The sequence below is a fragment of the Osmerus eperlanus genome, chromosome 14, assembly GCF_963692335.1.
Source record: "Osmerus eperlanus chromosome 14, fOsmEpe2.1, whole genome shotgun sequence".
Taxonomy (NCBI): Eukaryota; Metazoa; Chordata; class Actinopteri; order Osmeriformes; family Osmeridae; genus Osmerus; species Osmerus eperlanus.
The window spans coordinates 15,268,732-15,337,780 of record NC_085031.1 but is presented as its reverse complement, the minus strand read 5'-3'; the positions used below and the strand labels follow the sequence as shown (position 1 = coordinate 15,337,780).

General features: G+C 44.5%; 9 protein-coding genes across 13 annotated transcripts in view; 5 read left to right on the top strand and 4 right to left on the bottom strand.

The window, feature by feature from the left end:
• taok3b (TAO kinase 3b) overlaps positions 1-2,990 on the bottom strand; it is a 6,990-nt gene extending 4,000 nt beyond the window's left edge. The window contains exons 1-4 of the mRNA XM_062478366.1: positions 2,576-2,990; positions 1,287-1,523; positions 993-1,121; positions 132-335 (exon numbers count right to left, since the gene is read on the bottom strand). Of these exons, the coding sequence (XP_062334350.1) occupies positions 132-335; positions 993-1,121; positions 1,287-1,472 (519 nt within the window). The 5' untranslated portion in view covers positions 1,473-1,523; positions 2,576-2,990. The remainder of the gene's footprint in view (positions 1-131; positions 336-992; positions 1,122-1,286; positions 1,524-2,575) is intronic.
• Positions 2,991-5,835: 2,845 nt separating this feature from the next.
• LOC134034059 (heat shock protein beta-1-like) lies at positions 5,836-7,695 on the bottom strand. Its single transcript, XM_062478387.1, has 3 exons — positions 6,977-7,695; positions 6,610-6,673; positions 5,836-6,409 (listed from the first exon to the last, which is right to left on the bottom strand). The coding sequence occupies exons 1-3, from the start codon at positions 7,365-7,367 to the stop codon at positions 6,247-6,249; spliced, it is 618 nt and encodes a 205-aa protein (XP_062334371.1). The 5' UTR covers positions 7,368-7,695; the 3' UTR covers positions 5,836-6,246.
• Positions 7,696-8,998: 1,303 nt separating this feature from the next.
• On the bottom strand, positions 8,999-15,706 carry LOC134034030 (sushi domain-containing protein 2-like). The gene is made up of 16 exons (XM_062478350.1): positions 15,572-15,706; positions 15,230-15,434; positions 14,806-14,957; positions 14,456-14,623; positions 13,681-13,855; positions 13,218-13,419; positions 13,008-13,093; positions 12,527-12,795; positions 12,265-12,408; positions 11,947-12,105; positions 10,925-11,173; positions 10,637-10,820; positions 10,311-10,405; positions 10,005-10,181; positions 9,436-9,532; positions 8,999-9,241 (listed from the first exon to the last, which is right to left on the bottom strand). Exons 1-16 carry the CDS (start codon positions 15,633-15,635, stop codon positions 9,208-9,210), a joined length of 2,460 nt encoding a protein of 819 aa, XP_062334334.1. The 5' UTR covers positions 15,636-15,706; the 3' UTR covers positions 8,999-9,207.
• Positions 15,707-19,457: 3,751 nt separating this feature from the next.
• Positions 19,458-28,306, bottom strand: LOC134034033 (polypeptide N-acetylgalactosaminyltransferase 9-like). The gene is made up of 11 exons (XM_062478354.1): positions 27,815-28,306; positions 27,137-27,332; positions 26,816-26,982; positions 26,090-26,264; positions 25,535-25,732; positions 25,209-25,326; positions 23,419-23,604; positions 22,810-22,947; positions 22,617-22,712; positions 21,230-21,397; positions 19,458-20,753 (listed from the first exon to the last, which is right to left on the bottom strand). The coding sequence occupies exons 1-11, from the start codon at positions 28,041-28,043 to the stop codon at positions 20,607-20,609; spliced, it is 1,818 nt and encodes a 605-aa protein (XP_062334338.1). The 5' UTR covers positions 28,044-28,306; the 3' UTR covers positions 19,458-20,606.
• A 3,577-nt stretch (positions 28,307-31,883) lies between these two features.
• LOC134034028 (autism susceptibility gene 2 protein homolog) lies at positions 31,884-57,037 on the top strand. 5 transcript variants are annotated; one of them, XM_062478345.1, is made up of 19 exons: positions 31,884-32,156; positions 32,655-32,994; positions 41,488-41,694; positions 44,053-44,139; positions 44,402-44,428; positions 45,078-45,107; positions 50,056-50,104; positions 51,084-51,396; positions 51,595-51,827; positions 51,949-52,163; positions 52,661-52,702; positions 53,259-53,354; positions 53,573-53,629; positions 53,791-53,820; positions 53,926-53,997; positions 54,137-54,266; positions 54,520-54,591; positions 54,833-55,136; positions 55,273-57,037. In XM_062478345.1, the coding sequence occupies exons 2-19, from the start codon at positions 32,707-32,709 to the stop codon at positions 56,309-56,311; spliced, it is 3,291 nt and encodes a 1,096-aa protein (XP_062334329.1). In that variant the 5' UTR covers positions 31,884-32,156; positions 32,655-32,706; the 3' UTR covers positions 56,312-57,037. The 5 variants fall into 5 exon arrangements, with proteins under 5 accessions (XP_062334329.1, XP_062334326.1, XP_062334327.1 ...); XM_062478342.1 differs by having other exon boundaries at positions 31,885-32,156; positions 55,270-57,029; XM_062478343.1 differs by having other exon boundaries at positions 31,885-32,214; positions 55,270-57,029.
• Positions 57,038-57,996: 959 nt separating this feature from the next.
• On the top strand, positions 57,997-59,057 carry LOC134034056 (high choriolytic enzyme 1-like). The gene has a single exon (XM_062478384.1). It carries the CDS (start codon positions 58,266-58,268, stop codon positions 59,055-59,057), a length of 792 nt encoding a protein of 263 aa, XP_062334368.1. The 5' UTR covers positions 57,997-58,265.
• Positions 59,058-61,413: 2,356 nt separating this feature from the next.
• On the top strand, positions 61,414-62,474 carry LOC134034054 (high choriolytic enzyme 1-like). Its single transcript, XM_062478382.1, has one exon. It carries the CDS (start codon positions 61,683-61,685, stop codon positions 62,472-62,474), a length of 792 nt encoding a protein of 263 aa, XP_062334366.1. The 5' UTR covers positions 61,414-61,682.
• A 2,356-nt stretch (positions 62,475-64,830) lies between these two features.
• Positions 64,831-65,891, top strand: LOC134034053 (high choriolytic enzyme 1-like). The gene has a single exon (XM_062478380.1). It carries the CDS (start codon positions 65,100-65,102, stop codon positions 65,889-65,891), a length of 792 nt encoding a protein of 263 aa, XP_062334364.1. The 5' UTR covers positions 64,831-65,099.
• A 2,356-nt stretch (positions 65,892-68,247) lies between these two features.
• LOC134034052 (high choriolytic enzyme 1-like) overlaps positions 68,248-69,049 on the top strand; it is a 1,061-nt gene continuing 259 nt past the window's right edge. The window contains exon 1 of the mRNA XM_062478379.1: positions 68,248-69,049. This exon is cut by the window's right edge and continues 259 nt beyond it. Coding sequence (XP_062334363.1) covers positions 68,517-69,049 — 533 coding nt within the window. The 5' untranslated portion in view covers positions 68,248-68,516.

Sequence of the window (69,049 nt, the reverse complement as noted above, 5' to 3'; positions counted from 1 at the left end):
CACATGCTGTCTGTGAGACACATGCTGTCTGTGAGACACACATGCTGTCTGTGAGACATATTTGCTAGATGTGTATATACGGTCTCTGAGACACATTTTATGTTTACAACGCATTCATGTTATTCCTTCACCTCTCTCATTTGCTCCTGTTCAAACTCGTGCCTCCGGACCAGGGTCCTGCGTTTGAGAGACCGGCAGCTCTTGTCGTAGACCAGCCTCTGCTGGGTCAGGAGGTGAGCCTCCTCCTCAGCCTGGGAGCGCTGCACCGTCTCCTTGTGCCTGGACAGACGCTCCTGCTTCTCCTCCTTGGGGGTGCTGGGGTCCTCGCTCATCTCCTGCGACACACACACACAGGTGCATGCGCAAAAGGACGTGTGTTTCAGACACACGTACTCGCAGGCATCGGAGTATGAGAAGTCGACACACACACACACGGATGCACATGCACACGAACTTCAAGGTATGATAAGTCAAGGACACCTCACCCTAACCCTAACCCTTCTGGAGTATTGTTAAGGATACCCTGGGGGAATCCCGGTAGCTCATAGTACAGGCTGAGGACTTACCGCAGCGTTCTGGGTTTAAATCCGGCCTTGGCCCTTTGCTGCATGTCTTCCCCTCTCTCCCCCTGCCTTTCCCATCACACTTAACTTACAAACTGTCGCATTACAATGCCCAAAAATAAACCTTTAAAAAGATACCGTACACATTAACTGTCTGTAGGTGGAGCTTGTGAGCTAAAGTGGTTCCCTGTGAACTGACTCATGTGAGAATCTCCCCGTCACTAATTCTACCGATCCAGATAGTGCATCTGACCCCCCCTTCCAATGACACAACGATAAGCGATAACCATAGCGATGAGCGATAACCATAGCGATAAGCGATAACCATAGCGATGAGCGATAACCATAGCGATAAGCGATAACCATAGCGATGAGCGATAACCATAGCGATAAGCGATAACCATAGCGATAAGCGATAACCATGCTCACTTCTTTGATCTTGTCTTTGCAGAGCCTGTACTCCTTCTTCTGGTTCTCCAAGAAGGTGGTCAGCTCCTTCTTCTGCTGCACCAAGATCTGCTGCTGTGTCCTCTTCTCCTCCACCAAAGCTGCTTTGATCTGTGAATCAAGAGCGGTTCTCGTCTCCTCTCAAATTCTGACTGAATCGGCGAAAGGGCTGATGGGGCGAGTTTGTTTATCTAACCGAGAGATGTCACCAGTCCAGTATCAGTGCCCCCCCCCCCTCTCTCTCGTCTAGTGATAAGTCCGATTTGTCTCACTCACCTCTTTGTCTGTTTGGGCTGTGTGTCGCTTGGCCAACCTCTCCAGTTCAATGTAAGTGTTGTTGGCGTGGGTCTCCACCTCCTTCTGCAAGCGGAGCTTATGCTCGTCCATCTCTGCCTTCAGCCTGTTCTCCAGGGCGATCAGCTGCTTCTGGTGCTGCCGCCGCATGCGCTTGTACCCAGACATCTGCTCCCGCGGCTCAGAATCCTGCTCATGCTCCTGGACCTACCTGGTGACCTGGACACAGGGGTCAGGGGTTACAGAGAGGTCAGGGGTTAGAGAGGGGTCAGGGGATACAGAGGGGTATTGCCACGTGGAACAGGTGTACATAATTTGCTTCGATTAATCTTTTTGTGTTCTTAGTTGTTAGACTGACTTGGTGGTATAGTTCTTGCAGTACATCAGAGCAAGTTAGTCTTTTGTTCAGTTATTCTAAGCGTGAATAACATACTTCAAATTTAAAACTGAATAATGTTTGGAATTAAAATAATAATATTATGTTCTATAGACTCTCAGTCACAAAAATGCAGTCAAGTGTAATTAATTAATTCACTCAAGCAATTCATGGATTACTTGCGGGTCTATAAATCCTCAGTACACATGCAAACAGAACATTGGATAGCTTCTTGAAGATTTTAAAACAGTCTCAATAGTCTTCATAGGGGCAGTAAAAAGCTGTGATTAATCATAGCTAATCTGACTCTGATTACATACTGTAGCATAGCCAACACACCAACAAATCATATTCAACCAAACGATATGAGCCGGCCTTAAATGATAACGGGTCACCCCAGTTTTACCTGAAGATATGAATATTCTAGAATAGAATACATACATACAGTATGCAGACATTTGTAGCCACTAGCCACAAATGAAAAGCTTGGTTATGACGCTTGTTTGCAGGCCTGCTATTCTAAGACAGAGATGGTGAAAACATGGCAAGGCACTAATTGATACAGATAACGAAAACATATGTCATCCCCCTCGTGATACAGATGTCAAAGAACAAAAACGTCTGCGATACGCAAACAGCTGAGAGACGAAAAAGAGAAAGAGAGACAGAGAAGCGAAAGCGGAGGATGGAAAAATGACACCCCGTTAAACGGGATCTGGTTGCCATGACTACAGATGTGCAGCTGAGAGGATGGAGAGGCCCCCTTCTCTGTTTCTCATGCAAGCGACGGGGCGAGAGAGAGAGACAGCGAGAGAGAGAAGGAGAGAGAGGGAGAGAGAGGGAGAAGGAGAGAGAGACAGCGAGAGAGAGAAGGAGAGAGAGGGAGCCCGCATACCAAAGATGCTGATTTGATGGTGGCGTCGCGTTCACAGATCTTGCAGTCGAGAGCCCGGCTCTTGTGAGAAGAAGTAGGCCGCAGCTCTGGCCTGGCGTCTCTGTGCACAGCCTCATCCCTCACGCCAGCATGGTCCTGCAGGGGGGGAGGAAAAGAAGGAGAGAGAGGGGGTGGTCGCTTCCCTGGCCCTCCGCACTCGCCGCTACTGCTGCTGCCGCTGCTGCTAACACGAGCGTTTCTCCCTGCGTCCGGCACGCATCCTGCTTTAAATGCATCCTTCCCCTGCTTAGTCCCACGCTACTGCCTGCAGATCCTCGCTAAGAATGAACGGGGCATCGCAGAGCGACGGCAGGCACAGCTGCTGAAGGCAGTCCTTGTCTGGCGTCCCCTCTTCCTGAGGAGGAGGGCCCAAATGGATCCGGTGGGAAAGGGTGAATTATGCAACGCCTATCGGAAACAATCAAGGGAACACAAGGGGAAGAAAAAGACTATTTGAAGATGGAGACAAAAATTTTCTCGTCCATCTCCCTTTAGAAAAAAACGTTATTAAAAAAATTAAGATTGAAATGTGTTTATTGTGTTCCCATGATAATATGTGGCATAGTCTATGAATACAAGTCATTCAAATACGGACAAATTCTAAATATATTTTTCTTCTGTAAATTGTAATTTGAAAGATTTTCCATCTATATTCCAAAGCATTTTTTATATAAGATTTTATCCTCAGTTTCTCAAGGTAGTACGTTTCTAGTTCTTTCTATTCATTCTCTCAGTCTCTCATTCCCCTTTCATTTAAAGAGACACTGCATGATTTCACATTTATAATACTGGTAAATTAAACAACACAATTGGACAAAAAAAAATATTAGATGACGACAACAACAAAAATCCAACCAGCATTATCCACAACAGCAAATTAACCATTTGCATTTGATTTCTTAAAATGATATGTCCAGTTTGTATGTCTGAAGAAGCAATAACATTAAACTATGACCTTTGCAACAAACACAAACATTTATGAAAAATAGAACTCTAACTGGATAGACAGACATCGTATTCAGAGTGTGTTGCTTATTTGTAGTAGAAAACAATAATGTGAGGAACAATACATTTTTCTGACTTATTGTTTTCTGTGTGGTGCATTTGTATTTTGACTGATGACGATCCACTGGATGGGTCAACTGCTAGCCAACATGGTGAATCACCTGGGACACAATCAATTACAGTAGAACTAATAAACACTAGCTATCATAACAAGCATCACAATCTAAATGTTGATGATTGTCAATAGATCTGCCTCATCCATAGATTCCCCCTCCCAAAATACTCAAATTTTGCAGTAATTTTACTGTATTGTGCTGATTAATGGCATGTGATTACTAGTACCCTCTTTTGTTTTTGTTTATTTTAAGGATGTGGTCATCCTCAGATAAAACACTTGGTGCCACTGTTTGACTTTTTTGGAGGTTAAGGTATTGTATCCTTCCATGTTAGTGTTTGTTATTTTGTAAATGTGTGTTTTATGTGTATATTTGTTACCTCAGGCCTCATCTTGTTTAAAATAGGTTATAAATACATTCAAACGTTACGTGGTACATGGAGACAGATTTGGTTCTGGCATGGGTTTGATTTATTTTTCTCCTTCAGAGGAGCTTCATCATGAAATATTTGCTTACTGTGAGGCTTTTAAATCATTTAGTCTGTATGATGGATTTATTTGAGTGATAAGACTGTTAAGCATACCAATCATTGAATATCATTGGGACATATCTAATCCTAAAATCTATTTAAAAACACGAAATATAATTAAACGTAAATTAATTTTAGCAGAAGAATATATAATCAAGAGGCATATATATATATTATCTGCCTCTTAGCTAATAAACTAAATGGCTAGCTGTTATTTAATTTGTTTTTGTCTTCCAACAGAGGGTCAAAAATAATTGTTGGCATCACAGCAGAAAGTAAAGATTACCTTCCATGGTGAACTTGTGTCGCCATGGAGATCCAGCGTTATTCAATACATGTCCTCCTAGATGGCCTTGTATGTGAGAGGGTTTAACTTAACAGATTTCCTACTTTAACTGTTAGAAATGTTCTGATCAGTCATTAGCTCAAACACTGAGTCTCAACACCAATGAAGTCTTATATTCACAGCCACCTACCCTCAATTTAGGGTTTTAATCCCAAAGAGAATTAGCACAATGTTTCCTGCTAGTGCGTATTGTGAGTTTTAATTTATTTTTAGCTAGCCCTGCCCAAAACTATGGAAGCATGATGATGGCATGGTCCCAAAATTATAAACATTTAACAAACTCAGTCAAAACAACAGAGGATATCGTTTACAGAACCATTTGATGTTTTCATGAAGAAAAAAGTGATATCCATCTTTGTTGTATACTGTGGCTACTAGAGTCAGAACATGGGACTTTGTTTTTGTAATGGACGTCACCTGAGAAGGTGATTGGCTGCAGAACACCAAGTGAAGGGGTTCTATGCAACTGTTATAGCTCCACCTTGAGGACATCAGCCAAGATTGCCCTGAAATCATGTGTGGTTTAGTGGGCAATAGTATGGTATGGCACTTACAGAATCGGTATAGTGTGTTTGATTCATGACTACACAACATAGAAAATATGTATACTCATAATAGAACGGCAACATTAATAATAACATAATAACCAAATTAATGCAATTAATTGATGCTGACATTTCAAAAGAGTTTGTTGATGTTTGTCTTTCCACAGGACCACTGTTCACATTAAAACCATTTAAATCCTGTGACTTAGAATACATTTTATTCTAAATATTTCAAAATAAGCACTCTCCACAGCTGGTGGTGGCTCCTTCACTGATTGTTTGTTACAGACGATTATTTTGTAATTTGTGTTTATTTACATGTTGTCCACTCCATTAACTAGCAACTGAACCAATTAATCATGCATTAAGTAGTTTGGAATTCAGCACAGCCTGTCCCCTAGATGATCAGAAATCAGAAGGTTGCCAGTTCGATTCCCGGCCGTGCAAAATGACGTTGTGTCCTTGGGCAAGGCACTTCACCCTACTTGCCTCGGGGGAATGTCCCTGTACTCACTGTAAGTCGCTCTGGATAAGAGCGTCTGCTAAATGACTAAATGTAAATGTAATGACTTTCTGCTTTACTTTCCATTCCACTTTTTGAAACACCGTGAATTTGCAAGGTATGTTTGAAGTTAGATTTTTCCCAACAAATCAAATCCAAAGACTGGCACTAGGGATGATTCATACTTATTATTATTTTTATTAGACAGACATGTTATGCATATACATTTATTTTGTAGCATGTTCATTGTAAATATCAAAGAAACAAAACTGAGCAGGTACTATATAGCACAACAGTTTTGGAATGAACAATTTGTCTGGCTTATTGTGCTCATCTTACTTTAGCTACAGTTGTGGCCCGTGTTAAAAAACAAAACTACCATAACTTTATTCTTGTCCAATAGAAGGCTTACGAAACAGCACACACTGTACCCCATAAAGGTAAGACAAGCTTGTGGTCACTGTACGTGGCGTTTATGCTGCAAAAGCCTGCTAAACATTCACACGAGGAGCAACAGTATGTGTCTGGAAAGCATCATCCGAGCTGTGCTCTAGGTCTAATGCTAAAATGCAATGCCTGACCACCAGCCTCACTTATCACTCTCCAGTTCCTGTTTGATCTGAATAGGGATGATAATATCAGTGCTTGGGAGGCTGAGGCTGGTAGTCCCTGGGGTGGGGGCGTCCACACACAGAACCCCCTCACTGTTCAGAGAGGAGCTGATGTGTTGCAGGTTTACCCCCTGTGGTAGCCTGCAACATGATGCACGATTCAGAATCATGAGAATAATTATATAAACTTTACATTGAAATATTGCCACATACTGTAAGAAGACATTTCTAAAAAATTCCTTCAAGGTTGTTTAGTTTAACATTCTACCAAACCAATTGCAATTACACAAGAAATGTTTTCGATCACCTAAAATTGGATCAAATCTACAGTGAAGTCTTACTTATATTTCCTGGTGAAGCACCTTGAGATGGTTCCGTGTTCATCCTGTCTCTCCTTATGTTTTCCTTAATTTGAGAGAAATTGTGAAAAAACATTGCAGGAAGGGTACAGCTCAGTGGTTAAATCAATTGGCTGTAGATCAAGAGGGCTCAGGTTCAAATCTTCCCTCTACTGTATTATGCTTTGGATTAAACTGTCACTAAATCGCCAAACACAGATATTACATGCGATACTTTACATGGAAAACTTGCAGTACTTGCAAACTTGTGCGGAACTGTTATAGTAAGTCAACATAGCAGTTGATTAACCATCTGGAAACTGTTTATTGTTTAACTGAGCATTCTTCATTATTTCCTGTATAAAAGTACCTGCTATCTCCAGGAAGTCCCCCTTGACGACGATTGTTATTTCCTCTGGAGAGAATTGATTGGCGTCCAGGTTGACCTTCCAGCCATCCTGGCTGGACCTAATCTCAGACTCTCCCGTGATCAGAGGTACGTGTGGTCTGTAAACCCCAACAGCAGGAGGGTGAGCTAAGGAGGGGCTGAAGTGAGGCGAGCGCATGTACCCTAGCCAGGTAGAGGAGGCCATCCTGCTCTTGGCCCAGTCTATCCAGCTCAGATCACCAGCTTCCAGGAAGAGAGGGATGCTGAAGTCCTGGTCGAACATGCGACCGGTCTCTGTCCACTCACGGCAAGGATCCCAGTCGACGTCTCGCCGGAAGAGAGGACGGGGAATAATTTTACTGTCGTCGGTCATGGCTTCGTTTCGCAGAAGTGAATGGAAAGTATTACCAGAGAACCAAAACTCAGAGACAAAAGTTCCCTTTTCCTTTCCTCCGGGAGGCAAATAAGGTTTTATCTGGCTTATTCCAGTGACTCAGTTAAGTTGAATGACTCCACATACAGAGGGGCAACTATTCTTTTCCCAAACAGTTCAGAAAGACTGCCTCATAGTTAGAAGGAGTTCTCTGGACAAGCTGGCTTTGTTGAGCAGTGAAGCATCACTCACACCCTTTATATACCCAGCTCATCCCCTTTAGCACTTATCAAGCAGGAAACGCTATCCATGGGATGAGAATGAGCTGATGTATCAAGCATGGTTGTCGCTCCACCGTTGCTCTGGGTCTTGGAGAGGATAATGCTAATCATTTATATTTATAGCTTTGGGGCGTATATGCCAAGTAGCTGGCGGATGACTCCAGCCACAGCAACTATGGGGTTTATTCAGGCATGCCCTCTGCAGTCTTGTCACATACTGGTGCTCTTTGTCTTCTCCATAGTAATCTCAGACCGCTGCTATTTGAGGGAACAACATGTACGTTTATCAGAGACTGCCGTCAGGCTCTAGACAACATGGGCACTTTCAGCTCTGCCTCGAATGCTGCAAAACATGACCTACAGTTTGCTTAACCACTGTAGAGTACCTCGGATTCCCTTGAGACTCAGCAATTAATTGATGTCCCCCAAAGGGAACATTGGTTTAGGGCTTGTAGCTTTGCATCAATGCTGCCCTTTGTATTTGTTTCTTTTGTCCCAATGAAAGGACATCCTGTGTTCCTAATGATTCAGGAATAGTCATCGAACTTTAGTTGGTTAATGAAGTTATAGTTGCATAACTATAGCAAATGAGATAATTATGTTGTGACATTTCTTTTCCCTAAATTCCTTTTATAAGACAAACCCAAACATGTTTAGTCTTACATAAGTTGTTTGTTGAACATCAACCTTTTAATTTTTGATTGAATTGATTTCAAATTGCATTTGAGGTTTACTGTTATGTATTTATTATGCTATTATTTTAATGTGATTAATGAGAGCATTTAATTAGCCACATACATTGTGACTTCTTGCCCTCTGGATCTGGACCATGAGGTGAGCGATAGGTCTAATAGTCTGACGCTGTAGAGAGTTGGTGAGGAATGTTGACACGAAAGGCCTGTGTCGTAATGGCTGCCCTGCTCTGTTGCACTGCAGACGAAGCTGTCCACTCTGAGCATAAATCATCAAAGTTTACCACTGAATGTTGGGTGAAGGAATGTAATAGGACCATGTCATCGGGGAGCCTATCAGATGACCTAACGTGATCTCATACGCTGTCCATTCATCAATGTCAGTGACTTCGACAGTGTCAACAGTATACAGACACGCTTAGCCCAGAGTTCCAATGGGATCCATGGCACATGCAGTAACTTATCAGTCTTGCTAAGGGTCATTGTAGCAGAAAAGGAAACAGCATAATAACCACACAGCGATGACATGTAAACTCTAGTCAAAGTCTGTTGTCATCACGAAAGCTAACTAGCACTGTGGAGCATTTAACTGAACACAAAAAGAAACTGTCAGTGAGGCAAATCATTCATATGTTAAATTACTTTTAATATTGTCTTATATTACAGTTAAAAAAAAATACACACAGTGGGCTGCTTAACTAAATATAGGTATTAGGCTGTCAAGTAGAGCTGGACACAAAACATCCCTGCTGTGAGTTAAAATGTATCCATTCCTTTCGACTCTAAACTAGTGAATACAAAAACAAAAAAGGAGTGTTTTAGACCGCTGCCGAAGAGAATTAAAAGCCTTTCAGAAAGCTCTTTCTTTCAGAAATCGGTGGTTTCCACAGCTGATGTTTCTCTACGTGAGACAGAAAGACAAAAGAGTGAACAGACAGCAGTCTACCTTGGACTTATATTCTACAGTAGAACCCTCCGTGCTTAGATTTTCAATCATATTATGAAACTAAGGAAAGGTTGAGATGTTCAGTCACAACTATGGATTTAAACCAACAAGGCTAACCTGAGAATACTGTTGCTCGCTTTCTACTTTACCTTTTTTTCTTCCTGCTGTGGAGGATGATTGATGTGATCATCGCGATTAATGCTAGAGTTCCGATGACTGAACCAACTATAATTCCTGTGAGATTATCTGTGACACAACATAGAGCACATTTGTTAAGACTTTAGTGAAAAACAACTCTGACTGCTTTTATTAGGTGTTTCATTGTCTCTTGTTTGCTACAGAGGTCTTGAAGTCTCATTATGAAATAGCTTTACTTGCTTGCAAGCTTTGTACAACACCTAATTGTGCCAAAAGTATTATTGACTAAAGGGAGGAAAAAATGTAGAGAATGTGCTTCAATCAGTACAGGTGAGGAACTGTAATGATTTTTTGAAACAAAGAGCAAAGGTAAAAAAAAAAGAAAGCCAGTAAAATGCTCAGATGACACCAGTATGCTGTACGAACTCTAACTAAACCAGATACCTACTGACAATGAGGTTCACAGTGGAACCCAAGACCCTGAGCCTTTTTGATGCATACAAGATTAAAACATAATGCGGCAGAGCCTCACAGTTGGATTTCAGTAACCAGTTCTACGTTCTAAGGACTTTTCCGTTACCGGTCACGCAGTAAGTGGTTTCCCCGGACCACTGTCCATTACTCTGGCAGGTGTGTTCTCCTGGACCATCCAGGACAAAGCTGTCATCGCAGGACATCTTCACCACAGCTCCCTCCAGATATCTGGTCCCCTGCTTCTTCCCATTGTTGGGCGGAGCGAGCCAACCACAGGACACCACTCAGGACCAATAAGAACACAGGCTCTTCTGTTTAGCACTACGTGTCCATTGAATTAACATGGTTTGATGAGGCTTAAAAAAAACGTTAGTTGATTTTGAATGTGACAGGTGGAAAAATAGATACCTACCTAATTTGAGGTCCTCCACTGCGGACATGTGGCTGTTAAACGATACCCTTGTAGCATTGCCCATTCTCAGACTCCGAGCCATCAGTGTGTCATACCTGCAGCACAGATGAAAATAAAATAAATTGTGGATATAGCTCAGTGATAGCTTACTAAATCCTTTCACGCCAGACAAAAAGGTTGTGGGTTCAAATCCACCTTTTGATGTCAGTTGCTTTGGATAAAAGCGTCTGCTATTTGAATTCATTTTTATTATTTAATCAAAATAAAACTCTGTTACAGTGCAGCAAAGTAAGAATGACTCGCTGTTTTTGAGGTGCTAATGGTACCTGCAGTACGTAGAACCTTCTCCAGAGCACAGCTCAGATGCCTGGCTCAACAGAGCATCTCCTGGATCCTCGGGGGCAGAAAACGCCGGATTGAAATCAGGGTCGTGTTTGGGAGCATGTAAATATGTGTTCAACAAGTGCTCTGAGTCATACGTGAATAAAGAGGATGCGTTCAATATCGCCCCTGTAATGGAAAGTGAAAATATCAAGGCAGAATGTCAATATAACAGAACAAAATCAGGGCACCTGTTGTTCTTGATTTTACTTGTTGCCAGAATCTTTACTCACAGCTTCTCCCAAATTTGAACACCTCCTCTGGTATACTTTGATTGGAAACAAGTTGACCATCGCTTGCTACAAGGTCATCTTTGGAGTCATCGTTCATATTTCCCAGAAGGCCGAGGGTGGCGTTTTGAAAGTCTTCTGGCAGGAGTACAGTGGTTGTCATGGTTCCCTCTCTCAGTCGAAGCTCCACCCCAGCTCCACTGGGAAACATGACCGTCACGTTGTGTGGAATGGGAGAAAACACAAAAACACCTGGAAGAGTTCAGACTGATCATTTACAGTTTACATTTACAGTTTATTTTGAAGTATTTTACAGAGCCAAGGCCATCTACTGACAGGCTGCTAACAAGCCCACAAACCAAGGCCTTTATCTCCATATCATCCTCTTATCAACTATACATATTTTATCAGCTGTAAAATCAACAGACCTATGTGTAGAATGTTATCTTTACAGATTTTATAGACAGTTTTATAGAAACAACAGCCCTACAAGGAAGAAGCTCTCAAAGAATCCAAAGGTCTATTAAACATTCACGTGTCCTTTAAAAGGCATCATCACTACATCCAATCAAATGAGGCAGTGCTTAAAAGTACTTTCACAAGTCTAACTAATGTGCAATAACGCAAGCTACTAGGTGAGATTCCCTGTGAGCTTTCTGGAGCTATGTTAGTTGAGAGAGGCAGACATCCCAAGTCTCCCGGGAGTTCCGGGGAGAAGCCACCTCACGGAAATGAGTCTCTGCAGGTTGGGATGTCTGCAGAGGTAGTTTATCCAACATATTTTTGTTGAATTTATAATGCTTTATTGTACAGTTTTTAAGTAAAGTGTGACAGGAAAGGCAGGGAGATTGAGGAACAGGGGAAGACATGCAGCAGAGAGACCAGACCGCTGGGGTAAGGTCTAGAGAGACCAGACCGCTGGGGTAAGGTCTAGAGAGACCAGACCGCTGGGGTAAGGTCTCAGCCTATGTGAAACACGCACTTCTCCGGTGAGCCACAGGGGGCACCCCAGGTGACATTCTTACCTTTCAGATCCAGCCAGCTCTGCTCCGAGAAGGAGAGAGAGCGCTGGTTCTGGAGAACCTCCAGACCTTCCTCTGCCCCCCTCAGTCTCACCTCTACGACATCAGAGCCCCCCTCCGCCATGGCAACAGCCGACAGCTTTGTCGCCTTTACAGCAGTGCCTGTCAGATACCAATATCAAGTAATCGATCAATTTGTCGTTCAAGGTGATTTCATATGGAAAAAAGGTTTCAAAGCGTCACCGTTGAGGCGGGTGGACATATCCTGTTTAGCTAACGCTACTTTCTTACAGGTGCCAGCTAATCTTGATTTGAACTCACCATTGCTCAGGATCACTGGTTCGGTTCTGCCCTGCACGCTGAGCCGCCTGCTTTCCGACATGACCAGGGTGTATTCCCCTTTGCCGTTGAAGGAGTAGCCGAGGCCATCGAAGGTGATAAAGTGCGGATCTCCAAACACAACACCTCCAGGCAGAAATCAGTTGGCATTGTCGAAAGTCATTGTCAGTGTCAACAACATGGTCAAACAAAACCACTGCAGTATATGAAAGGCCATTTCAGGGGGTGGATCAGGATCTCTCACCAGACTTTGGCGCACGGTAGGTCCTGCAGTCGCTGGAGGGACGGTGTGTGAAGTAATACACGCAGTTGTCTGACCACAGGCAACAATAGTAGAAGCTCAGGACGTCGTAGACCCAGTGAGAGGCTCCAGGGACCTTGGGGGGCCTCTTGTAGGGAGGGGAGCCCCAGTCGTGGCCTCGGTCAGGGGTACTCCCTCCTATGGAGTCTGCTGTCAGGATCTGGGTACCTGTGCTGTCGTAGCAACACTGCTGCCCCGCTGCATACTTAGGGCTGTGGGAACAACACAGAGATCCGTCTGTGATGTCACAGTGACGCGATAGTGATGTAACAGTGATGTCACAGTGAATGTGATAATTGTGTCATAGTGATGTCACAGTGATGAGATAGTAATGTCACAGTGATGCAAAAATGATGTCACAGTAATGACACAAAGGAGTGTAAACACCATCCACTACTTAGTTAAGTGAAGTCATGGGGCTCACCTAGCTTGAATGGCCCTGACACAGTGAACACTCCCAGGGTGATAAGTACACACACTTCCTTTCTCCATGTCACAGCCATAATCCGTCTGAGAGTACAAGAGTACAGATGTTTGAAATGTTTACCATGTTATTTAATGAGTTCGAAGTGTCTTTTAAGGGGTGACGTGTCATCCTTTCATCTTAAAAGACTCTGGGCGGGGGCCAACTCACATGGAACCTGCCTGTGTCTGCTCTAGCCTGGGCCAGAGTGCAAGGGCAGTCTATGGTCTCGCTGAGGAAGTCTGGAAGTCGTTTCTCCAGCTGGTCCCATGCTAGGCACTTATCCAGCGCCCAGGCTGCAGAGTCCTGCCTGAATTTGTCCTCCAGGTGCCAGGCTAGAGCATGGTCCTCACTCCACACCGCGCCGACATTCCTGGGACACACACATGCGCACGCATGCACACACACATAAACAAACACACAAACACACGACACGCACACATAAACACACACATAAACAGACACACACGCACACATAAACACATTGTCTGTAAAAGCACTCAACGAGAGTGTTGAGTTTGACTCCGTTCAGCTTGAATGCATTGAAGTGATGAGGCAGGCCTGGGAGGTCAAGTGACAACATCGCTACTGGATTGTTTTCACGTGTGAGTTCGTTGACCTTGTCGTGGCCTACCATGTGCCTTCTGGGTGCGAGCTGGAGCTGACTCTCACACAACCCAGCTCCCAGTCTGAGAAAGGTCTCTCGGCCGGTTTGGGCACAAAGCTGAACGTGCCGTCGTTAGGCTGGTCCGTGGCCAGTGAGTAGAGGAACCTCCATTCAGACCTCCAGGACTCTGAGTACGGCTCTCCTGGAGAGGAACAGAGAGACATAGAGAGAGAGGGAGAGACATAGAGAGAGAGACAGAGAGAGAGAGAGAGAGAGAGAGAAGAGAGAAAGAGAGACAGAGAGAGAGAGAGAGACATAGAGAGAGACATAGAGAGAGAAACATAGAGACATAGAGAGAGAGAGAGAGAGAGAGAGAGAGAGAGAGAGAGAGAGAGAGAGAGAGAGAGAGAGAGAGAGAGAGAGAGAGGATTACGTTACGTGACAGACGCACGGAAACCCACGGAGCTATACCCATCCATGAATCAGTTTGTTGGTATAGGGGGGGGTCAGACGGCTGAGCGGTTAGGGAATCGGTCTATTAATCAGAATGTTGACGGTTCGATTCTTGGCTGTTGTGCTAAATGCCAAATTACGTTTCCTTGGGCAAGGCACTTCAACCTACATGCCTCAGGGGGAATATCCCTGTACTTACTGTAAGTCGCTCTGGATAAGAGCGTCTGCTAAATGACTAAATGTAAACCATAGGAGCCCTGAGGGAAAGGCTGACACACACACACACACAGAGACACACACACACACACAGATAGAAATGACTAAATGTCTAAATGTAGATGTGTAGTACCTGTCTCCATGTAGCCCCACAGCTCCATGTTCACCCTGTCTGCCTGGACCAATGAGGTGTTCCACGTCATACGCAAAGCCCCTCCCACGTTTGGGGTGCCATAGTACTGCCACTGGGTGGAGTTCACCAAGGTCACCTTCAGGCTGGGGTCAGACTTGCCTGTGTGGACTGATATGAAACACACAAGAAAATTGCACCGTCTTTATTGTGTTGGCAGTTGCTTTTGTGTTGGATCATCATTTAAATGTACATCCCGTATTTGTATATTGCTTTGGGTTAAAGAGTCAGTCAAATCAATGAAAATGTTCAATGGAATAGTGAAAACGTCTCATGAAATAAGCTCCCCATGCCTGATAACCAGGTTCCATGTTTGCTGAAAGTCGTTCCGTTGTCGGTGGAGATCTGAAATGGAATCCAGCCTGTTTCGTAGAGCAGAGGGGAGATGCAGTGACCTCTGCTCTGAGCGTCTACATAACCAACGGTCTGGATGTCACCATTGAACCTGACATAATAAACGTGTTATCAGTTAATCAGATTGTATACAGCGTATTCATCGTAATTTGCATTTCATTTTATATTTTAAAAAAATTCATTTGATTTTGTTTCAAAACGTTTATTTAAGAATAATTGATTCACAAAGAAGCTATTTTCAAGTTTAAAGTGCATTTAAGATCCTGTGGATGTATGATGTATTTTTCTTATGAGCAACAATCAGAACACTTTGACAGTCTTTAAATCTAACCCAAGTGCTGTGTCTGGGCCAGACAGACTCACCTACAGACGATCTGATTGATTAAAGTCTGATTAAAAGTCGCGTGGAGAACCATGAAATCGGTTCCGCCGAAAAATGTTCCGGAATATGGAGCAATCTCCACACAGAACTCCCTATAGTCATCACAGCAGTTACTGAGCGATGAGCATGTAGTGTGACAGGAACATGACTCAAACTTGTTGCCACATTGTCCCTCACATGTCTGTCCTGTTAAAGGTAACATAAAAATGGGATCATGTTACAAACTGTTAGATTATAATTGTCTGTATTATAGGGTATACACTGCGAATACTTTATAAGGTCCCTTAAGTTTGATGTGTAATGCTGTGCTAAACTTCACTTACCTGATGTCCTGTAAACATTCGAAGCAAGAAGGATGAAAATTACAGCCAAGTGAAAGGTTCCCATTCTGAGTCTGATCTGCAAACAGTCTGATAGCTCTTAGATTTTTTCCAACTACACACAATTGCAATTTACAAAACAAAGTTAGGGAGTCATGTTTAGCACTCTGTTAATGAGTCTGTCAGCCTTTTCGACATCCGCATTCCCAAACCTTGGCTAATGGTAACAAAGTTCATTGTGATAGTCAGTCATGTAATCATGTACTCAGCTGACCAACCACTTCCCTTGTATTAGTTTGGTACTCTAGGATGTGTGCTGTGTTGTGTGGGGGTTGAGCCTGCAGGTGGCTCTCACTGCCCTTACATTGAATGTCAGTTACCATTAGATGGGGTATATCTATGACTTTTCCCTGAGTTACCAAAAATCTGAATGTTTTTTTTTTTGTTACGTTATTCACATTTTGTATATAGGATTTGGCCATCTTGGTTAGTGAGAAGAGAGCCTGCTGCAATCCAAGTCTATATTCAATCTGTTCCTAAGAAAAGACTTGTGAAAGTATATATTTTGCTGTACATCTTTCCCCTAGCCTACTTCAGCTCAAATACAAAATAGATATTGTAGGCTAAGTAATTGTATTATCAGAACATGAAGGCCAATCCTCTGCAACCCTAAAAGACAGGCAGAATTCTGTCATGAGACAAGAATGCTCAGGTACTTTCCATTGCTGGAATATAAACCCACCGAAACTACAACAAATACAATTATGCATCTAGACATAACAAGGCCCAGTTTTTCAAATCGGGTTAATCTCCTAGATTTACGTATCTATTATCCATTATCGATGTTACCGGCATCAAGCAGGAGTCCTGGTGGTTGCCTTGGAAACCTCTGGAGGTGAGGAGTCTCTTGCGAAAAGCAGTCCTGGTTTTCTTCAGTATTTGGAGAGCACATCTCTTTGATTGATAGGGGCGTTATAGCATCAAGGTACAATACTGGAGGTCCTCAGTACTGTATATGATAAAATCATGATGAGCATATGCTTGTTATCTACCTAAATGTTTAGCAAAAATGCAATTACGCTTTTTTTGGTTTTAGTTTTTTTTAATGAAATGAGACTTGGGAAGCTTAAATGACAGGGTTGGTATTCATTCTGTTGAAGTAGGAATGAGCATTGAGTTTAGTTTGTATGATAAGTAGCCTACAGCTTTAATCAGTATTTAAATTGTTTTTGTCTCATGCAGAAGACACTACAGATGCACACACAAACACATACTTATCAGATGAAACAGAAACAGTGCTCATTATAAAGATTATCTTCTACCGATGAAAATAAGCAAGAACATCAATGAACGTCTTCATGGGCGTTCGAGATGGAGCAGAAAAAATATGATAATGCATTCAATTAGGATCAGATTTGCACAGGATTAGCATGTGAATGTGCAATCTATTCAATATGCTACCCAGGAGAAATTGAGAGAGATCAAGGAGCAAAACTCATATCATCTACATTCATTTTATTCCAAATCACATTATCTCTGGTGTTATCTCCAGCAACGGAGTCTTTCTGCTCATCTCAGACTTCAAACTTTAGAAACTGTAAACTCAACTAACAGAGAGACAATCGTCCTTGACAAAGGAATCTCGCTCACAATAGGAACACAAATGCATGTAAACTTCAAGCAGAGATTTAATCTAAAATCAGAGTTTATTTTACAGACAATGAGCTCTGGTTTAAACCGACAACAATATAATCTCTGTGATCGTGTGCTGTGAACCGGCCCAGTGTTGATAGCAGCTCAGCTCCAGAGCGCCCAAGGTGCACGTTGCCTCTCACTGGCCCAGGGGAAGATGCTTGGTTGGGATGTTGTTGCTTAGCACCACCACACCACAAGCTACAGTATTTAACATGGATGTTCTTTAAGATGTCATTGTACATTATGCAAACGTTTTCATAAATCAATCAATCATCAATAAAATGATAATGTAGCCTATGTCTTTGTCAGAAGCTTCTACTTAAAGCAATATACAAAGACAATTGCTCTACCACTGAGCTATCCCCACGCCCAGGTTCAGGGACAGACAGTAAGGAAATTACGTGCATATGGGGTGATCAAAGATTTTTCCCCAACAATGTTCAAACCCACACACAGAATAATACTGTGTGTGACATCACAAACGCTACACGGTTTCATGTGGAAATATACTTTACTGTAACTGAACATTTAATTCCAACAAACAATGCAAGTTGAATGTAGGATGCCTACATTGACTCATATCAACACCACTTGATACAGTGAGGCACAACTAATATTCACTTACATTGCCAATATACTGTCATATTTAATTGGTAACCACAGTGTACATAAATAGGCAATGTCAGGGAGAAGCATCATATTCAACAGAATTTAACTCAAGGCCTTTGATGGCTTGATGACAAGCTCCTACCCCTGATTAAAACCAGTGTCAGACATCACGACAAAAAACTAAACAAAGACCAGACAAAACATCAAAAGACACAATGTTTCTCTACCATCAAGATTATGGATGAGTGGATTATGGATTATGGATGTGAGTTTGCCTTTGATGTCCCAGGAGAGCACTCTACTTTATACAAACTTGTTGAGGTTCTGTGAGGTTAAATGTGACCCAGATGCTTGTGCACGCATGTGCTTGCCTGCCCATCTGCCTCTGTCCCCGATTCTCTCTCTCTCCCTCTGCCTCTCTCTCTCTCTCCCTCTGCCTCTCTCTCTCTCCCTCTGCCCCTCTCTCTCTCTCCCTCTGCCTCTCTCTCTCTCCCTTTGCCTCTCTCTCTCTCCCTCTGCCTCTCTCTCTCTCTCTCCCTCTGCCCCTCTCTCTCTCCCTCTGCCCCTCTCTCTCTACCTCTGCCTCTCTCTCCCTCTGCCTCTCTCTCTCTCTACCTCTGCCTCTCTCTCCCTCTGCCTCTCTCTCTCTCCCTCTGCCTCTCTCTCTCTCCCTCTGCCTCTCTCTCTCTCCCTCTGCCTCTCTCTCTCCCTCTGCCTCTCTCTCTCCCTCTGCCTCTCTCTCTCTCTCCCTCTGCCTCTCTCTCTCTCTTTCTCACATCACACATTAATTGACATGCACATCCAGCGGGTCTGGGCTGCTAAAGCTGGAGGGGTTTGGAGGGTTTGACTCCAGGCTGTGCTGGATGATGGAGAGTGGCGGTGTGCCACTGGCTCTTGGTATCAGGTCAGTAAATCCTCCTGCTAGCTCGGCCTGCGGTGTTGAGATCACCTTTGGATTTTAAAAACATTAGAACGTTAGAATGGAGACGTTCTCTATTCTCGAAGGAGATGCAGTCTGTCCACAACAATAATCAATTTTGGCTGCTGTGTCAGTAAAAAAAAAAAAAATTGTTAAAAAGAAACATTTTAGTTGCCAATGATCTAAGCTCCTTGGTTTCACCCCTGTACCCTTCTGTATGAGAGTCTTGACACTGGAAGGCCTTCTGTGTGACAGCCTGACAGGAATGGCAGATTAGGATTCGAGCAGGGTTCCTCTCCTCTCTTCATAATGTGAGGGGGGTTTCCAGTCCGCCGGCTCCATGCTAGGTGTTTCATATTCGAGGTCTCCTGGTGAGAGTGATCTCACCGTCTTCTACATGCAAGCCACACCTCCGCAGAGCTGGAGCTGTAATGAGACTTGCTGTTGTGAAGCACAGTTACCATCCTCAAGAGAGCAAGATGAGGGATTGCTTATTTTAACGACTAATCTACCAGTTGGGGATGTATAGATTTGATTCATTCCTGATCGCAGGCAGCTTCCGTTCATCACTGTATGGGTGTATGGGATGGCTTAGACACACCCTCTGCAACTCGTTGTTCATTACATTTCTGTATTTCTCTTGAGTGTATGTACAGTACTCCGGCTTTCAACACCATTCAGGCATCATAGGCCAAAGACACACAACCACGTTTGTAATAATCTTTCAATCTTAAGTAAAATTGTTAAGAAGCAATATTGTAACAATGACCAATATTTGGACTCTATCCCAGAAACAAATCATCACATAATCCATCCACAGTCTTTCTAAACAACATATAATCACGACCCCCTTGAGATGGTGTGTTAGTGTAAATGTCAGTGTTTATTTTGGTCTGTTTGTGAAACACGAATGTCTTCATCTCTGTATGTGTGTACAGGGCTGACTGCCAGTGTTACGTGTGGAAGGGCATGCCCTATCCAGCAACCATGGGGAGCTTTTCCTCAATCTCAGCACCTCTCCATCAAACTCAAGTGCTTAAAGCAATTACAACAGCACTCTGCTTGATTGAGCTCTCTGTCAATCGCCTGCCATTCACACTCACACTTTCTATTTTCACCCCCACTTGTCCTCGCTCACAGCCTGCATGTCCCAGCCCCGGCCAATCACAGCTCCCGGTGCATGCAGCACTCTAACTGGCTGACACGTTGCCAAGACAAACATACAGCACATTCAGGATTCTGAAGTCTGTAATATCTTATCTAATCTTATCTGTTTTAGGGTGATCTGCTTTTATTTTTTTAAGAATCTTTAACCTTTGTTCTAAGTCCATCTCAAGCAGTACAACTGTGTCTCTGTGTAAACATATTTACACTTAAGTGATCTGCAGTAGTGTTCAGCAGTAGGAAATGACTTGGACGATAAAATATCATGCTTTCATCAAAATGAATATATTACACCCTCTGCAGTGCTTTCATTCATAATTACAATCAGTTTAGTGACGCTATATGAAAATATGTTTTTGTTTCTTAGCGACACAAGTTTATATATTTATATAAACACTGTTCCTACAGTTAAAAAGATCCTATTGTCCACACATCTCTTCTCAGCATTTCCCAGTCTGACTCGGGTAAAGGTGGATACTCATAGGTTGAGAAGCTTCTGAAACTCACCAACTTGTCTGGCAGCATGTATTCCCTCAGTTGATTCAATCACAAAACCGTTTCAATATCTCCCGAGCGTGTCCCCGCAGAGGTAACCAATCAGGACAGAGATCCGGTCTTTAATCGGGAGATATGTTGGGTTTCGGTCAGCTCTCAGTGAAGAAGAGGTTTGAGCCAGGTCCTGATCGTCCACCTCTGACCAGAACATCTCTGGACCACCAGCCTCAAGCCGAACGTGCTCTCTTTAGAATGCTCCACCTCTAGACACCGACCCGTGTCTCTGCTGATAATGGGCCCATTCTGGAGAGGTTGGGAAGAAGAAGAAAAAGAAGATGAAGTAGAAGAAGAAGAACAAGAAGAAGATGAAGAAGAAGAAGAAGAACAAGAAGAAGATGAAGTAGAAGAACAAGAACAAGAAGAAGATGAAGAAGAAGAAAGTAATGATAACTTTATTGTAATATACTAATGCATCTGTTTGTTATACGCTTTTGAGCTAGACCCAGGAAACTCCTGTTACCTATGACAACTGTAGCTCAGTAGTGGAGCTTTTTACCACAGATCAAAAGGTCACAGGTTCAAATCCCCCTTGCACATCACTCTGGATAACAGGGTCTGCTAAAAATGGTTTCATTACGATGTCGTCTTTGTAAACAATCAAATCCGCTTTGTTTGTCTCTTCGCCCCAGTCCAACCCCCACCCACTCTCACTGCCCCCCCCCCCCCCACACACACACACACACACCCTGATCGAGGCCATTGGTGCTGACAGGTCGTACCTGAGTGAAGTCCCACAGCCGCTGTGACTGCTGAAGGGTGTCCTGGCACTTCCTGAGGCACGGCGTCCGTCCTCGGCCCTCGTCGACCAGACACTTGGTGTTGGGGAGGAAGGTGGTGGAGCCCAGAGGACCCAGCTGCAGAAGGCCCTCAGAGGAATAACGGGCCAGCTTCAACAAGAGGATAGGGATGGGGATAGCTTAGTAATTAGAGCATTTGACTGCAGATCAATCCCCCCCACCCCGCCTCCCCCGACGAACTGTGGGTTTCTTTGGATACAAGAGTCTGCTCTGTGAATACTTGTTATTAAGAAAATCCAACCTTGAATTTTAAAGCCTAAATGGACATGGATTTACAGCAGTGAAAATGGGCAGAGAGTACATTAAGGTCCAAGGTTGTTGACACGTAATTTGTTTGTAAGCCAGATTGCCTGGACCGAATGCACACACGATAGAAGTTCCCGACTCACTGATCCAATTGGGTAAGAGTGTGGTCAGTCATATGATGAGGGAATTGATCTCCTTAAGATTTCATTATGCGAGAAAAGGAATGGCTACTGAATGACATTGACTGCATTAACAAGATTAAAATGAGAGACCAAATCACGAGCGCGCCTAAACATGTGTACAAGCAAACGGCGGAAGCCAAGCCAAGGATGACAAATTGGATGATGTGGATGGATAGCATGTTAGGTCGGCAGTCCCTCGCAACTCTGCGTGTTTATGTGCATGAAAAAGGGCTTGAAAGCGTGTGTTTGTCACCAAACAAAGGCAGGGTATTCACAATATAATGGACACAAGGCCAAGTGAGAGCTTCTAGAGGGGAGAAAACATCCTTCAGAAGACTAGAGAAAATTGGATGTCTAGCGTCATGAATGGCGGCTTTCGCTTACTCCTGTACACAGAACCTCCATCTCTATACTGCTTTTTCAGTATATCTTCAGAGGTAGTGAATATAAAACTTAAGTACAGTTTAAATAGAGTAGATATTTTGTACGCTGTACTGCCCACAAGCATTGTTCTCTTACCACTCTCGTCATAACCAACACTCCTGAAGAGCATGTCGTACTTCTCAGCATTCAGACACGCACAACAATAATGTATTCATTGACGGTTTTAACGTGTTTGTTTAGCAGGCGCTTTTATCCAAAGCCTTGTACAGGGTGGGAATCGAACCTGCAACCTTTTTATCTTCTGTCATATGTCCAACCACTGAGCTACACCCACCCAACCAACCAATACAAAAACCCTCAGTACCCCGGGTTTTAATGGAAGTACAGTAGCTAATACAGAACAGGTATATTAAAAATAAAGTAAGATGGTTTATTTTTTGTTCGATTAAAAAAGGATAAGGTTGTGAAAAAGGAGACGCAGATATCAATCTTCTCACCTGAGAAGGCATGCCTTGGCAGGGGTTGAGCATTCCCCTGTTATCCTGCTCATTCCCCAGGTCTATACAGTAGCCACTGGCTTTGTTGTTACGGACCTTGAAAACAAGTACAATAACGAGATACGTGAATCTCTTTAGGAGACTTGGAAAGATGGCAGACGGTTCATCTGTCGTTATGGTATGTGTGTGTCACCTCGCCGTAGGCACGTGTGGTGTTGTACACACGCATCTCTGGGTACACGTTGTCCAGGTACCACTGGAAGCTGCGACAACGCAGTTTCTTCCTCAGGGCAACTCTGTCTGAAACATCTCCGAAATCAACTCCGGGGTTCTGTGGAGACAAAACACAGCCCCGAAACAGCATCATGAATGACCCTACGGTGCAGAAGGTGTCCTATGTTTCTCATGCGGTGTGCCCTGATATTAAGACCACAGATCCACAGTCCAAATATACACTGTGTACTCCATAGCACTAGCATCCACTGTGTGATTGACTCAACATTTATCATTTTGGATGACACTTTTCTCCAAAGGGACTTAAACTGTGCTGGTAGAAGTTGGCTCAGTGGTAGAACACTGCACAGTCTGCAAATCAAGAGGTTGCAGGTCCCTTTCGTTGCTTTGGATAAGAGCCTTTGCTAAACGATTAACCCACAATGTGCAGCAGTATTGCTAGATTGAACTTCCCTTCCTTGGACTGAGTGGGATTTACATCCGTAAAGAATTAATCACAGGAATTAAGGCTGAACACATTGATATGAGGTACAAGACAAAAAAAGCAGCAGTACAGCCTCTCTCTTACACTCATGGGGATGTTCCAGGCCATGTAGACGTGGCTTTTGTAGTCGTCCATCCAGACCTCCGCGGCCCTCAGGGCGTTGCGCTTGGCGTAGTAGTCAATGTCATTGTTGTAGGGCTTCTTGGTGCGTTGGATGTGGGCCACGCGGGAACACGGGAGGACCTCCATGCTTCCACCACACTGCCACACCTGAGCCATAACGGGGTTCCAGCAGAGAGCAGAACGAACACGTTTTTGTCCTTTCAAGTGGACTCGTGTGGGCGTGCGAGCGTGTAAAATGCTACGTCGAGATAACTAAGTCCCGCTGAGTTAATTTTCCCTAGTTCCTGGCTGAGCAGTTAACAACCTGCAATTTCAGTCGCGTATTTCTGAACAAAGACCCCCTCATGGTGCTCACAATTATCTTGTGGATGGTGTCGCCAGGGACCAATCTTCCACAGAACAAACTCCAGAAGACGTCAAAATAGTTTTCAGAATGGCTTCCCATAACCCTACAAGCTTACCGACATGAAACACCTTCTCTGTACAGAAGAAAGAGGCTCCCTCTCACTAAGATACATTTGTATAGCAGCCTCCTTCTCTTCCCTGTGATCTGCACTCCACTCCCCCCAGGAGAAGTAAACACACAAGACAGGACAAAAGAAGAAGAACAATATCGATGTTATGGTAAAATGTGTCGTTAAGAGTTTCGCACTTTAGCATATTCTTGCAAGGGTTGTTAAAATCTGACTTCCTTTCTCTTTTCTGCTCCTCATCTCTTTCAGTTATTTCTGTCTCTCTCTCTCCCTCTCTCTCTATCTCTCTCCCTCTCTCTCTGTATCTCTCTCTCCTCTCCCTGTCTCTCTCTCTCTACCTCTCCCTTCTCTCTCTCTCCCCTCTCTCTCTCTCTCTCTCTCTCTCTCTCACTTCCTTATGGCTGCATCTACTGTCACCCTGCTGTGTCTTATGTGTCCTTTCATCTCACCGCTGTCACGTCACAACTATCTGAGGAAACGGAGTGAGAAATATGCAAACGTGACAGCCTGCTAGCCAGTGGGAAGCTGCGAGCTCACTGCAGAGTCCTGGATCCGGTTCAGTTCTCTCATCGGGAAACAACGACCACACAAAGTCACACGTCACTCTGCGACAAACCTTGACTTATCATCGTAATCGTCTCATCATCATACTCCAACACCATCCCAGTCTGGTGTCCGAGTCAGATGGCTGAGCGGTTAGGGAATGGGGCTATTACGTAATCCAAAGGTTGTCGGTTCGATTCCCGGCCGTGACAAATGACGTTGTGCCCTTGGGCAAGGCACTTCAACCTACTTGCCTCGGGGGAATGTCCCTGCACTTATTGTAAGTCGCTCTGGATAAGAGCGTCTGCTAAATGACTAAATGTAAATGTACGCTAGTAATAATCAACATCAGGAGAATAGCCCCAGGTAGAACATACTGTAGCAGTAAATCGTACTGCCAGGCATTACATATACATTGTCATGCCAACTGCAGTCCCCTTCTCTGCATGAAACATAATGATGTTGTCCTGATCCTAGTCATCCCAACAGCAAACCTATTTTGACATTCAGTGTGAGAAATTAGTCAGAGCAACCATATGTTACAATAACAAGCCCTACTGGCAAGTCACCAACAACAACCAGGATCTAATCTATCAGTATGCAAACTACATTAGATCTTTCTAGAATATCTGGGGGGGGCAGATAATCCTTGCTGATCTTATCAGGTCCTGGAGTAACAGGCCCAAACACATTAGGAAGTTAATAATGAGCTTGGTAAACTATTGGTGAACTTACCCGCATGCCTAACTCAATGTTCTCCCCTCCATACACCTCCATTCCTGGGTCTAGTAGGCCAATCTCCCTGAAGTACTCTCTGTTCGCCACAAAGGAGCAGCCAATCATTGCAGGAGACCTGAGGTGACAGACGAGAAAAAGATTAAAGGAAGAGAGAGAGAAAGACAGAGAGAGACAGAGAGAGAGGGAGAGGGAGGGAGAGAGAGAAAGAGAGAGAGAGAAAGAGAGAGAGAGAGAGAGAGAGAGAGAGAGAGAGAGAGAGAGAGAGAGAGAGAGAGAGAGAGAGAGAGAGAGAACCAGTCTGTATTGAGCGACCTTCCCGGCACCTGATAGGGGCGGTCTCGTCGCCTCCGTCCAGCCAGCTCCGAGGAGGGATGATGTACATGCACCACAAAGCCCAACTGTAGCCGTGGGCAGCGCTGGCGTACTGCTGGACCTCCAGCGAGCTGTACATGATGTTGTCAATTGCTGGAAGAACAATACGGGTCTTATCCTCCGCAATCCTGGCCAAGATGGGTTGAGCCCTGGTGAAGAGAGACAGAGAGAGAGGGAGTGTGAGAGAGGGAGGGAGCGAGAGAGAGAGTAGTGAGAGAGAGAGAGAGAGAGAGAGAGAGAGAGAGAGAGAGAGAGAGAGAGAGAGAGAGAGAGAGAGAGAGAGAGAGAGAGAGAGAGAGAGAGAGAAAAGAAAACATTTGAAAGACCAAAGACTAGAAAGTTTCAGGTGGATAGGGTGGCTTCCTCTTAAGAGTGCAACCTGTAAAAGAGATAATATCCTAACATAATAAAAAAGACTGCTGTGCTTTTTTATGTCTTTATAGATTAGGCACAACATCTCCGCCTTTGTAGATGACATGCCGTGCCTGTCTGAAGGTAAATCTCACCACGCTGTGTTAAACTCGACATGAGCATCAAAGAAGCCGACAATTGGTGCAGAGGCGGCTTTCCAGCCAAGGATTCTCGCCCTTGTGAGCCCTTCTCGTCTGCTGTTCCTCACAATCTTCACCAGGCCGGGGTAGTGCTGATTCACGTGCTGATCCAAGTCCTGCTTCAGCTCCACTACAAAGTCAACGGAATCACACCTTGAAATTACATCACTGACTCCTGATTGCAGAGACTAAAAAGCATCGACAATAAGATTTTCCTTCATCTTCTCTCTCTCTCTCTCTCTCTCTCTCTCTCTCTCTGTCTCTCTCTCTCTCTCTCTCTCTCTCTCTCTCTCTATCTCCCTTTCTGTCTCTTAATCAATACATTTTTTCCTGTCTCTTTTCTTCTCCGCCTCTGCCTCGCTCCGTTGTACGTTGTAAATTGTGTTTGTTTAATTGGTATAAAAGCTCAGTGTCTTTTACTGATAAGAAACACAATCGGATGGATCACCAGAAGATGGAAAGGGGGGGGGGGGGAAACAAAGCTAAAGATATTCTGCTTATTCAAATATAATAACAATAATTCTGTATTAATTTAGCTGACATTTGTATCCAAAGCGACATATAGCAAATGAGGGTAACGAACAACCTGTCGATCTGAAGTCCAAATGCTCTACCTCTGAGCCACACCCAAACACAAGAGAATTAATACAAACACCAGTGACACCCGGCCCTTTGTCTCACCACTGTCACTGTTGTCATCCACCAGAATGATCTCTTTGAGGAGGTGGGGAGGAGTGTGATTCACCAGGCTGTGGACGGACCTCAGGATCACAGACAAGGCCTCGTTCACGAAGATGAACACCACCGTGATCTGTGGGAGGTCATCTGGGTAGCTCATGGTCTCGCACCTGTGATCAACCACCCAAACCACTCTTCACTTCTCTTTTACCTATACTGTGTATTTGCTTTTAAAGAGGCAGTGGACAGTAGTTAAAAAATATGAGCTTGATTAAATGAAGCTACAAAGATATCAGAATCACCTGATGAAGGTTGAATATTTACCTTTTGGGCCGGTAGTCAGGAATGGATCTATCCAGTGAGATTTGGTCGCTCAGCTGTGCGTTGTATCCAAACTGGTGGTACTTAGCCCTCTCTGGGTCCTGGCCAGACTCCCTGGAGGTTCCTGTGGCTCTGCCTTGCCCCAAGCTAACATGTCCTTCCTCTAATGACAAGGGCTTCACCCAACCTGTGAAAGACACTACCACGAGGATAGAATACAAGCTCATGCATCAGGCTCTGTTGGAGTCAAACATTACGAAAATAAACTATTTTGTTATCTATAACAATCAGATTGAAAAAAACTATAAAGATGACGCTGCTTTCTCTTGATTTCGTATTTTAATATAATTACTTGATTGTGTTCAAAGTCCTGAGCTTGCAGTCTGACATCCATGAAAAATCTCAAGGTTACTGTCACACTTGGAAAAAGAGTGACGGTGGATACAGAGACAGTGAACATGCAGGCAAGTGTAAGTTCCCTACAGACGATCCACAAAGCCTTCAAACAGTAGCCGACTATGCTTTATTTGTCTCCAAAAAAAGTCTGCCAAAACAATAAACAGTATAAACACAACGTATCTATTTATCTGCCAATCACGTATTATGTGAGCGTATTCCCTTCCCCTGTGCTACACGGGCATCTATAGGTTACTACACATAGTATGATGGCTTATTCATTACCGTTCAGTTGATGAAAAACTACGTTTTCAAGGTGCTCGAGTCTCTCCAGAATTGCCTGCTTATCCACAAAGTTAGATCTCCGGTAAGTTATTGTCTCGATGTTTCCTCCGCCCCTCAACAGTTCCACTGAGCGATCCTGGATTTTGCAGTAAACCGAAAACAGTACAATCCCCACGAACACAAAAATATTGACAGTCAACAAAGTTTTTATCCGCCGTGGCACAGCCATGAAACCGAGGAGGTAGTTTCAAATCGACAGCATCTACGGGTGGTAGAGAGAAACTCGCTCGCTAAGTTTCGACCGAAGATTCATTCTGTGAGTGCTCAAAGACACCTCGCGCCCGTGAATCTGGAGCTGTTCATTCAGCACCATCATCGCAAAGGCAATGATTCTCTACAGTTGGAAGACACAAAACGTATTTTTTTCCCCTGAGTCGTAACAAACGCTCCACCTCCGTTGCACAGCATCCTCGTTCAAGTGATCTAAAAGCATGTTGGAAGAAAACACCAGCATCGGATTTTCTACCTGCCACATCAGCAGCAAATCACCCCCCCCCCCCCCCTCTCTCTCTCTCTCTTTCACACGCATACAAGAACACATAGAAAAGGGACAACACACAACAAATTGGTGCTTTCCAATCGTAATTGCCTAATTGTTAAAAGACAACTAAACAGATGTCTAAGATAGGCATACCTGGTAATTTCATACTGTCAATAATTCAGTGTTGATTTGGTGCACAACATTATTTACAGCACAATTTACTCAGCTAAATAGGCAATCTTTTGACCTGGTCTGAATCATACAGTCTTTCCTTAATTGCTTGAACTGCATGGGTCAATTATGAAGGGAGCAGCGTGTGTCGTCTCAACAGAAGTACTCTTAATCATCCATTCCTTCACAGTCAACATCAACTCAGACGCGCGATCTAATGATATTTTCAAAACACCCAGCCGCCAAGGTCAGTCAGGCAAGGGGGAGCGGCTGAGAGTCCGGTCACGAAAACGGTCAGATCATCAGTAGGCACACAAGAATACTGTGGAAATGTGCTGATGCCTTTTTTATTTTCGGTTACTGTAATTTCCCAGGATGGCGCACATGAAGCCGGCCGGTGCTGATCTTGCACAGTCAGAGAGCCGATGTTGTGCCCCCAGATGCACCCCTGCCCTGAAAAGCACCCCCTCGCGGGAGCGCGTGCACAGACCACTATAATCAAAAAGTGAAAGATTTCGTCTTGATATTGCAACCAAACGGAGGGGAAACAGCTGTCTCTTATGAGGGCCCGTTTAGAAATGATTCAGACTGTTCTTACACAAACACATACACGTTCACATACGAAAGTTAACACACATTCATACTACTGAAAACTCACATCCACATTTGTGAAATGCTTGCATAGACACATATGAAACGCATTTACATTCACATGTGAAATGTTCTCACACGCATTCATACTAGGCTACTGAAAACTTACAGACAAAAAAATACAGATTGCAACATCTGGGCTACCAAGGAGAGGTAAGGCAATCGAGCCTGAATGCAATCAAACTATCTCACTTCTCTGAGAAGGATCCAAATGCAGACCTCTCTCCTCAGGCCTCTTTCAGGTGTAGCCAGGGGCATAGCCACGTGGTGGCCAGGGGGGGCCACGGCCACCATTGGTCAGAGAATGGCCACCCTGCCGGCCCCCCCAACCTCACAAAAAAAAAACCTTCCTGAACAGAAACGGTATAAAGCTGAAAAAATGCATTAGTATTTTTTTTATAAAGTCGTCTTATATTGCCATTTGTCACTTACGCTACAAGCCCCATATTCGCAACATGTTGGGCCACGCCCCCATCAACAGCGCAAGACGCAAACCAACGTACCTGCATTCTGACAGCGCTTCAATGGAGACTAGCAGCTAACCACTGGATACCGTTAGAAAACTGCTGCTCTGAGTGATGCAGTGTGTGAGTTTTAAAATAGTAGTTTTTGACAATCAAGTGCCACCCCAAATAAAAGACTGGCCAGAGCTGGTCCCACAAAATAATATCCTGGCTACGCCCCTGGGTGTAGCTGCAGGCAATCATACATGCATACATGCAGATCAGTCATACAATCACAGCCTGGGGTCTGAAGAGAGGTCCGGTCTGATGCAAGCAATACCTTGGTATCCCGGATGTTGCAATCAAATACATCTGGTCAAATATTTTCTGGTCAAATTTCTTCGCCTAAATTTTGCCTTCTGTATTGTGTCTTGCCACGAAATTTGTATTTATTTGGCCTGAAATGGAAGGGGGAAAAATCACGATAAGTCTCATGTTGACGGCACAATTTAACACGCGACTGTGAAAATGCCCAACCACCTTTACAACAGGTTGCAGTGGAATCACTTGGGGGGGAATTTGAAAAAGTATGATAAATAAATTCAGTTGCAAACAAACAGCAACAGGGGTTTGCTGTCCTCTACTGGAATAACTTTGAACTGTTTTAGACGCTTAAAATGAACACCTAATATTACCGCGATCAGATTATAGATATGGCAGTTTCGTATAGCCTGATAACCGTTTCATTAGGTTGGTTGTCATACACCCACGTTTAATACGATTTCCATTTACGTTTAACATTGCATATGCAAAAATATGTATATGGAGTGTTGCAGCCAATTAAATGCACATAAATGATTAATAAATAATTGTTTAGTAGTGATTAGTTGTGTGTGTAGTTTATCGTTGCCTACAATGTTGCTTCTCCAGAAAATATGCCAGTTGCGTAGTTCACCAACAGAGAGCAGTGTTACACACTAATGTCAGCTTGTGCTTGTGTTAATTTGGTCGCTGTCTATTTGGTCCCTGTCACTCACTAAAAAATATTAACTATCTAGGCCTTAAAAAATAAAATAGTTTTAGAATAAATACAAATATTAGAGGCACCATGATCATTGTCATCGTAAAGGCATGCAACTGAGTCACATGATTCAACTTCTACAGAGCTCTGCATGACTAATGAGCCTCATCACTAATCATAAATCATAGCCTATCTTGTGACATCTATCTTGTACACTATTATGTATTCCAATGACACGTGCGACCATAACACGCAGCTCTAATTGTTCAGTTCCTCGCTCACTATGTGCCGTGCTGCTTCTCGTCCGGTGTGTTCATTTTCTCCTCCGTGCCTTAAGGGAGAAATTGAGAAGGAACCATGATGAGGAAGGGCATGCCTTTCATGACACATTAGCCCTGACTTCTCATACATCCTTGGAACAAACTGAACAGCCTACTAAATTAATTTGTTCTCTCTTCAGTGATGAGAGAACAATGCCAGTCTGGAAACCGCGCAGCTGTCTGCAGTCCCTCACGAGGCACATTATTACAAGCTCGAGCCTGAAGTCTGGCAGCGCCTTTACCGTTCAACAGGTGCTCGACATAGTTACAGGCCGTCGTTTCTCGACAGCCTCGGGCTGACACGCCTAAACTGAGTACTTAATTGGAGTTGACTCAGACATTCAAGAATCCAAAATAACTTTTAAAATGGGGTGTGTACAAATTAAATGTGAAATACGTGGACAACGCTGTTAACAAAGTTAATGGAAATTTTTATTTATCCAATATTTTCCATCTTATCCACACAAGGACCCCTGGGGTGAGTTTATGTCCATGCAGGATTGTTGCTAAATGCAGAATACACGAGATTTACATTTAGTCATTTAGCAGACGCTCTTATCCAGAGCGACTTACAGTAAGTACAGGGACATTCCCCCGAGGCAAGTAGGGTGAAGTGCCTTGCCCAAGGACACAACGTCCTAATCGAACTGGCAACCTTCTGATTACTAGCCCGATTCCCTAACCGCTCAGCCACCTAATTTAAAGGGATATATTACAGTAGATAGTTCAATGCACTAAGTAGGCATAATATACTTAATAAAATAGGTTTATTTATATATGACAATGGCAAACAACAAGTAGTAGTGAGTGGCGGCATTTGTGTTTGCATGCAGGGTCACTAAGGTCCACCCAGCCCCCTGCTGCTGTCAAGTCGATGATCATTTGAGCCACTTCCGCGCATGCTTGGCGGAAATACGTCAGTTGTGCAAGCAATTGGGATTTACTGTACCAACGAAAATGCAATACATTTCGCAATGTAGGACAAAGTGGGAAGTGGGCTTTAAATGTAACGTGAAACACGTTTAGAAAATTGGTTTTCATTAGATCAAAGCGTGACACACGATGTCGAGTCGCGCGTTATGGAGTGAAGTATTCGAGATTGGACTAAACACCGACTCAGTAGAAAGACTATTCGTTCTCTGGATGGGGTTTGCTGAATTTGATGGATGGTTTCGCGTATAAGGCTAACCACAAAGTAAGATCGTATTCATCGTGGATTTATTAGTTAAATAATTCAGCGTTCACTGCCACAAGTAGGCATGCTTAGTTTTTTCTTATTGTCCTATAGGCTACGGTATGTGGCGACGTTAAAGCGTGAGGAGTTGCTACACATGTAAATGCTGTTTCTGTAAAATGTGTAGGCGATCCGTAACATCCATAAATGCACATACAGCCGGTTTTTACTGTAAACGTCTGATCGTGAAGGCTGTAGTGCGATGACGAACACGTTGCACGACATCTATCTTTTGTCTGACAGTCGTTCTACTGCGGTGGACAACATCGCAACAAAGTTGCAAAGAAGAGAATTCACAAATTATAAATCGTAGCAAAGTAACATTGTCATCTGATGTATTGTCATTGTTATTAATCAGAAATGTTACAGTCCATGCATTGTAATTTATCTTAAATGTTAAGAAAGTGTTTGATGTAAACAACCTTCGTTCTTATGTTATCCTCTCTCACATTGGCTTAGGTTGCAAGATTGTTCAAAATATCAGATCTACGTCCCTTGAGAGACAGAAAACATGGATGGGAAAATAAAACGCAGTCGGAGGTCAAGATCTCAAAGAGACCGCGTGCGGAGAAAAGACGCTATTGATAACGTCCAAAACCGGAGTCCCTCGTCTGGATCCGACCGTGGACAAAGTCCTTTCGGGAATAAGGCCCTACGGAATGACGGAAAACATACTAATTTACATCATGACCGCCCCACACGTCCTCTTAGGAAGAAGAGACGAGGTTCGGGGTGTCACGAGGAGGATATTATTGATGGGTTTGCCATCTCCAGTTTTTTGAGTCTGGACAATCTAGAGGTGAGTCATCTTGTCTTCTGCTTGTGGTTTAAAGAATTGAGGTATCTTATGTGTATAGTTAAGCTACATGGATAGGTTGTGCCATGGTTACATGTTGACTCGAACTGTGCGATAGAGGCATTAACCAATCTAGGAACTTGATCAGGTTCTCTTGAGCTCGTGTTTACTGTATGAAGTTGAACAAAGCAAGGATTAACAGATGTTTCACATAGTTGGATCCATGTTTCAGAATGTGATCGAGTTGAGATATACTGTCCCGTTTTCAAAGAACCTGTGTTTGCACTCTGTCACTCCCTCAAGTGGAATGACAGGTAACCCCCCCACTCTGGAGATAGAGCCCTCAATCTTATCTGTGATAAACAGACACCAGGGAATGTTCTTAAGAAAGTCACAAGTTCTAAATAGCTTCATAAAGACACACCATTTTTTGTGATTCTTGAGTTTCCTTAAAGTGAATTGAATAGGAACTTATACAAACTATAGTGTACTTGGAATACCAGGGGCGGTTGTTTCTCAGTTCCTCTTACCAGATGGTGAGCAGTACAAAGAGACATGAATGGTTAGTGACAGTGAATGATATTCTGCTGTAATGAGAAAGAGGTGATTCATAGTCTGACTGACTGGAGTCTTTATCCAGAAAATCAATACAGTCATTCAGATGGTATTTCAGAAACCTAAGCTTTCTAGACAAACTGGTGAACTGCAGATGAAGGTGGGGAAAAAAACGTGTATTTCTTGCGTTTACTTCTCAGAAGTGAAGCAGGTGGCCAGACGCATGTAGAGTAGGTATGTGATTTGTTGTTTGGAAGCAGATTTAATCTGACTCCAATGGGTATTGTAAAACCTGAAATACATTAGCGGTTATCGTAACAACATGCTCAGTATGTTTCCCCAGTAGCCTTAAAGCCCAGAAGTAACAATCTGATTACGTGCTGATGTGTTGGGTTCGGTTCCTGCGGCCGACCTGTCAGGTTTGGCAAACACGAAGACAGGAATGGCTTTTTTCTGTGCTTTTGTTGCTTTTTAATATTTTATTCATGTGATCCAAAACAACATACAAATAGTGCATATAAACAGTACAGAAGAAGATGAGGAATCAGAAAGGGGATGGTTCTAATAGTGTTCCAGTGGTGTTGTGTGTATCTTTAACCCTGTTGACCCTGGCCATGTTTTCGAGCTGTTGCGGTCGGTTTGGGAAGCCCCCCCCCCCAAATAGGTTTGAAAGACAAACTATCTCTACAAGGGAAACCTTGTTAGCGCTATAATGAACATGTTTTACCTGCTTGGCCTAGTAGCTACCACAATGAACTCCTTCAGTATCCTCGTAAATGAGTCAGTAATGGGAAAAGCTTCCAAATCCAAATCTTCCTTACCCAGTAACCCTCTGTTAACTGAGACCCGATATACTCTAATGTCGTTATTTTGTTTCCAGCTGTCACCTCCTGGAGGTTTATCCTTATCTTATCCAATTCATCCCTGTGAGATGCGCACCAAGGCCTCAAATGTACAAAGATCTTCATCTATACTTCAATAACGGCAATAAATCTATCAACACCAATGTTAGGAGAGTAAAACAGAAGTACCATTCACAGATAACAGCAGAGGATGAATTAAGTTTGAATGGGAACATCGTTTTATTCCACTCTCAGCTCAGTCTAGTTCAATATGTAAGATGTGTCAAACGTTTGCATAGAATGCAAAGTGGAAATAAAAGGTCAACAACTTTTAAAAGTTTCAGAGTAGGATGTACTGTGAGACGTGCAAAGCCTATAATTTATCAAGTGCTCCGAAAACAAAGTTGTTTAGAACCAGTAGCAGCCATCGGATCATTATCTTCAGTCTCATGTTTCCCACAGGTGTTCTTATAAAGATCTGAAACACAGCCTATCAAGTTGAATTTTAAACGTTTCAAACTTCAATAGTGGTCGTTTTCAAGAACACAGCCTGTCAAACGGAATTTGAAATGCCTAAACTTCCTTTGACCCTTGTTTTTGTCGGTGAGAATCAAAGAGACAATGATCTGGAAAAACGGGCCAAAACAGATAGGATATGGCCTGCTGATAAGTTGTTTTCATAACAACATAAGACGGCATTGACAATGAGCTTGTCCATGTATGTCCTTGGTCAGGGATCTCGCATGAGCCCTGCTTGGAGAAAGTCTGTGTGTGGATGTGATAAGAGCTTGAATGAGACTCTTTGTCTCTTTGCACAGTGTTCGGTGCCAAAAGCCATGTTCCTTGTGTCTCTGGAGGGGGGAGAGGAGTGAAGAGAGAAAAGAGGAAGAGAGAAAGAGGAGAGAAAATATAGAGTAGGCAGCTAGAGAATCAAAGAAACGCTACAGAGGAACAGTGACTCTCATTTTGTCACACACACCCCCTTTTCTCTCTTGTTCAATTCTCTTCTCTTTCACAACGGCAGTTAAGAGTCAAGGAACTGTCTGTGTTTACCAGCTGCAGCGCAAGGGACCAAGTCGCAGCTACCAAGGCACGGTGCAACAATAATAACAGTATCTCAACTACGATGCCTGTAGCATCTGCCTCACCCGGTGAAACGCTTGGGAAAGATCCGGTCCCCTTTTATGATGACTGAGCTCCGGATTTCACCAGATAGAATTTCATTAATACTAAATCTGGGATTAGTCATTTGTAGAGCGAGCTGTCAGACGGTTGCTCGTGTTAGATATCCTCCGAGCTGACGTTCCGACGCCTCACCTTTTCATAAATAAACGGACAGAGTTTGATGTACTAGCTCACTCCCCCCACCCCCCTCCCCCATCCAAGGCAGCCGTAGCGTGTACACACACACACACACACACACTGACATATGTGATTTCAAGTTGCCGGGTAGACTCACCTTGGTAGCGTGCCGGTGTTCACTGCTGTGGTCCATCCCGTGTCAAGGTGGTGTTTTACCACCAACGCCATCAACTCTATTTCCAGACCAGCTTCCATGTACGGGCCTACATACAGTATCGGTCTAGTGGGCCTGAATCCAGCTCCAGGCACGCATTGATTTATTTCTCTGTTCAGATGACTGTGTAGTCTTGTGTTAGTGTCCACTCTCGCCCTGGTGATGAGGAGGGTGGTGGATTCTCTCAGGGCTGGTGATGAGGAGGGTGGTGGATTCTCTCAGGGCTGGTGATGAGGAGGGTGGTGGATTCTCTCAGGGCTGGTGATGAGGAGGGTGGTGGATTCTCTCAGGGCTGGTGATGAGGAGGGTGGTGGATTCTCTCAGGGCTGGTGATGAGGAGGGTGGTGGATTCTCTCAGGGCTGGTGATGAGGAGGGTGGTGGATTCTCTCAGGGCTGGTGATGAGGAGGGTGGTGGATTCTCTCAGGGCTGGTGATGAGGAGGGTGGTGGATTCTCTCAGGGCTGGTGATGAGGAGGGTGGTGGATTCTCTCAGGGCTGGTGATGAGGAGGGTGGTGGATTCTCTCAGGGCTGGTGATGAGGAGGGTGGTGGATTCTCTCAGGGCTGGTGATGAGGAGGGTGGTGGATTCTCTCAGGGCTGGTGATGAGGAGGGTGGTGGATTCTCTCAGGGCTGGTGATGAGGAGGGTGGTGGATTCTCTCAGGGCTGGTGATGAGGAGGGTGGTGGATTCTCTCAGGGCTGGTGATGAGGAGGGTGGTGGATTCTCTCAGGGCTGGTGATGAGGAGGGTGGTGGATTCTCTCAGGGCTGGTGATGAGGAGGGTGGTGGATTCTCTCAGGGCTGGTGATGAGGAGGGTGGTGGATTCTCTCAGGGCTGGTGATGAGGAGGGTGGTGGATTCTCTCAGGGCTGGTGATGAGGAGGGTGGTGGATTCTCTCAGGGCTGGTGATGAGGAGGGTGGTGGATTCTCTCAGGGCTGGTGATGAGGAGGGTGGTGGATTCTCTCAGGGCTGGTGATGAGGAGGGTGGTGGATTCTCTCAGGGCTGGTGATGAGGAGGGTGGTGGATTCTCTCAGGGCTGGTGATGAGGAGGGTGGTGGATTCTCTCAGGGCTGGTGATGAGGAGGGTGGTGGATTCTCTCAGGGCTGGTGATGAGGAGGGTGGTGGATTCTCTCAGGGCTGGTGATGAGGAGGGTGGTGGATTCTCTCAGGGCTGGTGATGAGGAGGGTGGTGGAATCTCTCAGGGCTGGTGATGAGGAGGGTGGTGGATTCTCTCAGGGCTGGTGATGAGGAGGGTGGTGGATTCTCTCAGGGCTGGTGATGAGGAGGGTGGTGGATTCTCTCAGGGCTGGTGATGAGGAGGGTGGTGGATTCTCTCAGGGCTGGTGATGAGGAGGGTGGTGGATTCTCTCAGGGCTGGTGATGAGGATAGGTCTCAGATAACACTGCGAAGGTCAGGTTTCACCACTGCTGACTTCAGATCCACACACTGCAAAACTTGCACTGTAAGGTGGGTGTGCATACGTACTTGTTTGTGCGTATGCGTGTGTGTATGCACACTTGTGTGTTTTCATACATGCATGTTTGTGTGTGTGTGTGTGTGTCCTGCAGCCCCTCTGGCCTTCGGCCCAGTAGCAGAGAGACAGGAAGCAGGCCGGTTCAGACTCTGCCTTCATGAAGCCCTCTGTGATTTCCCTTTCTTTGTTTCCAAAGCTTGTCTGCTGTAGCTGTAAATAAACCTTCCCCAGTCACCCCACTCCGCCTCCCTCACACAGGTCACCACCAAGCCTGCTGCCCATCCAGCCAGTTGGGTTCAGGAGTGGATGGATGTACAATGTGGTGTGAGTGACTGTGTGTGACCTCAATCCTGTGGCTTCATAATGACTGTTGGCCCCGTTTTGCGGCATACCGTTTAGTCCTGATAAGTAGGCCTATCCACTGCGAATGGTGCTGTTCCAATTTTAGAGTTCCAATTTAGAGGGTGAGGCGAATTCTCTCTCTCTCTCTCTCTCTCTCTCTCTCTCTCTCTCTCTCTCTCTCTCTCTCTCTCTCTCTCTCTCTCTCTCTCTCTCTCTCTCTCTCTCTCTCTCTTTCACTCTCTCTCTCCCTCTTTGTCTTTTCTTCCTCTCTCTCCATTCCACTCCCCACCCTCCCTTTCTCTCTCTCTCTGTCGCCCTCTCCATCATCTTTCTCTTTCCATCCCCCTCTGCATTCTCTCTCCTTCTCTCTTCCCTCCCTTCCTTGCCCAGGCTTCATTCTACAGGTAAAGTGAAATAAATGTCCATCACCCGGTGCAAAGCCAGGACGTCACAGTGAATCAACTCCAAGGGAGAAACCTTGTCAGATCCTGATGTATCTAATTGGATCATTTTAGCGCTTTCACAGGATGAAAAGGGAGGGAGTCAGTTGGCTGAGCGGTGAGGGAATCGGGCTAGTAATCCGAAGGTTGCCAGTTCGATTCCGGTCATGCCAACTGACGTTGTGTCCTTGGGCAAGGCACTTCACCCTACTTTCCTCGGGGGAATGTCCCCGTACTTACTGTAAGTCGCTCTGGATAAGAGCGTCTGCTAAATGACTAAATGTAAATGTAAATGTGAAAAGACAGGAAGCTAATGCAAACTAGCAGTTATTGCAGATGGATCATCCAACCTGGGAAGTTATCATATTTCTTTGTTGCAAAACGGTGGCGGTAAAGCTGTAGGGTTAACGGCAGGTTCCGACTGTGACAGCGTGACAAAAGGACACAGCTCTTGTCAAGAGGGAATGGTAGATTGTAGGAAGCTCCAAAAGTCCCTCAGCTGTGCGTCAGGTGTTGTCAGGAGGTTGCTTGACACACAGTAGGATCATAATCTCCTGACGGCTTCTCGCAGCATGTAGAGCAGTGGTTCTCAAACCTGTCCTCAAGTACCACCTTTCCTGCATGTTTTAGATGTTTCCCTGCTCCAACACACCTGATTCAAATAAATGGGTCCTTATCTAGCTCTGTAGAAGCCTGGTAACGAACATGCATTTGAATCAGGTGTGTTGGAGCAGGGAAACATCTAAAACATGCAGGACAGGTGGTACTTGAGGACAGGTTTGAGAACCACTGATCTAGAGAACACGTGAGCTGCTGCTGTGCAACACAGTGTTGGCACTGAAGGTGCAGGCTCGGTGAGGCCTGACACAGAAGCCTGTCAGGCACACCGACGTTCCTCACTGGAACGAATTACAGCAAAATCACCCGTAGCCCTTTGAGGGTTGGACATATAGCTGCTGTTGGCTTCCACAGGCGAGCCGGGACGAGTCAGTCTGGATGTCTGGGGGCTGTCGAACATTTCAGGAGCTCTCCCGTGGTCATCTAATACATTATTCAGACGTTCAGATTTTGACAGAGATAATGCCTTCCAGTCCGCCAGGCACTAGATCCACAAAGTTCACGCCTGGTATTATCAGTATCCCAGTCTGTCAGATGACGACTGGAAGTGGTGTGTGTGTGTGTGTGTGTGTGTGTGTGTGTGTGTGTGTGTGTGTGTGTGTGTGTGTGTGTGTGTGTGTGTGTGTGTGTGTGTGTGTGTGTGTGTGTGTGTGTGTGTGTGTGTGTGTGTGTGTGTGTGTGTGTGTGTGTGTGTGTGTGTGTGTGTGTGGGTAGATGTGTGTGTGCGTAATATACGGCTGGAGGCTGAGATGCTAACTAAACTGATTCACCAGCTAAGCAGCATGTGTCTTATCTGTGGATTTACAGCATGTAGATTACAGATTGCTGCGTGAACTGTAGCTAATGGACCCAACACTGCCATGTTTTATAACAGCGGGATTGGTGCCCAGAAACCAGGGGCAGTATGAATTAACGCTTAACACGCTGATCCATGGATGTCTTTAAATCTATATGCAGAGTGCTTCTATGTTCCGTTTCATGGGTCCGTTCCAGGATCGCCTGTGATTGCCGTGGCGATAAGTCACGTTAAGTGAGGGGGGGGGAGCTTCGTGCCCCGACCCGCGTCTCAGGTTACGTCCACCCGAGAGAGCTGTCACGGCGGCGCCGCTTGGTTAATGATTCATCGCGGTTATGGTAGGCCAGAGCAGCACTTACGGGGCGGCCATTAGCCGATTGCATGCACTTTGCACTCCCCCCCCACGCGCGACGCAAATAGGATTTGAATAGCATAACCCCCCGCCCTCCTCCAGCCCCCTGTATCTTCTGTCCTTTGTGAATGGGTTTTTGAGGAGTGTGTGGGGCGGACTGGTGAGAGATGATAGCTGGAGGCTTGTTTGCTGGAGGTCCCTGACACCTCATCATGTCTTTATGGAGGACGACAAGGACAAACCCCTGACTGTTAACACTGCAGATTGCTCCACCACTGTTTGACAGTTTGGGCTGTTTTTACAGTTGGGCTTGGTGGACAGGGTACTCCTATACCTGTGTATGGCTGCTGGGTCAGACCAGTAACCTGGCGGATTTAGCAGGGATTATTAGATCCACTGTCTTGTACACAAAGCTAGGCTCCTTCATAACCCAGACAGCACCTGAATCACCCTGTGTTTCACCCCGCTGACAGGAAAAGGGTGTGTGTATTCGCCGTGGTTAAAAAATAGAGAGCTGATATATAATTTATTCATTCACTCAATATTTCCCCCAATCTGTAATACGGGACTGTTTTAGTCAGGAGGCATGTCTCTACGCCCTCCGCTCTGGTTTCCCAGCATGCTCTGTCACGAGCATGGGACACCTTCTCCCAGCGAAGCAAGCGGTGATTATTTGGATCAGTGTGCTCCGGTAACGACATGGGGAGAGGTGGAGTAGCAAAACGAGACATTATTAACCACACTGTGCCCGGGCTTTCAGGCTGCGCCATGAATATTAATATCACTATGGCAATGGCTGTGGAGATTAGCTCAAGGTAACACCGCCGCGGTGTTCTCCTCAGCGAGGGTGGAAGGCTGTGGAGGATGGCGGAGCCCAGCAGGGAGGTTCACACGTGCTAGCTGACTGGGATTAGCTGTGCTTCCATCGAACAGCAGGATAGCTAGCCCAACCGCCTCCGGGGGGCCCTCGGGGGGGGCCGTGTTTGCCGTTGACACTCATTTCTAGGCAGCTCCTTAATCGCTGAGGCATCTGTTGAGATCACCTGTGATTATTGATGCTCGTTCGTTTCGGGGGAGGGGGGGGGGGGCTCTGCTGTGCTCGATGGCAGGTGTAGCAACAGAGCCCTGAGACACCCACCCTGCTCCCCCTAGCCCCCCCTCACAGTCCCCCCCTACTGCCCCTCCCCCCGCAGGCTTTGGCTGTTGTCCAGGCAGGCTGGCTGAACATGGGGCTCTGAGTCCAGACCCCACAGCCTGACAATAGGCAGCAGCTGTCCACCCATATTCTGTCTCATAGGCTGCCTCAAAGGATATGACCTGAATACACACGCCCCGCCATGCCCTGGAGTGCAGTTGGTGTCTCTTCACTTCTTTTGTCTCTGAGATCTGTGTTTTTTTATTGATTTTCCTTTCGCGACCTCTTTCCTTTGTGACTCCTTTTTATGACTCCCGTGTCAAAGCCTCGTCACCACACACAAGGTCTTTGGCCTCCCCTCCTGTTTTGCCTTCCCTCCTGACGCTTCTTCTTCTTCTCTCGTTCCTGCTCTCTCGTAGCTGGCTCTGAGGAAGAGGACCAAGAGTCTGCGGCCCCAGCAGGGGCAGGAGAGGTGGGAGAGACCGGGGCAGCAGAGGCCGAAGCCTGAGAAGGCCCTGGCCCCCGTGAACGGTTTCCACGGCAACGCGCCGTGCCACGTGGAGGCGCCGCAGGAGGAAGAGAAGGAGCGAGGGAAGATGAAAGTCAGCGTGAGGAAGAACAAGCAGGTGAGGCGTGGGGGACGTGGCCTGGTCTCGGTCAGGATGTGGGGACATGTGTTGATGTCTCTACTGTGGGGGGTTTGTTTTAGGGCATTTTTCCCTCTCATGCTGTATTGGACAGTTTCTAAGTGAAGTGTGACAAGAAAAGCAGGGAGAGAAAGACATACAGCAAAGGGCATTGGCCAGATTTGAACCCTGGCTGTAAGGCCACAGCCTACATGGTACGCACAATCATCCGGTGAACTACCAGGGCACCCTGTGAGCCTCGTGTTCCAAGGGTTAGGGTTAAGGTTCCAAGGTCTCTTGATCTTCCGTGTTAGATTTCTGTGAAGCCTTTTCAACACTCTCTCTCTGAGGTGTTAATTGTAGAAAGCAGTTTCTCAATGAAGTCTTCCTATCACTTTTTACAAAGCTTCCCATCCACTGTGTGTAATCGCTTCACACAAGGCTGTCTGCCGTACAGGAAGTAAAGAGGGAGCCAAACAGGAAATGAGGTCCAATAAAGATCTGTGATGAGAGAAGACAAGCTTTGTGAGGATCTTCCTCCTCAAGGCAGGATGTGTCTGTGTGCTCCTTTTTTTTTTTTTGAGAGAGAGAGAGAGAGAGAGAGAGAGAGAGAGAGAGAGAGAGAGAGAGAGAGAGAGAGAGAGAGAGAGAGAGAGAGAGAGAGAGAGAGAGAGAGAGAGAGAGAGAGAGAGAGAGAGAGAGAGAGAGAGAGAGAGAGAGAGAGAGAGAGAGAGAGAGAGAGAGAGAGAGAGAGAGAGAGAGAGAGAGAGAGAGAGAGAGAGAGTTCATTAACTAACGCCCATGCTTTTTCGTCTGAAACAGCTTGGCAAGGTAAGCACTACCCAGGACATACCCCCTTTTTTGGGGGGGGATGAGAGAGATTCTCACACTCAATAACTACATCTCTGCTTTTTGTCTGGAACAGCTTGGCAAGATCAGTATTACCAAGGAGATACTCAAAGGATGCATATACTGTACACCAACAACTTTTACAGTGGCCTATGCTAGTTTGGGAAGCTCTTTTAATGGCCTGACCCAGGTTAGCAAACGTAAAACATGACATGCTAATCTTACTAAGAGAAAGAGCCTGTGTCCAAGTATTATTCAATTATTTTGTGAAATGACACACTGTACGTCTCTTAAGCTATTAGACACACCACCGTTACTGACGCATGTCTGATCAAAGCCACAGACTTTTATTTACTAGTGTGGTAAAGAGATTTGTGGAATCAGGGTTATGAATGTTGTTTCTGTTTGTCAGTGAGAAGAGTTCAGAGCAACTGTCAGGATCAAAGCCGATTCATAAAAGCAAGCCGACAGGGCTTTCCAGGAAGTGTTACACAAAACACAGTTTTCCAGGCCTCCCCCTCGCTTGCCTATTGATGATGCATTTTGGTCTATCGCTGCACATTCTTCCTGTGCTTTAATAGTCCATGACGTCAAAAGACCTTTCAGATGAAGACACTCGTGTTTGCTGTCGTCGTGAACGAGCGTATGCTCTGCGAACTCGTCATAAACATGTGTATTCAAGCATGCAATCGTTTGACACACAGACACACACATACATACACACACACACTGATGCCGTGAGAAACAGACAGTATTTCCTGTCTTGGACCAGCACTCAACACAGCGTCCTCATTGGTCTGTGACATCACCCTGTTCATTCTGAGGTGCTTTGTATCATCAGAGACTGCCGGATCGATACGACATTATCAGACGGTTCCTGGTTCATCAACATAGGCTGCCGAGCGATCAATCAATGTACTGTTTCCTTTTTCTGTTTGTCCTGAAACAATTTGCTGTGGCTTTGGGGTCAATATCTGAGAAATAACATACATTTACTGCATAGATTTTTTTATTCTGTCAGTCAAACTGTGTGTGCACTGTACGTGCGTGTGTGTCCACCTTTGGGATTTGGCACACAATCGAATTAGCCATGTATTTATGTGGATTTAACTGAACAAACATCCATTCTCCGGTAGAGAACTGGGTCCTTGTGCTGTCTGTCGGAGGCTTCCGGAGTCTGGACAGGATCTCAGCTTGGTTTCAATCAGGTTAACTGTGTCTTTGAAACAGATGTCCTTTCTGATATTCTTCTGTGTTCTGCTAGAATGTCTCGTGGTCGCCCTCTGCTGGTGAAATCACAGTTAAACAGAAAAAGCGTTCCTCGTGATTGAAACACTGTACACCAGTTTGAAGAAAACCCCTATTGTGTGAAGTTACGATTCTTGCCATGATAAATGTTGCATATTAATATATTCAGTTTTACCCAAAGCCTCGGTCAAATGTTCTACCACTGAGCCATGCTCATTCCCGTATAATCAGTCCTCCATATGATCTTGTCTCATTTTCCAGGGAGCTCAGAGGAGCAGAAGCAGAGCTGAGGTCACCAGGTTGGTCGGTATGCCCCAGAGAAGCAGCTCCAAAGACCCCCACAGCGAGGTAGGACTGCGACACCTCGCCTGCACCCCACACACATCCTAACAACAACAAATAACCATGGATTCATTTAGCTTTTATCAAGCGACGTATAGAGGGGGATTTGAACCGCCAACCTCTTGATCCGCAGTCAAATGCTCTTAACTTTTGCTACACCCATTCCCATAACACATGTCTTAACCCGATTGTGGAGACTGATTTAACTTCATAGAAAAGAAAGAGTCGGTCTCCTCAAGTGAATCCGACTCCTGTTTTCTTTCCACAGACCTCATTCTCGGGGCGGGGATATTCGGTGAGTTACCTCAGCCCTGTCTGCTATCCGGACCCCTCCATAATCTTACAGGGGTCAGGCTGCGGGTTTGACTGAACCCTTTTATAAGCTAGTTATTTCACTGGATGACATTTAAGCTCTGAAATATAACAGATGTCAGACACTGGAATTTAGGATTGTTGGGTGTGCGTAATCTTGACATGTTGACAGTGAGCAGAGCTGGATCCATTAGTACTCAGTGGGGGTGGTGGTGTGGTTTGGGGGGTGGGGAGGGGGACTAGGTTCAGTGTGTACTGCCTGGATGATGTACAGCTCACAGCTCTCTGGCCTGCGTCGTCGGACTTGATTAATGTTCCCACAGCAGTTAAAGGAACAGCTGTCACCATAAATGAGGTGACAGAATGAATGCAAGTTAATCCCCCCCCCCTCTCTCTCTCTTTCTCTCAAACTCTGTCTCTCACTATCTCTTGCTGTCTCCCTCCCTCTCTGTCTTTCACTCTCTCCCTCTGTCTCTCTCTCTCCCTGTCTTCCCTTCTATCTGTCTACTTCCCCTTGTACATAAGATGTTGGGGAATGGTGACCAGATTAAATCTTACCTGATGTGTGAAAAAGATTTTGAGGTTTGAGAGGACTCATCTTATGTTGTTTTTCCTTTTGTTTGCTCCCACAGTGTGACAGCGAAAGTGACCTTGACGACAAGGTAAGCGTGTTTCCACCTGACATTCAGTCCGTGCGTGGGACTGCTCACGTACCCGTCCCGTCCTCACAGGATACTGTTCAGGAACAAACGTTTCAGCGCATTTCACGATGTGTCGCATTTTAACAAGAAGCAAGAACACCCCACTCTTATGACCATTTATCCCTTACTGCATATCACCCCAGGCCCTAGTCAGAGGAGGGGTGGGTCATGTGACCTGGGGGTATTCCAGAAAGTAGGTCATGTGACATACCCGGGTAAGTTAACTGCCCAGCTGACCCCCAGGGTTGTAGCAACATTGCCAGTAGGTTGCTGCAACATTGTGAATCAGCTGGTGGGTTGACTTACCCGGTTATGTTGCATAACCTGCTTTCTGGAATACCCCCCTGGCCTGGCTTGGTTGTGTTGAGGGGGGTGGAGGGCCCCAGATGGCAGGCAAGGATGACAGTCAGCCTCTCTTATTGCCAGGTCAGGACAGGGTAAACACTGAGGGATGGTGTCTCTGTGGTGGTCCACTGACAGACACAGTGTCTGTGTCATACAGGAGTCAGCAGCTTGACTGTAACACAAGGTTGATACTGATAATAATAATATCAACATTTGGTTGAATAATAATAATAATTGTAAATATAGCTGCAAGCAGCAATGGGGTGGCCAAGCAGGTCAGATGACCCAGAAGAAACTTTCGACATCCTCAGAAGAGTGTTCCGAGTACACGCAGCAAGTTTGGCGTGAATCCATCAAAGATTTGCTGAGATACAACACAACTTTCTGTTTGGCGGCTCTGCTGCCGATTTCGATTGGCTGTACCGGACAAACGGTTTCGAAAATCTAAAATAATTTTGATAGTTTGTGGGAGGATTGCATTGACTATAGCTTGTAGCTTGACTACAGGTAACTAGCGACTGCGGTGTACCTGGCTTCCTTTGCAGTGGCTTACAGTCTCGCTAAACAGAGAATCAGAGACATGACAAGCTCGTCGGCTTTGGCTGGATTCAAGCCTCTGACGTTGCCGTTGCCAGGACACCAACTTATCCTAGTGAGCGATTCTCAGTGCTGCAAATCACAGTTCAGTTACTGGGTAAAAATATAAGCAGCTTTTCCTGTGGCAAGCGGTTGTCTGATTTGGCCCAAGTTTAAACACCTGTAATTCAGTCCTATTTTGACATGTCATGGTGATTGTGGTCTGAAGATAATCTGTCCCAAATTTGGTGATACATTTTGTAGGAGGAGTAGGACAAAAACGTTTTATCAATTCATTCAAAATGGCGGCATCAATTCGGCTGGTATCACAAGTTAACATGTGTCAGACACGGGATCGCCCCCCTAGAGGTTAGAGGACACATATCTACAAAGCACAATAAATCTGACTCTTCTTAAGTATAGATCCCCTGAGAATGAAACATTATCATTACCATTGTACTGTTGGACAGCTACTGTGGCATACCTGGCTTCACTAAACAGATAAACCAGTATCATGACATGCTTGATGACTGTGGCTGGGTTCGAACCTGTGACCTTGCACTTCAGAGGAACCCGTCTTATCCCAGTGAGCTATTCTCACTGCAGGGAAATGCTGTGTTCAGTTACTGTATAAAAAAATGTAAGCAGTTTCTCCTGTGGGAAGCGTTGTCAGATTTGACCCAAGTATAAAAAGCTGTAATTCAGTCCTATTTTGACATGTCAAGGTGATTGTGGTCTGAAGATAATCTGTGCCAGATCTGGTGAATATTGGATACATTGTGTAGGAGTAGGGAAAAAAGTTTCATTCATTCAAAATGGCGGCCTCATCAATTCGTCTGGTATCATGCGTTAACATGCGTCAGACACGGGATCTCCTAAGATATCACGAGACATAGGAATCACTTAAATACGACAAACAAATCAACAGTTATTGGTCAAAACACAGTTTTGCCTATTGTAGCGCCCCCTAGAGCTCAAATGACTCTACCTTTTTCGGACCTCTTAATAACAGGGTCATGAATCCATACACCAAGTTTGGAGTCAATGCATCAAAGATTCACTAAGATATGACCTCACTTCCCTTTTTCCGGATCAGTTGCTGAATTTGATATGGCTGTAACTAACAAACGGTTGCGAAAATCAAAGCTCCAGGGGATAACTTTTGTGAGGCTTGGTCTGAAGATCATCTGTGGCAATTTTGAAGAAGATTCGTCAAGAATTGTAGGAGGAGTAGCGAAAAAACGCTTTTCGTTAACATTCAAAATGGCGGAGAATCTATATGACTGGGTATGACGTCATAGAGTGCGTTGAACTTGTCTTGATCCAGGGAATCCAATGATACCTCATTTTGGAAAATGCGGCATATGGTTCAAAGGTAACGTGTGTAAACACACCTTCAACTTTGACCCATTGGTGGCGCTAGAGGGTTGAAATGGGAGACATGAAACTTGGTGAAAGTGATGAGGGGACAGGTCCCAAAGAGTGTGCCAAATTTCACAACTTCTGACCATGTGGTTCTAGGGGCTGCCATAGACTCCCATTGCAGATGTATAATAATAATAACTAGAGAGGGTACAATTTCTGGGGAAATTGTAGGGTGTGCTTGCTTGCGTCGGTTGGACAGGGGTCTGTTTTTTAATGACATTTTTACAACTGATATTTCTGTATTTTATATAAAAATGCATACTTATTATTTATAAAGATTACATAGATTTAAAAGCATTTTTTTTTGCTGCTCATTTACAACTGAAAATACGAGTGAAGTGTAGAATGAAATGGATGTCTTCTCATTTCCCCTGCAAGAGGCAGCCTCATCGTTGAATCAAAACGAATAAATTTGGCAGACCGGTGTACAAATTGACCTAATCTCTATGACTTAAACGTCCTTTTAAGTTTTTCCCTTCTCGTGATATTTTCATGCATTTAGCCTACTCATTGCATTCATTCATTAATAAAGAACCCCCTTTGAAGATTATTCTACGACGTTACCCGGCAGTAGAAGATGGAATCGCGATTCAAACAGTACCATCTGCTAACTGAAAATATGCCCCCCAAAACGTAAATAAGCTTGACATTTATTTAGTGGAAAATCGCTCATTCATAAAAAGCTCACTGGTAGCGATCATTGTAAGGTAACAACGCAAAATGCGATATAGCCCTGTGTGGAGAAGCTGCCCCGGTAAATTCTACTACTACGGAACAGTACTAGACTACTGCTGTGTTCGTCTCGGTAGCGATAGCATTGGTTGAATTCGATTAAACGTTCCGTTGTACGGTTTAGGCTGAAATTAATTATTTTCATGAACAGATTGACAAAGTTTAGGCTGTGGCAATGAAGTTCAGGTTAGTAGTTAGATAGACTTTTTATTTAAGTAAGGGGAGTGCCGAACATGTTCTGTCGTCGTTTGACTTCCTAAACAGCTGTGTACAGTATGTTAGATGTTTTTGTCGTGTGTCTCGCGTAGGCTACAGCGTTGCAGTGATACACTGGATTGAAACCACAGGTAATGATAATTTCACCCACAAATCGTTTACTTGTAATCTAATGTCATAATAAATCCTACAACGAAAATGTATATGTGAGGAATGTTTATTTTAACGATTGAAAACAGATACATCATAGACCACTGTAGTATGTGTTGCCCGGGCAACAGAGGCTAATGTCATGTTGCTAATATTTCAGTGAAATAGTAGACCGTTTCCGAAAGTAGATGTGGGCTTACTTCCTTAATAATATCAGCTAATATTGTACATTACACATCACAATTGTGTGTCATATCACAAAGTAAAATGAGTAAATAGTTATCACCCTGGCCTCTTTGCTTGTGGCGTTCCTGCAGCTGCCTTGCAGTAAAGCTATAGTTAGCCTAGCTATCCCCCAAGTTAACAGATGCGAAACGAATGTTCTGCTACAGGTAGTCACGCGTGTTTTCGTGACGTTAGTAACGTCGTGACGTTAGTAACGTCAGTGACTGTGGCTAGCAAATTAGCCAACGTTAGCTTCACTTTTCGCCACAAAAACTTAACTTAAGCCCAAACCATGCAACGGAACGTAAATTCCAATAGAAGCAACGCAATCGCTACCAAGACGAACCTTTTGACACCGCCGTTGTGTATGTAGGCCAAATATTGACTGAGTTTTAGGGGGGCGAAAATAAACAATAAATAAATATATATGTGAGAGAACAAAGGTTGTGCTCTCGCCGAAGGCTTGAGCACACCCAATTATAAGAAAAGGTAGAAACCCTTAAGGTGGCTTCGCCGCTTCACGGCTTGGCCACAAATTAGACTGTCTTGGGGCTGTTTGTCGTGGGATATGGTCTGTTGTTTCTTGTATTTGTGCAACGATACAGCCCTGTAGATAAAAAAACCTTCAACACAGAACCAGTTTACCTGGAGAGAACAAGTACAGGCTTAAGGCTTCATAAAGTCCTATTTGATATGATGGTGAATGTACTGGAGCCTAGATACAATCAGTCATTTGAGTCCGATTGGAAACTCTGCATCTCCAGTATTCCTAACAGGGTCTGGAAGCCTCCGCCAGGTATTTACAAAGAAGGCCGTGGCTTTGAACGGTTTTGACGGGTTTGAATCAGGTCGTTCAGAAACGGCTTTGGTCTGGTGTCACAGGGTAGCTTAGTTTGATGCATGATCTTATTGGATATCGTTGGCCTCTGTGGGGTATTGGAGCACGCCCAGTGAAGGGCACATAGACCGTGGAGGGAGTGGAGAGTGTTTTAGCGCATCTTATATCACAGCTGTTGAGGGATTGAAGCCACTTTAAAGTGTGTGAAATCAACGTTGCTCTACCTTACATTGGGTCTGGTACAACTGATTCCACATTATCAGGACATAACAGAATGGAAAATCCTTAAACTGTAAGTAGTATTTGGATAGGAAGTGCAATAATGTATCAGAGTAGGGTAAAGAAATGACAGTAACTTTATAGTAATAATAATTATTATTTATTTATTTTCCCCTTCTCCAGGTCTCAGGAGTTGATGCAGACAAGCTGTTCACGTTACGGATAACCTTTGGTGAGAATTATATTTTTATTCGGGGGTATTACTTGCTTCATCATTACATAAAAGTACCTACTACTATCACTAACAATAATAATAATGTGGACCGTGAATACGTAAGATATGCTGCTATTTAATTTTGTCTGGACACGGATGCATGTTTAGAGACCTGTTACTGTTTGCTGTATGATGTACTGTAAATGAAGCTGAAATGTTAACATAAAATGTGAGTGATCTAGGCAGCACATGTTGTGTTCACACATAGCTGAGGTGTTGCCTTGTAAGGGCAACGGATCATTCCCACTGTCTTCAAAAGCACCACATCTTCAACCCAAATCCTGTTTGGACTATGTGGTCACATTTCACTTCATTTGACCTGCATAACCATCCCTGATGGGCGTATGCATGCACACACACACCCCCCACAGACACACACCACACACTCACACACACGCTAATCCCAATGGCGGTGAGAATCTTTTCAAGCTGAGCCATGGGTTTAAAGTGCCTTGTGAAAGCGATTAGAAGGTTTCTGTTTAACTCTTCCTGTCTTCAAGCTGCTTGTGGTGGGCTTATGAGAGAGGCATTTGTTTTGGGGAGTCTTCTATTGATTCAGCTGGAAAGCTGACTGGCATTCAGGCAGTTTGAGCATTATTGCAATATGCTGAACACACGACTCTTCCTCACCAACAACCCCTTGCCCATACCACTAAGACCACTAAAGTTTTAAACTGGTTTTGTTTTGTTCAAAAATAGACCATTTATTTTCAATGGTGGTAGAGAATGGTTAATAACCAGTCTCTGTCTCACTCTCTCCTTCTCTCCCCACCCCTCTTTCTCGCTGTCTCACTCTCTCCCCCTCTGTCTCACTCTCTCCCCCCTCTGTCTCACTCTCTCCCCCCTCTGTCTCTCTCTCTCACCCCCATTCGTCCTTCTCTCCATCTTCTTCTCTCTCTCCTCCTCTCTCTCTGTCACCCCGCCCCCTCTGTCTCAGAGTCTCCAGCTGACCTCCAGCAGACACCAGAGGTGTCCAGCACCACCACCGCCTCCAGGGTGTCCGGCCTGCAGCGCAGCCAGGAGCAGAGCAACGACACTCCCTTCGCCCGCCCCGCGCCCAGCCCCCATCCTCCCGGCATCCCCGCGGCCCCTCCCACCCCTCCCCCGCTGCCTGTGTGCGTGAAGAAGGAGCGGTCCTCCCCCAATGTCCCCACCCCCCTCCAGACCCTGCCAGGCCTCGCCCAGATCAAGAGAGAACCTCAGGTCCCCTTCTCCCATCCGCAGGCCCTGTTCTCTGGCCTCCACAGCAGGTAACTTGTGCAGGGTCTCACTGGTGCCACCTGCAGTGTGACAGGTGTCGTAGCATAGTTATAGGGGTATGTGAAGGCCACGCTGACATTGTTTATAGAAAAGGGCTATACAAATGAATTTGGACTGGATTTGATGGTGGAATGTGTGTAGTGTGACAGGTGTCATGGTGGACTGTGATCTCTTTCCTGTCTCGGCAGCAACAGCAGCAGTTTGGAGGGCTCCCGCAAGAGGCCGCACCCTCGGTCCCCTCACCTCGGACGCCACTCCTCCCCCTCTCCTGCCCTGCCCCTGGCCATCTCTGAGCTTCCTGCCCCGCACTACTTCCTGTCCGGCCCGGGGCATCGGCGGACGGCGGTGGCCATGTTTCCCAGTCCTTTGTCCCTCCCAACCAATGGCATCGGTGGAAACCCAACTGGCAGTGGCTACTCTGGTAGGAAGTGTGCATGGCTGGGGGAGGGTGGGCGGGGTCACATGTTCTGGGAGTGCTGATTTGCGGCATTTATTGTGCCTTGACCTCTCGCCTTTCCCCCCCCCCCCCCCCCCTCCCGCAGAGCATGACCTCCTGCGCCAGGAGCTGAACAACCGTTTCCTGGCGCAGAGTGCCGAGCGAGGAGGCGGTCCCATACCGGGGCCTGTGAAGGCCGAGTACCACCGGCACACTCACCAGCACCAGCACACCTTCACACCCTACCCCCCCTGCGGCCCCCCTCCTGCCCTTCTAGGCACGCCCTCCGCCCCAACCATGGGCCGTACCGCCACTCTCAATGTAAGTAGCCTTTGGATCACCGTCTAAACTCACGTTCGGGTTGTCCAGGGATTTAGTTTGGGAAAACTAGAGAGTTGAGGTTTTACTTGAGTGCTGCAGGATAAATTATGTTATGTCGCTGTGTTTCAACACGTTTTTTCAGTGCAGTATTTCAACATATCAGATGTAATGTCTCCTTCCTCACAGACACGTCTGGGGGTCTATGAAAGCTTATTTCCACCCACCAGGGGACTTGTAAAAGCTTTTCTAGAGAGAGAGCGAGACGCTGTAACGGCTATGACACGACACTTTCACAGACAGCTGAGCATAGGTTGTTTAAATGGAGTTCACGACTCTTTTGACACACTTGAAGCTGCTGTCAGACTAAACAAATCTGGTGCAAGAGAAGGGCCTAGGTCGTTAAGGTTCTTTTGATGGTGGGTAATTGCTCATGCGAGACTATGCTGGGCTCTAGCCAAGTACTTACAACTGCACTCTTTGTGGTTGTTGTCCGACAGTTGGAAAAGTATCCCGTCAAACTGGAAAGCCCGTATTCAAATGTAAGTGTACATGTTGTTTCCTTGTTAAGCTGCCCCCATTTAGCATAGATCTTGTTCACATATTCTAGGTTAAACTATAGGTTAAATTGTTTCATTTTATATCTTGTATTATATAGTGTACTTGTCTGCACTGTTGGGGAAGCCGGAAAATCACGAATTGCATTCGAAATAAATATAATTTTAAAACTATAAATACTTAACCCTTGTGTTATCTTCGGGTCATTCTGACCCATCAGTCATTGTGACCCACCGTCGTATTGCGACAACTTACCGCAAACAAAAACAAAGTAAAGCATTTTCTTTTAACCGTCAGGCTGTCTCAGGCTGCTTTTTATTTGTTTTTGTATTGTGTAAAATTGGGTAAACACAACGATGGTTCGTTGTGAACCTTTGGGTCATGTGACCCGAAGGCAGCACGAGGGTTAAACGTAAAAATGTACTTGCACATGGTTTAGAGTATCAGCCGACCTCTGACCCGACTATCCGAAGTGTTTAGCGTGTTCCAGTATGACTTCCTGTGGTGCATCCTAGCTAACACTGGTGTGGTCTTGTCTAGCTCTTCCCTCCCTACCCCCAGGGGACAGCAGGCATGCCCGCCCAGCTCCCCCACACGGCACCCTTCAGCTCTCTGCACGGAGCCTTCCAGCCCAAGGTCCTAGTCTCTCATTCCTTCCGCGTCCTTGTTATGTCTGTGACCCCGTCCGCCTTAACTGTCTGAAGCAGTAGTTATTGCAGTCAGGCCTACCAACATTTTGTGCCACCCCCTCAATTAAAATATCTTTGGTATTTATCTCCCCCCCAGAGTTGGTAGAGCAAACCCCCCACGACAGCAGCATCATAAACATGTGTCCCTCATGTGTCTCCATGTAGGCTAATCCTCTGGACGTGGTGCTGAGACCAGGAGAGATGCCTCAAACTCTTCCTAGAGTAGGTGTTCTTCCGCCCCGGCGAAAGTTTGATCTACTTTACTCCAGTTTTTATATAAAATATTGAACCTAATGTCCTGCATTATTGTTTTATTATTACAGTAGATAAAGTGCAATGTTTTATGTCCTCTATTATCTCTCTCTTATCACTCTTTCTCACAGATATCTGATCCATTCAGAGCCTCAAGCAGGGTGAGAGAACATGTATACATAATATACATGCAATTGTTGCCGCATATTTAATAATCAATTACATGGTGTGAGTTTGTATCTTCATTCTGTTTTATGATCTTGCAGAAGCCTGGGAAGTGGTGTGCAATGCACGGCCAGATGGCCTGGCAGATCCACCACCACCAGCAGCGAATGAGGGTAATCCTGCTGCTCTGACAAGAATTGTAGAACCTACTGTATGATTCTATATCCTCTATTCCATGTCCCGTTATCATTCCAATGAATGACCGTTTCAAACCTCACTTCCTTGCCTCCTCACTTCCTGGTGTCCAAACAGCACATGCGCTTTGATCCTGGTAAGATGAGTGTGAAGCTGGACCTGTTCAGCCGGCCCACAGCAACAGGTCCACCTCCAGGGCTGCCCTATCCCCAGGAGATGATCACCCGACCCCTGCTCCCCTCCTCAGGTCAGTCCCCCTCCTCCACACGCCCACTAGCAAGCATTTTGTAAATCAGAAGGCGGCAGAGATCATAAATCAGAAATGGTACAGTGTAAATAGGATAAAATCCTGCATTGCAAAAATTGAAAATTCATCAAATCAGAACTCGTACGGGGCTGAATCCCAGCTGAAGTGAAGGGGTGAAAGTTCATGTTTTAGCGCAACTAAAGGACATCAGTCCCACGCTGCTCTGCTGACTGATGCGTCCTCTCCCCCTCAGGTCTCTTTCCCATGTCCCCGTTCAGCAGCCCGTACCACCACCCTCACTACCTGTCTACAAGTCATCTGCCCGGTATGTGCTAAAGGAACTCAAATGTGCTGAGGTCAAGTAATCAGGAAGTTCATGGTCCATCAGAATAATGTCAATTTTTGGGTCTGAAGACTATCTCTTTAAGTAGTCAGGATGTGATCCATCAGTCCTTCCATGTAATTACCATTGCACCCATTTAGGAGAAGATACAGGTATTTTCATGCACGGCACAGTAGGTAAAACAACCACTTTTATAAAACAACAGTCTTCTGCTTCCCCTCAGATCCCTTCAGTCGGCCCAGTACCTATGGAGGCTTTGGGAACGTGGCAAGCAATGCCTTTGGGGGGCTGGGGGCCCCATCGAGCAGCCCCTACGGAGAAAGGCAAGGCCATGGGTTGCCAGGTTTTAATGCCCCCCCTCATGATGGCTGGAACCGACTGCATCGCACACCGCCCTCCTTCCCCACTCCCCCAACGCGGTCCAGGCCTGCGGACTTGGACCGCAAGCCAGCAGGGACGAACAGTGAGCAGCAGGAAGCCAAGAAAAGGGATTTTACTGCTACCAGAGAGGAGTCCGGCGTCGACAGGTCAGTGACGTTCTTAAGGGATTTCACTGAAGAATCCATTCAGGAGCTTGTTATCTTTGTCTAGTCTTTATCTAAACACTATATCTCGATTTGAAGTCAAAAATCTCTACCAGACTATCTCTGTTCCACCCAGTAGGTCCTCACAGGAAAGAAAACCTCAGCCCAACCAATCGTCCTTCACCAGCTACCAGATCAGCAGTCTGATTGGTGGAAACAGCTCGGACAAGAAGAATAGCAGCCTGGACCAAGGCCCTCAGGCGGAGAGTGTGACGAAATCGCTGGGGAAGGTCCATATTAAGCAGAGCTCCTCTCCGGGGCCAGAAGTGCAGAGTCGAGGGCCTCCTGACCCCTCCACGACCCACACAGTCAAGCAGCAGTCTCCCTGCGAGGCCACACCCCCTCTGAGGGGCTCTGTAAATATAAAGCAGGAACGTAGAGAAGAGTTGGAGCTAATGGCAGGGACGTCTAACATGACCCTCTTGCTGCCCTCGGTTCCAGCCGTCTTGGCTCATCCCCACTCCCAGGTTCCGCACCCCTCGAGGCGCAACTCTTACCCCAATTCAGGCATGTTTCAGGGCAGCCACCTACCTCACTCTCTGCCCCTCTCCATGGGTCCCTTGCACTCAATCAGTAGTCTGAGTGCACTGGAGAGAGCACGGGTTCAGCCCTTCATGGAGGCCCGAGAGCGGGTGCCCTCGCACCTCCCGGCTCAGTGGGAGCCCATCCGTGACCCGTACAGAGGGCTCTACCTGCAGAGCCAGCAGCCCCACTTGACCTTTGACCCCGCGCGGAGCCACAGGCAACGCGAGGCCCAGCACCACATCCAGGACAGGCACCGGCAGGCGGAGGAGAGGGCCAGGCTGCACCAGCTCCAGGGCTCTCCCATGGAGGGTCACCTGGCCCACACACCCACCTTCATGTCCTCCTTGGGCGGGGCCGTGTACCCTCGTCTCAGCCCCTCTGCGCCGCACAGCGGACACCTGAACAGGACTCCACCGACCGCTACCCTCAGCGCTCCGCCGCCGCCGCCACCTCCGCCGCCTCTGGTTTCTACAGCAACGCCTGCGGTGGGGGGGGGACCGGCAACGCCCAGGAAGACCACGCCTACAGGTGGCACGCCAGCCTCTAGGGACCTCGCTCCGTCGGGCACGCCCAAGCAGGTGGAGGCGCAGTAGAAAGGCAGTCGGGCAAAGACATTACCGATGAGACTGGGATTCTCTCATGTACACACACACACACGCATACATACTGTACATACACATATAATCCATACACACACACACATCACCTGCTGAGATAATTGTGAGACTCCAAAAGCTACGTAGAAATAGCATAATGTAGAACTGCAAATTACAGCAAGTGAAATCTCCTGAAGTAGTTCTACTTTAAGCCTGTTGAATAAGTACAGTTCCTATAATGTTTTATGTTAAATATATTGGTATTTGATAGTAATATATGATGTTTTTATGTTTATAAGATTTTTATGCCCGTTCTGTGTAAATAAGTAGATTTTATGAATTGTATGAATTTGTACATTTTGATGTTGTTGAAAACAATGACTTTTATTTTTGTGTATGTTAACACCCAAAGTAAATTATTTATCAACTAGTAGACAATATGTTATATTCGCCCTAAATTAGTTCAAATTAATTTAACTGTTATTCATGCTTCAATACTGTTAATTACAACTCTGTACATGTACATATAACGTGTCCTTTGTTTTTAAAGTATGTCTATTTAAAAGAAAGACCGAGTTGAGTTTTTTTGTAGCCTGCTACATTCTACAGCACTTGTAATGTAAAGTCCCTTGGATAAAAGTGTCTGCTAAATGCATAAATGTAAATGTAATGTCAAATGGTTAATGGTTTGACGGAGTTCATCAGATTGACTCTTACTAAGGCAGGTCTTATTTAATTCAGTATTTACTGCGTTTATGACCTGTTGGACTATAAATCACCTGTCTTGCCCATTCTGATGCTCTGTTTGAACTTCAGCAGATTGTCTTGACCATGTCTACATGTCTAGATGCATTGAGTTGCTGCCATGAAAACGGCTGATTACATATTTGTGTAACAAGCAGTTGAACTGGTGTACCTAATAAGGTGGTTTATTCAAACAGTAAAACTAAAGTTTTTCAAAGCATGCTCTATCTTCTAAACCAAAGGGCATTGTGTATAAAACAGTATTCAGCTTTTTCTGAATAGTATACCCTTTACTTATTGACCATATGTCCAAACATATGTCCAAAGAGTAAGGAATGATTAATATTAGTCCTGGACCAGGAATTAATTGAAGTCTTGTTTTTATACACTCTCCTCTACAGGTGTGTCGGCACAGGGGATTAGGGCTTTGGGTTGTGGCTGATCTACATAAGCATCTTGAGTACACAGCGCAATCAACATTGCTTGCACTCCCTGGCCATGAAGGGAAAAGACAATTACAATATCATGTTCTGGGGGGTCCTGAGTGCATTATATGGTCAAATTGAGCCAATGCCTTTTTCTGAAAGGTATGAAATCACAAAATACGGTTTAGGATGCTCGTTCTCTCATAAAAACGGCAAGATTCAGATGAAGAATGAACAATGGTACATGCCGTGCCTTAATGTTAGTGCCATGCAGGGTTTTTTTTATCCCTCATTAAAACAAAATACATATACAAAACAGACATATGTCTGATTAATCATTTCCCAAATCAACAAACCCAGTACCAGCTACTTTATAATTATATTGAAATGGTACAATACCTTTAAACTTTGATAATGAATGGATGTAGTCATTTACAACTAGGAAATACTTGACACTGTCTTAATAATTCATTCATTCAAGGAATCCAGGTTGAGATAAGTAAACTTACTTCCAGCAAACCTGTCTTTTCCCCTAATGGACAAGGAGTTGCAGGGCGTTGCGATGCTGGTTTTGCTGTGTCCTCAAATGATTATTAGGACAATCAGCCACAACCCAAAGCCCTAAACCCCCCTGCAGACACACCTGTAGAGGAGAGTATAAAACACCAGGACTCACCAGACTCAGACATCCAGCTAAAAGGAGCAAAGCATCTCCAAGGAGACCAGACCTAGAAAACTTCCCATCCAGACCCAGAGCCAGATTGAACCTCCAGACCCTGAAGATGGAGATCAGCACCTCTTTGTCTCTCCTAATGCTGCTGCTGTTGGGACTCTCCCAAGCCAATCCCATCCATATAGATGGAGAAAACACCGATGAACATCTACATATGTCCGCTGGCGGCATTCTGACCACAAACAACCAATCCAGTGAGCTTCTTCTGGAGGGAGACCTGATCGTACCAAAACACAGAAATGCCATGAGGTGCTATCAAGGGGACTCATGCAAGTGGAAGAAATCCTCGAATGGTCAGGTGAGGATAGCCTACACAATCGGCAGTGAGTACTCTCCCCAAGAAAGGCAGATTATTGAGAACGCCCTGAGATCGTTTGCTTCTGTTTCCTGCATTCGCTTTGTGCCCCGTACAACTGAGACCGACTACATCATGGTTGTGAGCCAGGACGGCTGCTTCTCTTCTCTTGGGAAACAGAAGGGTCCACAGGTGCTCTCTATCAACAAGCGCGGTTGTATGGAAAACAAAATCATTCAACATGAGACCCTTCATGCCCTGGGCTTCCAGCACGAGCACACCAGGAGTGACCGTGACCAGTACGTCAAGATCAACTTTGCCAACATCGATCCAGGCCAGCACTACAACTTTGCCAAATCAGACACCAACAATCTTGGCACTTCCTATGACTACTCCTCAATCATGCAGTATCCAAGACGAGGTTTTGCCATCAACCCTAATATTGATGTCATTATACCTATCCCCAACCCTAACGTTGCTATTGGCCAGTCAACCACATTCTCAAGAATCGATATCGAGAGGATCAATCGACTATATCAGTGCTAAGACGAAGACAAAGTCAGAGAACAAGAGGATGATGAAGATACTTTGAAGCTGCAACACAACAGTGTTTTCAAAGTCTTCATCACTGTCATGGGTTTTGATTTGTGGTTGAAGGGTTTCAAATTATTACAAAATTAAAATAGGATAAATAAAACGTACATTAGAAAAGCTCAAATGTTTCAATGTCTGTTTATTGCCCAATAAGCTACAATATTACTGAATGTTGGCAAGTGTTTACAGTGTGTTCTGTACGTTTCGTTTCAGTTTATATATCCTCCCTGATATTATTATTCACTCATCATTCATTCATTCTAAATCCACAGTTCGTCTCTAATTCTGCGAAACCTGTGAAACCTGCACTTTCCCTAAACTGAACATTTTGGGTGTATTTCATAGGTGCACATATTGAGCCGTAAATTTGGAAGAAGATATTTAAACCAATACATACAGTGTACTGTACTTTACATATGTGTTGAGGTGAGATACATACGGTTGGAGTGTATGTCCTTCTGTTTCTCAACCCAAATCTACCTCGTGGTTCTTGTGGCCTCGCCGATGTGTCTCCTAGCAACCTGATACAACACAGTACTGTCACGCAGGACACTAAGCATTAGCAAAGAACTTATATTGACTATACTCTTTGGCATTAGTGTGTAGCGACGAATGTTTTTGCATTGCTGCGACTCGCTTGCTCGTGGAGTTTGCTATTCATTTTGTTCAACCTTAATGATTGGTCATGTTTATTATGACCAAAAATAGCATTGATTTTATATTTAAAAAAAATTAACATTTCGCAATTATTAAAAATGTACCTCGCCAAACCCAGCGATTCCCAACCTAGCGGCCCACTAATGGTCCGCTAGGGTAATACAGATGGGCCGCCAAACCAATGAAAACTAAAGTATGAAAAATGAATAAATGTCAAAATATGTATATATATCCTTTGGTAAATTATTATTACAATTCTTACAAATGTTTTAATTAAATTTTTCCTTTAATTCCTCATGACCGAAATGTCAATAGTTACGCTTGGCACTTTGATGAAAGACCAACTGACATTTCCGCCATAACTTAATGCATACACCCACTTCAATCCACTATACACGCATCACTTCCACATATTGCATAAGCCAAGGCAACAACTTCCGGTAGCTAGCAGTTTGTTAGTTCTCAAACACAATGCGTTTTTGTAGAGGAGTTCGGGTTGCCTTTCCAAAATGACAATCAACGATGGACATAAGCGTCCTATATACATATAACGTGTCCTTTGTTTTTAAAGCATGTCTATTTAAAAGAAAGACAGTTTAGTTTTTTGTTGTAGCCTGCTACATTCTACAGCACTTGTAATGTAAAATGGCTAATGGTTTGACAGCGTTCATAAGAACGACTCTTACTGAGGCACTTCTTATTTAATTCAGCATTTACTGCGTTTATGACCTGTTGGCCTATAAATCACCTGCCTTGCCCATTCTGATGCTCTGTTTGAACTTCAGCAGATTGTCTTGACCATGTCTACATGTCTAGATGCATTGAGTTGCTGCCATGAAAACGGCTGATTACATATTTGTGTAACAAGCAGTTGAACTGGTGTACCTAATAAGGTGGTTTATTCAAACAGTAAAACTAAAGTTTTTCAAAGCATGCTCTATCTTCTAAACCAAAGGGCATTGTGTATAAAACAGTATTCAGCTTTTTCTGAATAGTATACCCTTTACTTATTGACCATATGTCCAAACATATGTCCAAAGAGTAAGGAATGATTAATATTAGTCCTGGACCAGGAATTAATTGAAGTCTTGTTTTTATACACTCTCCTCTACAGGTGTGTCGGCACAGGGGATTAGGGCTTTGGGTTGTGGCTGATCTACATAAGCATCTTGAGTACACAGCGCAATCAACATTGCTTGCACTCCCTGGCCATGAAGGGAAAAGACAATTACAATATCATGTTCTGGGGGGTCCTGAGTGCATTATATGGTCAAATTGAGCCAATGCCTTTTTCTGAAAAGTATGAAATCACAAAATACGGTTTAGGATGCTCGTTCTCTTATAAAAACGGCAAGATTCAGATGAAGAATGAACAATGGTACATGCCGTGCCTTAATGTTACTGCCATGCAGGGTTTTTTTTATCCCTCATTAAAACAAAATACATATACAAAACAGACATATGTCTGATTAATCATTTCCTAAATCAACAAACCCAGTACCAGCTACTTTATAATTATATTGAAATGGTACAATACCTTTAAACTTTGATAATGAATGGATGTAGTCATTTACAACTAGGAAATACTTGACACTGTCTTAATAATTCATTCATTCAAGGAATCCAGGTTGAGATAAGTAAACTTACTTCCAGCAAACCTGTCTTTTCCCCTAATGGACAAGGAGTTGCAGGGCGTTGCGATGCTGGTTTTGCTGTGTCCTCAAATGATTATTAGGACAATCAGCCACAACCCAAAGCCCTAAACCCCCCTGCAGACACACCTGTAGAGGAGAGTATAAAACACCAGGACTCACCAGACTCAGACATCCAGCTAAAAGGAGCAAAGCATCTCCAAGGAGACCAGACCTAGAAAACTTCCCATCCAGACCCAGAGCCAGATTGAACCTCCAGACCCTGAAGATGGAGATCAGCACCTCTTTGTCTCTCCTAATGCTGCTGCTGTTGGGACTCTCCCAAGCCAATCCCATCCATATAGATGGAGAAAACACCGATGAACATCTACATATGTCCGCTGGCGGCATTCTGACCACAAACAACCAATCCAGTGAGCTTCTTCTGGAGGGAGACCTGATCGTACCAAAACACAGAAATGCCATGAGGTGCTATCAAGGGGACTCATGCAAGTGGAAGAAATCCTCGAATGGTCAGGTGAGGATAGCCTACACAATCGGCAGTGAGTACTCTCCCCAAGAAAGGCAGATTATTGAGAACGCCCTGAGATCGTTTGCTTCTGTTTCCTGCATTCGCTTTGTGCCCCGTACAACTGAGACCGACTACATCATGGTTGTGAGCCAGGACGGCTGCTTCTCTTCTCTTGGGAAACAGAAGGGTCCACAGGTGCTCTCTATCAACAAGCGCGGTTGTATGGAAAACAAAATCATTCAACATGAGACCCTTCATGCCCTGGGCTTCCAGCACGAGCACACCAGGAGTGACCGTGACCAGTACGTCAAGATCAACTTTGCCAACATCGATCCAGGCCAGCACTACAACTTTGCCAAATCAGACACCAACAATCTTGGCACTTCCTATGACTACTCCTCAATCATGCAGTATCCAAGACGAGGTTTTGCCATCAACCCTAATATTGATGTCATTATACCTATCCCCAACCCTAACGTTGCTATTGGCCAGTCAACCACATTCTCAAGAATCGATATCGAGAGGATCAATCGACTATATCAGTGCTAAGACGAAGACAAAGTCAGAGAACAAGAGGATGATGAAGATACTTTGAAGCTGCAACACAACAGTGTTTTCAAAGTCTTCATCACTGTCATGGGTTTTGATTTGTGGTTGAAGGGTTTCAAATTATTACAAAATTAAAATAGGATAAATAAAACGTACATTAGAAAAGCTCAAATGTTTCAATGTCTGTTTATTGCCCAATAAGCTACAATATTACTGAATGTTGGCAAGTGTTTACAGTGTGTTCTGTACGTTTCGTTTCAGTTTATATATCCTCCCTGATATTATTATTCACTCATCATTCATTCATTCTAAATCCACAGTTCGTCTCTAATTCTGCGAAACCTGTGAAACCTGCACTTTCCCTAAACTGAACATTTTGGGTGTATTTCATAGGTGCACATATTGAGCCGTAAATTTGGAAGAAGATATTTAAACCAATACATACAGTGTACTGTACTTTACATATGTGTTGAGGTGAGATACATACGGTTGGAGTGTATGTCCTTCTGTTTCTCAACCCAAATCTACCTCGTGGTTCTTGTGGCCTCGCCGATGTGTCTCCTAGCAACCTGATACAACACAGTACTGTCACGCAGGACACTAAGCATTAGCAAAGAACTTATATTGACTATACTCTTTGGCATTAGTGTGTAGCGACGAATGTTTTTGCATTGCTGCGACTCGCTTGCTCGTGGAGTTTGCTATTCATTTTGTTCAACCTTAATGATTGGTCATGTTTATTATGACCAAAAATAGCATTGATTTTATATATTTTTTAAATTAACATTTCGCAATTATTAAAAATGTACCTCGCCAAACCCAGCGATTCCCAACCTAGCGGCCCACTAATGGTCCGCTAGGGTAATACAGATGGGCCGCCAAACCAATGAAAACTAAAGTATGAAAAATGAATAAATGTCAAAATATGTATATATATCCTTTGGTAAATTATTATTACAATTCTTACAAATGTTTTAATTAAATTTTTCCTTTAATTCCTCATGACCGAAATGTCAATAGTTACGCTTGGCACTTTGATGAAAGACCAACTGACATTTCCGCCATAACTTAATGCATACACCCACTTCAATCCACTATACACGCATCACTTCCACATATTGCATAAGCCAAGGCAACAACTTCCGGTAGCTAGCAGTTTGTTAGTTCTCAAACACAATGCGTTTTTGTAGAGGAGTTCGGGTTGCCTTTCCAAAATGACAATCAACGATGGACATAAGCGTCCTATATACATATAACGTGTCCTTTGTTTTTAAAGCATGTCTATTTAAAAGAAAGACAGTTTAGTTTTTTGTTGTAGCCTGCTACATTCTACAGCACTTGTAATGTAAAATGGCTAATGGTTTGACAGCGTTCATAAGAACGACTCTTACTGAGGCACTTCTTATTTAATTCAGCATTTACTGCGTTTATGACCTGTTGGCCTATAAATCACCTGCCTTGCCCATTCTGATGCTCTGTTTGAACTTCAGCAGATTGTCTTGACCATGTCTACATGTCTAGATGCATTGAGTTGCTGCCATGAAAACGGCTGATTACATATTTGTGTAACAAGCAGTTGAACTGGTGTACCTAATAAGGTGGTTTATTCAAACAGTAAAACTAAAGTTTTTCAAAGCATGCTCTATCTTCTAAACCAAAGGGCATTGTGTATAAAACAGTATTCAGCTTTTTCTGAATAGTATACCCTTTACTTATTGACCATATGTCCAAACATATGTCCAAAGAGTAAGGAATGATTAATATTAGTCCTGGACCAGGAATTAATTGAAGTCTTGTTTTTATACACTCTCCTCTACAGGTGTGTCGGCACAGGGGATTAGGGCTTTGGGTTGTGGCTGATCTACATAAGCATCTTGAGTACACAGCGCAATCAACATTGCTTGCACTCCCTGGCCATGAAGGGAAAAGACAATTACAATATCATGTTCTGGGGGGTCCTGAGTGCATTATATGGTCAAATTGAGCCAATGCCTTTTTCTGAAAAGTATGAAATCACAAAATACGGTTTAGGATGCTCGTTCTCTTATAAAAACGGCAAGATTCAGATGAAGAATGAACAATGGTACATGCCGTGCCTTAATGTTACTGCCATGCAGGGTTTTTTTTATCCCTCATTAAAACAAAATACATATACAAAACAGACATATGTCTGATTAATCATTTCCTAAATCAACAAACCCAGTACCAGCTACTTTATAATTATATTGAAATGGTACAATACCTTTAAACTTTGATAATGAATGGATGTAGTCATTTACAACTAGGAAATACTTGACACTGTCTTAATAATTCATTCATTCAAGGAATCCAGGTTGAGATAAGTAAACTTACTTCCAGCAAACCTGTCTTTTCCCCTAATGGACAAGGAGTTGCAGGGCGTTGCGATGCTGGTTTTGCTGTGTCCTCAAATGATTATTAGGACAATCAGCCACAACCCAAAGCCCTAAACCCCCCTGCAGACACACCTGTAGAGGAGAGTATAAAACACCAGGACTCACCAGACTCAGACATCCAGCTAAAAGGAGCAAAGCATCTCCAAGGAGACCAGACCTAGAAAACTTCCCATCCAGACCCAGAGCCAGATTGAACCTCCAGACCCTGAAGATGGAGATCAGCACCTCTTTGTCTCTCCTAATGCTGCTGCTGTTGGGACTCTCCCAAGCCAATCCCATCCATATAGATGGAGAAAACACCGATGAACATCTACATATGTCCGCTGGCGGCATTCTGACCACAAACAACCAATCCAGTGAGCTTCTTCTGGAGGGAGACCTGATCGTACCAAAACACAGAAATGCCATGAGGTGCTATCAAGGGGACTCATGCAAGTGGAAGAAATCCTCGAATGGTCAGGTGAGGATAGCCTACACAATCGGCAGTGAGTACTCTCCCCAAGAAAGGCAGATTATTGAGAACGCCCTGAGATCGTTTGCTTCTGTTTCCTGCATTCGCTTTGTGCCCCGTACAACTGAGACCGACTACATCATGGTTGTGAGCCAGGACGGCTGCTTCTCTTCTCTTGGGAAACAGAAGGGTCCACAGGTGCTCTCTATCAACAAGCGCGGTTGTATGGAAAACAAAATCATTCAACATGAGACCCTTCATGCCCTGGGCTTCCAGCACGAGCACACCAGGAGTGACCGTGACCAGTACGTCAAGATCAACTTTGCCAACATCGATCCAGGCCAGCACTACAACTTTGCCAAATCAGACACCAACAATCTTGGCACTTCCTATGACTACTCCTCAATCATGCAGTATCCAAGACGAGGTTTTGCCATCAACCCTAATATTGATGTCATTATACCTATCCCCAACCCTAACGTTGCTATTGGCCAGTCAACCACATTCTCAAGAATCGATATCGAGAGGATCAATCGACTATATCAGTGCTAAGACGAAGACAAAGTCAGAGAACAAGAGGATGATGAAGATACTTTGAAGCTGCAACACAACAGTGTTTTCAAAGTCTTCATCACTGTCATGGGTTTTGATTTGTGGTTGAAGGGTTTCAAATTATTACAAAATTAAAATAGGATAAATAAAACGTACATTAGAAAAGCTCAAATGTTTCAATGTCTGTTTATTGCCCAATAAGCTACAATATTACTGAATGTTGGCAAGTGTTTACAGTGTGTTCTGTACGTTTCGTTTCAGTTTATATATCCTCCCTGATATTATTATTCACTCATCATTCATTCATTCTAAATCCACAGTTCGTCTCTAATTCTGCGAAACCTGTGAAACCTGCACTTTCCCTAAACTGAACATTTTGGGTGTATTTCATAGGTGCACATATTGAGCCGTAAATTTGGAAGAAGATATTTAAACCAATACATACAGTGTACTGTACTTTACATATGTGTTGAGGTGAGATACATACGGTTGGAGTGTATGTCCTTCTGTTTCTCAACCCAAATCTACCTCGTGGTTCTTGTGGCCTCGCCGATGTGTCTCCTAGCAACCTGATACAACACAGTACTGTCACGCAGGACACTAAGCATTAGCAAAGAACTTATATTGACTATACTCTTTGGCATTAGTGTGTAGCGACGAATGTTTTTGCATTGCTGCGACTCGCTTGCTCGTGGAGTTTGCTATTCATTTTGTTCAACCTTAATGATTGGTCATGTTTATTATGACCAAAAATAGCATTGATTTTATATTTAAAAAAAATTAACATTTCGCAATTATTAAAAATGTACCTCGCCAAACCCAGCGATTCCCAACCTAGCGGCCCACTAATGGTCCGCTAGGGTAATACAGATGGGCCGCCAAACCAATGAAAACTAAAGTATGAAAAATGAATAAATGTCAAAATATGTATATATATCCTTTGGTAAATTATTATTACAATTCTTACAAATGTTTTAATTAAATTTTTCCTTTAATTCCTCATGACCGAAATGTCAATAGTTACGCTTGGCACTTTGATGAAAGACCAACTGACATTTCCGCCATAACTTAATGCATACACCCACTTCAATCCACTATACACGCATCACTTCCACATATTGCATAAGCCAAGGCAACAACTTCCGGTAGCTAGCAGTTTGTTAGTTCTCAAACACAATGCGTTTTTGTAGAGGAGTTCGGGTTGCCTTTCCAAAATGACAATCAACGATGGACATAAGCGTCCTATATACATATAACGTGTCCTTTGTTTTTAAAGCATGTCTATTTAAAAGAAAGACAGTTTAGTTTTTTGTTGTAGCCTGCTACATTCTACAGCACTTGTAATGTAAAATGGCTAATGGTTTGACAGCGTTCATAAGAACGACTCTTACTGAGGCACTTCTTATTTAATTCAGCATTTACTGCGTTTATGACCTGTTGGCCTATAAATCACCTGCCTTGCCCATTCTGATGCTCTGTTTGAACTTCAGCAGATTGTCTTGACCATGTCTACATGTCTAGATGCATTGAGTTGCTGCCATGAAAACGGCTGATTACATATTTGTGTAACAAGCAGTTGAACTGGTGTACCTAATAAGGTGGTTTATTCAAACAGTAAAACTAAAGTTTTTCAAAGCATGTTCTATCTTCTAAACCAAAGGGCATTGTGTATAAAACAGTATTCAGCTTTTTCTGAATAGTATACCCTTTACTTATTGACCATATGTCCAAACATATGTCCAAAGAGTAAGGAATGATTAATATTAGTCCTGGACCAGGAATTAATTGAAGTCTTGTTTTTATACACTCTCCTCTACAGGTGTGTCGGCACAGGGGATTAGGGCTTTGGGTTGTGGCTGATCTACATAAGCATCTTGAGTACACAGCGCAATCAACATTGCTTGCACTCCCTGGCCATGAAGGGAAAAGACAATTACAATATCATGTTCTGGGGGGTCCTGAGTGCATTATATGGTCAAATTGAGCCAATGCCTTTTTCTGAAAAGTATGAAATCACAAAATACGGTTTAGGATGCTCGTTCTCTTATAAAAACGGCAAGATTCAGATGAAGAATGAACAATGGTACATGCCGTGCCTTAATGTTACTGCCATGCAGGGTTTTTTTTATCCCTCATTAAAACAAAATACATATACAAAACAGACATATGTCTGATTAATCATTTCCTAAATCAACAAACCCAGTACCAGCTACTTTATAATTATATTGAAATGGTACAATACCTTTAAACTTTGATAATGAATGGATGTAGTCATTTACAACTAGGAAATACTTGACACTGTCTTAATAATTCATTCATTCAAGGAATCCAGGTTGAGATAAGTAAACTTACTTCCAGCAAACCTGTCTTTTCCCCTAATGGACAAGGAGTTGCAGGGCGTTGCGATGCTGGTTTTGCTGTGTCCTCAAATGATTATTAGGACAATCAGCCACAACCCAAAGCCCTAAACCCCCCTGCAGACACACCTGTAGAGGAGAGTATAAAACACCAGGACTCACCAGACTCAGACATCCAGCTAAAAGGAGCAAAGCATCTCCAAGGAGACCAGACCTAGAAAACTTCCCATCCAGACCCAGAGCCAGATTGAACCTCCAGACCCTGAAGATGGAGATCAGCACCTCTTTGTCTCTCCTAATGCTGCTGCTGTTGGGACTCTCCCAAGCCAATCCCATCCATATAGATGGAGAAAACACCGATGAACATCTACATATGTCCGCTGGCGGCATTCTGACCACAAACAACCAATCCAGTGAGCTTCTTCTGGAGGGAGACCTGATCGTACCAAAACACAGAAATGCCATGAGGTGCTATCAAGGGGACTCATGCAAGTGGAAGAAATCCTCGAATGGTCAGGTGAGGATAGCCTACACAATCGGCAGTGAGTACTCTCCCCAAGAAAGGCAGATTATTGAGAACGCCCTGAGATCGTTTGCTTCTGTTTCCTGCATTCGCTTTGTGCCCCGTACAACTGAGACCGACTACATCATGGTTGTGAGCCAGGACGGCTGCTTCTCTTCTCTTGGGAAACAGAAGGGTCCACAGGTGCTCTCTATCAACAAGCGCGGTTGTATGGAAAACAAAATCATTCAACATGAGACCCTTCATGCCCTGGGCTTCCAGCACGAGCACACCAGGAG

Bases quoted from the DNA above. Each gene is read 5' to 3' on its own strand.
- LOC134034059 (XM_062478387.1), bottom strand. From the start codon at position 7,367: ATGACCGACGACAGTAAAATTATTCCCCGTCCTCTCTTCCGGCGAGAC. The intron at 6,674-6,976 runs GTACTTTTATAC...TCTCAAATTAAG, and splicing joins GGACTTCCTGGAGATAGCAG to GAAAACATAAGGAGAGACAG. The intron at 6,410-6,609 runs GTAAGACTTCAC...ATCATGTTGCAG, and splicing joins TGCTTCACCAGGAAATATAA to GCTACCACAGGGGGTAAACC.
- LOC134034028 (XM_062478342.1), top strand. From the start codon at position 32,707: ATGGATGGGAAAATAAAACGCAGTCGGAGGTCAAGATCTCAAAGAGAC. The intron at 54,267-54,519 runs GTCAGTCCCCCT...TCTCCCCCTCAG, and splicing joins ACCCCTGCTCCCCTCCTCAG to GTCTCTTTCCCATGTCCCCG. The intron at 55,137-55,269 runs GTCAGTGACGTT...TGTTCCACCCAG, and splicing joins GAGGAGTCCGGCGTCGACAG to TAGGTCCTCACAGGAAAGAA.
- LOC134034033 (XM_062478354.1), bottom strand. From the start codon at position 28,043: ATGGCTGTGCCACGGCGGATAAAAACTTTGTTGACTGTCAATATTTTT. The intron at 26,983-27,136 runs GTAAATATTCAA...GGTTGATCACAG, and splicing joins CCTGACTACCGGCCCAAAAG to GTGCGAGACCATGAGCTACC. The intron at 21,398-22,616 runs GTGAGAAGATTG...CTCTTGTTGAAG, and splicing joins GCCAAGGCATGCCTTCTCAG to CTGGCCCGTTATTCCTCTGA.
- LOC134034054 (XM_062478382.1), top strand. From the start codon at position 61,683: ATGGAGATCAGCACCTCTTTGTCTCTCCTAATGCTGCTGCTGTTGGGA.
- LOC134034030 (XM_062478350.1), bottom strand. From the start codon at position 15,635: ATGGGAACCTTTCACTTGGCTGTAATTTTCATCCTTCTTGCTTCGAAT. The intron at 15,435-15,571 runs GTAAGTGAAGTT...TACCTTTAACAG, and splicing joins GAATGTTTACAGGACATCAG to GACAGACATGTGAGGGACAA. The intron at 13,094-13,217 runs GTGAGTTGGCCC...TTGTACTCTCAG, and splicing joins CAGACACAGGCAGGTTCCAT to ACGGATTATGGCTGTGACAT.
- LOC134034056 (XM_062478384.1), top strand. From the start codon at position 58,266: ATGGAGATCAGCACCTCTTTGTCTCTCCTAATGCTGCTGCTGTTGGGA.
- LOC134034053 (XM_062478380.1), top strand. From the start codon at position 65,100: ATGGAGATCAGCACCTCTTTGTCTCTCCTAATGCTGCTGCTGTTGGGA.